The sequence below is a fragment of the Telmatherina bonti genome (genome assembly GCF_933228915.1).
Source record: "Telmatherina bonti genome assembly, chromosome: 4".
In the NCBI taxonomy this organism is placed as follows: Eukaryota; Metazoa; Chordata; class Actinopteri; order Atheriniformes; family Telmatherinidae; genus Telmatherina; species Telmatherina bonti.
This window is the reverse complement of record NC_136622.1, coordinates 18,791,264-18,863,352: the sequence shown is the minus strand read 5'-3', so window position 1 is coordinate 18,863,352 and position 72,089 is coordinate 18,791,264. Positions and strand designations below refer to the sequence as shown.

General features: G+C 39.5%; 5 protein-coding genes across 10 annotated transcripts in view; 3 read left to right on the top strand and 2 right to left on the bottom strand.

The window, feature by feature from the left end:
• kazna (kazrin, periplakin interacting protein a) overlaps positions 1 to 15,382 on the top strand; it is a 121,949-nt gene extending 106,567 nt beyond the window's left edge. For 3 of the 6 annotated variants that reach the window (XM_079239536.1, XM_079239535.1, XM_079239539.1), the window contains exons 5-16: positions 1 to 7; positions 3,031 to 3,114; positions 4,116 to 4,305; positions 5,388 to 5,524; positions 5,898 to 6,021; positions 11,633 to 11,841; positions 11,969 to 12,087; positions 12,772 to 13,003; positions 13,095 to 13,196; positions 13,758 to 13,924; positions 14,144 to 14,285; positions 14,519 to 15,382. The exon at positions 1 to 7 is cut by the window's left edge. In XM_079239536.1, the coding sequence (XP_079095662.1) occupies positions 1 to 7; positions 3,031 to 3,114; positions 4,116 to 4,305; positions 5,388 to 5,524; positions 5,898 to 6,021; positions 11,633 to 11,841; positions 11,969 to 12,087; positions 12,772 to 13,003; positions 13,095 to 13,196; positions 13,758 to 13,924; positions 14,144 to 14,285; positions 14,519 to 14,677 (1,672 nt within the window). In that variant the 3' untranslated portion in view covers positions 14,678 to 15,382. Of the gene's footprint in view, positions 8 to 3,030; positions 3,115 to 4,115; positions 4,306 to 5,387; positions 5,525 to 5,897; positions 11,527 to 11,632; positions 11,842 to 11,968; positions 12,088 to 12,771; positions 13,004 to 13,094; positions 13,197 to 13,757; positions 13,925 to 14,143; positions 14,286 to 14,518 lie in introns of those variants that run through there. The other 3 variants (XM_079239537.1, XM_079239538.1, XM_079239540.1) reach the window with 3 other exon arrangements.
• Positions 15,383 to 23,508: 8,126 nt separating this feature from the next.
• On the top strand, positions 23,509 to 25,174 carry tmem51a (transmembrane protein 51a; the record flags this gene model as incomplete). Its single annotated transcript, XM_079238939.1, has 2 exons — positions 23,509 to 23,918; positions 24,484 to 25,174. The coding sequence occupies 2 exons, from the start codon at positions 23,509 to 23,511 to the stop codon at positions 24,887 to 24,889; spliced, it is 816 nt and encodes a 271-aa protein (XP_079095065.1). The 3' UTR covers positions 24,890 to 25,174.
• A 2,558-nt stretch (positions 25,175 to 27,732) lies between these two features.
• LOC306754456 (chymotrypsin-like elastase family member 2A) lies at positions 27,733 to 31,383 on the bottom strand (the record flags this gene model as incomplete). The annotated part of the gene is made up of 8 exons (XM_079238475.1): positions 27,733 to 27,750; positions 27,838 to 27,990; positions 28,187 to 28,332; positions 29,870 to 30,006; positions 30,210 to 30,332; positions 30,744 to 30,841; positions 30,980 to 31,068; positions 31,344 to 31,383. 8 exons carry the CDS (start codon positions 31,381 to 31,383, stop codon positions 27,733 to 27,735), a joined length of 804 nt encoding a protein of 267 aa, XP_079094601.1.
• Positions 31,384 to 32,272: 889 nt separating this feature from the next.
• On the bottom strand, positions 32,273 to 34,568 carry LOC306754861 (chymotrypsin-C-like; the record flags this gene model as incomplete). The annotated part of the gene is made up of 8 exons (XM_079238966.1): positions 32,273 to 32,290; positions 32,381 to 32,533; positions 33,054 to 33,199; positions 33,450 to 33,586; positions 33,661 to 33,783; positions 33,872 to 33,969; positions 34,293 to 34,381; positions 34,532 to 34,568. 8 exons carry the CDS (start codon positions 34,566 to 34,568, stop codon positions 32,273 to 32,275), a joined length of 801 nt encoding a protein of 266 aa, XP_079095092.1.
• Positions 34,569 to 35,537: 969 nt separating this feature from the next.
• Positions 35,538 to 38,246, top strand: LOC306754695 (chymotrypsin-like elastase family member 2A; the record flags this gene model as incomplete). The annotated part of the gene is made up of 8 exons (XM_079238750.1): positions 35,538 to 35,574; positions 35,670 to 35,758; positions 35,845 to 35,942; positions 36,399 to 36,521; positions 36,609 to 36,745; positions 37,187 to 37,332; positions 37,435 to 37,587; positions 38,229 to 38,246. 8 exons carry the CDS (start codon positions 35,538 to 35,540, stop codon positions 38,244 to 38,246), a joined length of 801 nt encoding a protein of 266 aa, XP_079094876.1.
• Positions 38,247 to 72,089: the final 33,843 nt, after the last annotated feature.

Below are 72,089 nucleotides of genomic sequence, written 5' to 3'. Positions count from 1 at the left end.
GGCCATGGTGAGACAGATGAGCACACAGGGGCTAACCTAGCTCAATTTAAAGTAGAATGACTTTTTTTTATTTATTGTATCCTAATTTAAAACAGTTGCTGATTACTAATACTATTTCCAAAACTTTAAAATTTTGTGAAATGGTTTCTTAGATGTTTTAGGAGATATTTATATATTCTTATGAAATATTTCTTGTTCATTGAAATCACAGAAAGCATTCATTTGTGCTTTATTCTTAAGCCTGTTACATACTCCACGAAACGCAAGAACTGAGTTCTTGTTCTCGAGGCTGCAAGAACAAGAAAAAACGTCTTTTTTGGCAGGTCCATACATACTCCAGGAGAAGCATGTCTGCAGCTGGGAGGGGTCACTGCGGTGGGGGGGATGTCTGCTTTTATGTGCGAACCTGGTTGTTACCTCCGCCGAAGAGGTTGTTTTCCCCGGCGTCTTTTTGCTCAAGATAACTTAAAAGGTTACGGATGGATTTTTATAATTATTTCAATTCAATTCAATTCAATTCAACTTTATTTATATAGCGTCAAATCACGGCAATGCCATCTCAAGACGCTTTACAGACAGAGGGGAAAACATAATGAAGGCCAATTCATAATAGCCTATATAAGGAAACCAACAGATTGAGTTGAGTCCAACTCAATCTCCCATCCTGAGCAAGCACACTGGCAACAGTGGGAAGGAAAAAACTCCCTTTTAACAGGAAGGAAACCTCCGGCAGAACCAGGCTCAGGACAGGCAGCCATCTGCCTCTGCTGTGTGGGGGGAAGAGGACAGAAAGACAACAGACAACAGGAACTGCTCCTCCCGGCCAGGGAGACCTGCTGAGACAGGAGACATACATGTTAATGATGCAACACTGTTATGGGGGGGGGGGGGGGGGGGGGGGGGGGGATAAAAGAGAGAGATAAAGAGAAAAAGAAAGAAGCTCAGTGTATCAGGAAATGTCCCTCAGCAGTCTAAACCTATATCAGCATAACTAAGGGATGCTAACCATCCCTAGCTATAGGACTTCAAAAAGATAAGTCTTCAGCCTAGTCTTAAAGGTGGGGAGGGTGTCTGCTTCCCTAACACTAACTGGGACCTTATTCCATAAGAGAGGGGCCTGATAACCAAAGGCTCTGCCTCCTGCTCGGCTCTTTGAGACTCTAGGAACCACAAGTAAGCCTGCAGTCTGCGAACGAAGTACTCTGCTTGGTATATGAGGAACAATGAGGTCTTTGATATATAGTGGTGCCTGGTTGTGGAGGGCTTTATATGTAAGGAGAAGGATTTTAAATTCTATTCTAGATTCAACAGGCAGCCAATGAAGAGAGGCTAAAACTGGAGAAATATGATCTCTCATGCTGGTTCTGGTCAGGACTCTGGCTGCAGAATTCTGGATCAGCTGAAGGCTTTTCAGGGCATATTTAGGACAGCCCGATTTCAAGAGTTGTTGCAAATGTAAAAATGAAAAACTGATTAAATTTTGGTGGTGATCCGGATCACCGTTTGGATCCAGGAATTTTTTAAAAGGGTTCTTTAACATTGTGCTTGGCGGAGGTTTCCGCTCTCCGCTCTGTTTTTCTAGTTTCATATTTAATGAGCAACTTTGTCCGCGGCAGGGCGGGTCGTGCACGCGGCTGGGTCCGAGTGTTTTGTAAAATCAGCTGTTTTATCAAAACAATCTTTTTTGCCGGCAACAGAAAACACATGGAAGCAGCAACTCCGCTTCATGTTTTCTCCGTGTTAACGACGCCCACCTCCAATGTCCGACCAATCACACGATACTTCTCGCAGCCCCGCAAGAAAAAAGTTCTGCCAGCCCGGTGTGTCAAGAAGTGTCCTCATACACATCCACGAGAACAACATGATGTCATTTTCTTCTTGGAGCCTCGAGAACAAGAAAGAAGTTCTAGCTTCTCGTGGAGTATGTAACAGGTTTTAGACTGTCAGTAATATTTAGGTCAAGAACTGAGCTCATTGACAAAACCCTCACCCTGCTCCTTAAACTGTTTGGGAAGGTGGTTCCTATTTAACTGCCTCCATCCTGCTTTCCCTTTCCGTTGAATATATTAACACATATGTGCTTCAAAAGTAAAGAATTAAACAATAAAAAGTGTGTTTGCAGTGAGTGCAGCAAATTGAAAAATTCCGACTCACAACCTCAGACAAATTGTCTGGGAGACATAAGCTGCTGAATTTAAAGTATTTTCTTCATTAAAAAGTCAACAGTTTAACAACATGTTCTTGCCTCTGAAATCAGTGAACTGAAGTGGTGCTTTTATCTCCACCCTTAAATTGCTAACCTTTCAGAGGATTTCTTTGGACTCGCCATTTCTGCTGCTTCATCAAATCTGTTTGCTATTTGTGTGTGTGGCACATGTGCCCAGGCTTGTGTGTTAAAACACTGGCTCCGGTTGGCTACCATGTAACATGACTCTGCCTAAGCCTACCATAATCACTAATTTCATTAACATACCCAGTCTCCACACCAGCAGTTTGTGTTTGGAGCCAGGAGGCCGTTTGGATTACGCAGTTCATTAAATGAATTCATAGCATATTCACACCTTGCATTAACGTACAGTAACCACTGTGTTGCAACAATGGGAAAAGTAATACATTAAATTACTAAGGTACTGAGATACAAAGATGAATGTTGTCATTAGGATGTGCTTCACTTTGGAAATATGCCAAAGTTCAGTAGTGTGTCTTTAACATGTCCATGTTTTAAACATTTTTTTGTCCAAGTTGGAGTGGATAACATTGTAAATAAGGTCATTTATAAAGTGTCTAAATGAAGGCACGTGAGAGGACACATTTTGAAGTCATGAGTTGAATTTATTACTCAAATACACTTTATTAATTCAAACTACTCCCTAATTTGTCCAAATATAAGATTTTATGTTGATACCAAAAAAGGAAAGTACATTAAGCACCTTTTGATGATTGTATTGTTTGGGATATATCACATATAATCAAAACACAGAAAACATTTACATGTGCAGTATGGCCATTCCTCATGTCTCCAACCCCCAGATGAGTAACTGTGTCAATCAGAGAATGGAGTTCCGGGTGTTTGAGCGGCTTGTGGACAGGGACTACTCTCCTAGGGTGATGGCGGTAAGATGGGCACCCAGTTTGAAAATGTGACCTTTCTTGCCCTTTTCGCTCCCTGGATATCTCTCCCACTTGTGACCTAATTGTCATTTTGAAAAGCCCTTCCTCAGATGCACGTTTTTTTTTTGGGATTTTTGTGTTTATAACTAATCCTCAGCCCAGCCTGACTGATCCCAGTGATCCTAACATCAGCAGCCTCACAGATTTCTCTTGTAATTGATCTTAAGGTGATTTGACCCTGAAACGCTTGGAGAAAAGTACGTCAATATAGTGACAACTAATCACCCCAAAGATTTGTGATGGTGTTCCTTTTGCATGTCAAAAGACTGTGACTGATGATGGTTTGACTGCTGGTAGGTTGAACTGAGTGCAGTGATGGTTGTGTTAGTGATTTGCAGCCTGACCACACTTCGCATGATAATCATATTCACAATTAGCAAAAATTTAAGCACTTGAGAAAAAAACCAAATTGCCATGGCTAATCGTAAAACACAGTAGCAAGGAATAAGAACATTTTATTAATGAAAAATAAACACATCTCCTAAGGCTCCAGCAGCTGGCTGTTCCTCCTTAAAGGAACTTCAAAGCTAATGTATTCATTAGGGTTAAAGAAAGGCTTAATTGTTTCCACTTTCTCAATTTTTACACCCTCTGACTTCCTCCCCTGTGACAACAAACAGCAAACACCTCCTCCAGATACTCTGTCCCTTTTCTTTTTCACTTTATTAACACTCTCACGAGTGGGGGCTAGAGAACTCACAAGAAAAGAAAAGGGACAGCGCAGAAACACAGCTGCATGTTTCAAGAGTCACATGAGAAGCCAGGAGGCAAAGCCCCATATCTGCGTGCATTCATACATTCCGAGAGCTGTAAACACAGCATGTCAATGTGCACACACACACACAAACAAATAGAAAGCTGTGAATATTGCACAGAAACACCAGCTCATTCAGAAACAAGTGAGGAGGAATGACTGCTTGCATGTGTCTGTGTACTTCCTTAAGGCCAAACAGTCACTAGCCACCCTGACAAAGGACGTACCCAAGCGTCACTCTCTGGCAATGCCGACAGAGGCGGTCGTCAACGGCAACAATCAGGAGTGGGTGATGCAGGCTGATCTTCCTCTGACTGCTGCCATCAGACAGAGTCAGCAGACCCTCTATGTCCACACAGGGCATCCCACTGACAGACAAGGTAGGTCGGCATAAGCACAAATCACATTCTCATCTTCTACATTAACTGAGAAACGTGAAGCGGCTGTACCATCTTTTACCCTCTGCATGCTCATGTGAAGCTGCTTTAAACACATGAAATATCTCCATCTGCTCAGTCTGAAGATGTTCCAGTTGTGTCATGTCATGCGCTTGATGTTTCCTCCATTTTTACAGTGGCGGCATCCGAGGACCGGTTGCATGTTTAGCAGTATTTGGTGGTTTTTCAGTCTGAGTGAATGGAAACCTTGACTACTTTGATAAAAAGGACACCTTATTACCTGTATTTACTTTTTTAATTTTTGGTGGCATTTCCAACTTTTTGTTAACTGTAAAAATGTTCCCAGTTTCTATTGCTTGATTTCAGGCCCCTGGAATTATTTACCACTGACCTGTTGCTGTACACTGTTTGATTGATAAACCCTGTTGGAGTAGAAGCAAGAAACAGCATCTTCTGTCACAACATTCATCCATCATGCAGATAAATTTGTCCACCTTAAACCGCATCCTTGTGGAGATCAGTCCCACCGAACTGTATCTCCTTGCAGATACAAAACGCATATAGCTGTTTTGTATTCAAGCAAATTAGCTAAAAACTACACTTTACAAAACATAAAACTGAAAGTTCTCCACAAATAAGCTTTTCTGCCACAAATCTAAGTCCTTGCAGATGCTACTTTAAAGGACAGCTATGGGTTCACACCAGTTAATGCCAAATTGGGAACATCTAAAGAAAGAAGCAGACAAAGACAAGAAAACAGGGAAACGTGTGAACAGTCACGAACTCCAAATTGCTATGCAATGGTTGTACTCTATGTATCAGCCTTACTGGTACAAGCACACGCTCTCAACCTCTGTGAAGCTGTTTTCCCTGTTGCTTAGCAACTGCAGCTGGTTGCAAATAGTTCTTTTTGGGTTATGGCATTCTTTCTAAAACGCACCTTCATGTAAGGGTGCCATGCCATCACTGAGACACAGCAAATCCAGCAAATGGCTACTCTTTGTTGCCTAAGGCACCCAGGACAGAAACAAGCCTTTCCATCTCTTCCCTCTCCTCCTGTCTAGTGGCTGCTGTGCGGGTGAGCCCGTGCCACTCACGTCAGCCCTCCATCATCTCCGATGCCTCTGCGGTGGAGGGAGATCGGTCGTCCACACCCAGTGACATCAACTCACCACGTCATCGGACTCACTCCCTCTGCAATGTAAGAGCTGCCCGCCACCACACCCGCCAAATAATCAGCTCCTTTGTAGTAACTGCTGACTGTTGGGCTGCCTGGTGGCTGTCGTTTCCTTCCACCATCCCTCTGGCTGAGTTCACGTTCGCCCCACGCTGTTTGCTGTGTAGTGACTCTGCAGTCGTGACTTGAATTTCTGTGAAAATCAGTGGTGGTTGTTGAATAAGCGCATGCCTGGCAGCATGTCAAGTGTCACTTCCCCTTTGTGTTGTCTTCTCTTCTGGTCTTTATTTGCCTTTACTGCACTCCTCCACTGACTCATCTCTTCTTGTATCTTTCTGTTCTTTTGCACATCTCTTCATCTCCCTCTTCCCTGTGGCCCTACTCTTCCTTCCTTCAGTCCCTAGAAGATTTGGAGGAGGCGAAGCGTAAGAAGAAGAAAGAGAAGATCGGGTTGGGCTCACTGTCACGTGTCTTCGCCCGGGGAAAGCAACGCAAGTCTCTGGACCCCGGTTTGTTTGATGGTACTTCAACACCTGATTATTACATAGAGGAGGATGCAGACTGGTAAAGCACACGTGTCTGAGTGAACCACGTGAAGAGCCTTCATGGCAATTATCAGAGAACTGCATTGTGTTGAATGTGGGAGAGTATGTGCACAGATATGGTAAAGTGTGTGCCCATGTAGTTGTAGCTGTGCGTATGTGTGTCGCCCATGGTCAAAAGCCATGTCAGGAACCAGAGGCGTGTCTTGCTTCCCTGAAGTGTAAAACCTTAAAGAGCAAACTGCACCTGTATGTATGTAAAGTCGTGTAAATAGCGTGGAGAGTGAAACACAGCAACAACGTGGACGTGCTCTGTAACTGCCCTCTGAAACAGCTGTGTTATTGGATCTTCTAATTGTTCTTTACATTTTGACTTTTGTTTTCCCTCAACTGGAAACTTGAAGGACTGCTGTACTTGTAAATAACAACATTGTTTGTGCATTTAGTGCGTGTAAATGTCTCCATGTCCTGAATGCATTTTGTTATTTTTTTGACATGTATTCCCCTTCCCCCACTACTTAAATTCTTCCCTGTTTATTGTCCTGCTTGGTCCGATCCTCCCCTTCCACACTGCCATGATGAGAACAGTTTCCTGTAGGCAACATGCAGACTCCTCAAATCCACCTCCTCCTCAGTTGTTGGATATTGCATCCCTCAACTGCCAAACAAAAAAAAAAGAGAGAAAGAAAAAGCTATGCAGAGGTACTCGGTGATGTTTACTCAAAAAGACTTCAAAGAAGCTTCTGAGCAAGAAATCAACTTTCAATGTAATGTATTTCTATATATTATCATGAAGCCAAACAGGAAATGCAAGAGATGTGTTTTCTATCTGCTCAGATAGAAGATGCATACTAAACATGTGACGTGCATGCACATAGTCCCAGTCCCCGATTGCATGCTGAACAAAACCCTCCTTGAGGCGAACGTCTTGAATGTCCCCAGGTATGTTGTCAGTGAGGGGCTTTCAAAAGAGAGGTCAGTGACTGATTTAATGTTTATTTATAATTTCCTCCATTTTGAATGTAGTTATAACATTTGCTAACTTGACCCTCAGTTCTTTCCGCTTTGATTAATGTGATGCTTAACATCCCAGACTAAACACAGTTGAGTTTTAATCTTTACCTGCAAGGCAAAATATTTATGCAGAATTCTATTTGAAACATTGGAGGTCAACAAAGTTGGCAAGAAAAAACAGCACTACACTTTGAAATTTTAAATAATTATTCTGCTTATTCATGAGGAGCTGTGCCTTTTTTCTTTCATCAGGATTTTATAGTTTCTTTTAGCTATCATTATATTAATACATTAAAAAGCTGTTGGAATTACAGTGGAAAAAATAGTACAGATTAAACTGATGGTCCAGACTTTTCCAGTCCCCTGAAATAAAGGTAATTTTAACTGATAATCAGAATCTCAATTAAATGGAGCAGACATAGTGAGTTCCACCTCTGAAGGTTAAGAATCAGGATTTAGGCACACTAATCAAGCAAATGCATACCTTCTCTCATGACCTCACCTGCAATTCTTATGCAGAGTTCAAGTCACAGCGAAAGGAAAAAGAAAAAGAAAAAAAAAAGCAATTAACTTTGTGCTAAAGGTTAATAGCATTCCTTCAGGTGAAATAATGTCTACAGACACTGGATTCTTTTCATCCTTTTACTGGATTGAATCGGAGTCTGCACTGCCCTCCCAGGAAATCTTTTCCCTTCCTGACATTAAACTAACACTGCATTTTCATTGGCCTCACCTTAAAACTTCGTCGAGCGCCAGATTACAGTGGAGCTGTTTAGAACAACAGCGTTTGTCAGGAGTATTCGTGTGAGCAGTGAGGAGATTATCTTTTCACACTCTACTTTGCCTACATTCAGGCACACATATATTGGATTTTTGCTTTAAATCACTGAGACACAAATGTAAATCATCATGTATCCAACTGTAAGCATAGGAACAACAGCTCATACGGCTCTTTTTTTAAAGTGAAATTTGATGGTATGTATGAAAATATAGGCATTTTCTTTTCATTTAGTCAAATTTTATCTGCTGATGGGGAAACAACATATCAAAAACAAGGCATTGTACCACTTCACATTTCACATTTCGAGCCAGTCTTTGTTTTATTTTAATTTTTCACAAATATTTTAGCTTTTGTAAATGAGATCCCATTACAGAAATGAAATGAACATTATTATATTATTATTATTATGAAAGAGTTTTATTTAAAGTCAAAGATGTAGGCCTCAGTGGAGGGCTTCTGCTCATGAAGTCCTGAGATGTTTAGAAGTAAGTGGATAGTAGCAACAGTTCAAGGCATGGCAACAAAATAATGCTCAAAAGAACTAAATGAGAAAAATAAGATTATTTTAAAATAAAGAAATCATAAGAAAAAGTCCATGTGGCTGTCCTCTCTTTCCCTATGTTAATGTTTGTGTTGTGTAATGTTCATTTGTGGTGTTATGACTCTAATCCTGATTTGTTCCTTTGTGCTGACGGGGGGGGGCGGGGGGCTGCCTTTTTAACATATGCATTGCTTCCTTCAGCCCAACAAGTCCATCTGTGAGAGGATTGCAGTTTCCAAATGGCCTTCTTTTCTCTTGTTCCTAATTAGATTTTTTCCCCCCATCAAAAGGCTTTCCTTTCTCTTGAAAGCTTTCATATTTGGCTTTAAAATATAAATAAATAAATAATTAAAAGTCGTTTTAGAGAGAAGATAAGGCCATGCCCATGCCAGATAGCTGGGAAAGAGGTCATGGTCTGTAGTGATGTAACCACTAACCTCTAACACTGAACCATGTTGTCACGCATCCATCAGCCTCTAAACACAGGGGAGCAGCCCAAGAAGCAACTAGCAAGTCCAGGATGCACATTTCTGGTTGCTTCAGGACAAAGTTGTGTTGGGTTTCAAACTGTGTTGGCAGACCACCCCTTCTAACTCTCACAAACTGACCTGGAGTTAAGCACTTCTTCAAGTGGACTTTACAATCGGGAAACAACTGAGTGAAGCTTTGGAAAGCAATGTGAAATTGTTATTTTCCTCGTATTCTCTTTCTATTTTCTTCTATAAGCCTTCTACATTGTAGTTAAGCAGTGACAAACAGCATAGAATTGATCAAATTTTTATGGTTAATCAAATATCTCACATCCTCAAATGCATGTTTTTTTTTTTCTTCAGGTAAAGAAATAATTTGACATTTAAGAATCTTATTTGCTCCTTATTACTCCAGTAATTCCCCTGGCCTTGGCTCAGGCAGGGAGAAGACAAGCTATTTCACAGGTAGCATGTAAACTTGTGAGCATTATCAGTCTCATTTACCAACACAGCTGGTGCTCAATTAACATGGCGCCAAAATGGAAAAAGACTTGGTGAGTTTACATCTTCTAATTGAACAAAAGACAAAAATCTTATGGGTTTTTAAAAAAAGAGCTATTCTCTAAACAAGCCTCACTTATTACCTAGTCTGAGTCTGAAAGCAGTGACCAGCCTCTTTATTCAGCTTGTTCAGTTATCAAGCAAAAACTAAAATTTTAGATATGAGGTCATCTGCAGCAACTGGTGAATGTGATTATCAAGAATTGAAGGTTTCAACATTGAAGGTTTGTCAGTTGAACGTATGCTATCCATCTTTAGTTTGCTGTCGCTGATGAATTTCTTATGACTAAAACCACAGCATGAACAAAAATGTGCACGCTGGGCAGGTGCACTGATATTTCATGTTGCTAGAAATACGTAGTGTGATAGTCTACGAACAGGTGATGACATTACATTAGGTTAGGGTATGTAAGAATCTAGGGGGTGCAAGTTAAAAGGCTAATGGGAATATATATTGACCTAAAGACACTGGAGTACGTGGCCAGGAGGAGAAAACTACTGCTCTTAAAAGACAGTTATTGCTGCTTATTAGCAGTTTACCAATGATTACAAGGACACGCTTGTGTATAGCTAGATAAAAAAAACATTTTTCAGACATGGATTCATTTATAACCTTATCTCAAATGTAAACATAATTTGGGCTTGTTTTGCTGCATCTTGGCCAAGACAGTTTGCATTTGTTTATGAAGCAATAAATTCGGAATAATACCAGTAATTTTACATAAAATATGTCAGAGCATCTGTTTTTGATCTGAATATCACAAGCAAATGATTCATTACCTCAAGCTGATTTTAAGAACAGGTCAACAGCTCTTGAGACATTTATTTGAAGAAACTGCTGCACAACAAGGTCACAGCTGAGACAGACAGCAACAGTTACCTTACTCTTGCTTCTAACAGATGTATGATTATGGATCATTGAAATTTATAAAGAAATTATTATGTACATTCATTTTACTTTGTTTATTTCTTTAAATTCTGGACTGATATGGAAATCTAACAATATATCCTATAATATTTAGAAAGAAATATAAATAATTCTAAAGGATTTACAAACTTTCAAGCACCACGTACCTCAAACTTGCTCTGTTTTCTGTGACTTCTCTCCCTCAAGCCTGTCTCTATAGTTGAAAAAACACTTTTGTACAAACAAGCGTGCGTGACTGGTCAAAGAGTTGGTTTATTCAGCTTGCAATGAATTGCTCTCAGAGGGAACTTTGAAGTGTATCGTGAGTTTATGTATCACTCTTAGGAAAGCACAGAAACGCATCCAGTTCAACATGAAGGCCGGTTTAAAACATGTGTTTATTGAACTCAACAATTACCTTTTTTTTTTTTTCCAAACAACACAGCACAGCATTAAAACCTGATAAATCCACTGGCTATCTAGAGAGGACATGAAAAACAAATCTTCTGTTCATTTGTTTTTCATCTTTTTTGCTACATGTTCCAAGTTAAATTTGAAAGTGTTTCAGATATAAGGCATCATCCAGTCTGGAGACTTTTTATAGATATTTTTCAAATAACAAAATGGATGCTGAGAGAGTAGAAACCAACAAGGACCAAGATTCTGAACTGCCCATTATGTCTTATCTCTCAGATGGATGCTTTTATCCAAGGCTCATTAGCTTGCAGCAACCCTATACTTTTAGCTTTGACAGATATAGCTCATGCTCAGTTATAGGCCAAACCAAGGTTTACCGCAGTAGTCTAAGGCCTGTTACTGTGTCGAGTTTATACAGCATTAAAGAGGGTCTGGTAAGGAGAGGTATTAATGTTATTGAGTTTGATGTGGTCAATTTGCCTGAAAGCCATTCTGTATTGTTATATACAGAATGGCTATGTTAAAGTCTGTTACACAGTTGCTATCTGCTGGTAGGGACAAGGAATTACTCAAGTAAAAATAATACTTATAATTTCTAAAGTTGTTACAGATACACTTTGAAGATAAAATTTACAGGAGTTCATAATAATGTGAGTTAACTGATAATAGTGGATCAAACTACCACATTTCCTGTAATTGTAGCTGTTGCCACAGACTAATCTAGATGAATGAGTCATCCCAAAGCTTTCTTGCCCCCGTTGGGCTCGTGTAATATTAACCAGCTTTTTGTTTCAGTACATTAATGTTTGTTTTTATTATTGCTTGCTCTACACACTGCTACCACTGCCTCACAACCTCAATTACATCATCATATCTGCCCCATTCCCTCACTGACCTAGACTCAGAAAACCTCTCCAGTCCTACGCGCCTCAGCTTTAGTCTGGCAGATGGGTCAGAGGACCAGCTGGACCGCCTGCAGCAGGTAGAGCTGGCCAGGACGACTCCCATGTCTCAATGGAGGGCAGGCACTGTGCAGGCCTGGCTTGAAGTTGTCATGGCGATGCCCATGTACATCCGTACCTGCTCAGAAAATGTAAAGAGTGGAAAGGTAGGGTGAACATGCCTACATGATTCAGGCATGATGCTGAAAAACCACTTGCAAGTGTTTCTTTTGTTCTTACATGAGGTGGATTTAGTTGTAGAAACTGTAACACATCCACTACAATAACTTGCAGGTATTATTGGGACTAACAGATGAAGACCTGGAGCTGGGTTTAGGTGTCAGCAGTCTAATGCATCGCCGAAAACTCCGCCTGGCCATTGAAGATTACAGAGATGCTGAGAATGGCAAAGGGTGAGGAAGACATTCAGAAGATTCTCCTCGACTTGTGCATTAAATTCCATGGTGGTGTTAGAGGGCCATCTGTTGGTGATTCAAAGTAAAAACGTTCAAAGGAATAATATCAGGCCATGATATTGACTGTAAATGTACTTCTTTCTTTTAAACAGGTTGTTTTAATAACTCATTAAACCATGTTAAAGGTTTACTCCTGTGGAAAAAGGAGTAAAAAAGGAGTATCTGCAAGTGTAGTAATGTGATGATCTGCCCAGTTTTTCCTGTTCAGCTAAAAGGGTCAGTTCAGCTAAATAAGAAGAAAAACAACACTCAACTTTTTTTGGTTTAACCATTTTAGGTGTTTATGTAGCAGTCCAAAAAAACATTGATATTAGAGAAATGATCAGCCAGTAAGTGTTTTAAAATTAAATATCAACATCTGCAAAAACAAAATAAGGTCAAATCTAGTCTGTGACTGATTTCAGGATTGCATTTGGTAGTATATTGTACAGTTTTGTTAAAAACTTGATTAAGTCTAATAGAAGTAAGCATGACCAATATCATGAGATGGATGGCATACTGAAGCAGATATGGCATGATTTGTCTTATGCTGAAAACTACATAGAAACTTAACTCAGACACAGACATAGGATAAAGTCTAAGATGGATGGACAGGTGAATCAGGTGGTGTTCCTTCTGCAGGCTGTCCAAGGCTGCTGACATGGACCACCACTGGGTGGCCAAGGCCTGGTTGAGTGATATAGGTTTGCCTCAGTACTCCCAGGCCTTTCACACTCACCTGGTGGATGGGCGCATGCTTAACTCCCTGACACGTCGTGACCTGGATCGTCACCTTAATGTCACCAAGAAGTTCCATCAGGTCAGCCTCCTGCTGGGTATCGAACTACTGCACTTACTAAATTTTGACAAGGAGGTAAGTGAAGAAATCTCAAACTGTTAATTTACCTCTGCTGCAGGTGAATGTGCTATCAGTGACAAACAATGGATTTAAAATGTTTTTTCAGGCACTGCAGGCTCGACGGATACAGTGCGAGCACCAGAATGTGGATCCATTAATATGGACCTCTCATCGGGTCATGAAATGGATCAGAGATATTGACCTCAAGGTGCGACGAAGATATGGTGCAACTTTAACTCTACAAACAGGAAAAGAAAAAATACTTGGATGGCTTAAGCATGCACTCTGAGTATAACATTCAGTTAAAACAATCTGGAAGCAAATGATAGCATTTATATCCACAAAGTAAAGAGTTCTGTGTCCTTTAATTATTGTTAGACAGCTTATAAATGGCAATCAGACTAAATGAATAGAGCAGTAGAGCAAAGGTCAGACATCCAGGAAGGAAAGCAGACGTGAGAACGTTGATCTTCTTCATTGAATTTGCGCAAAGGCTTCATTAACACATGTACAACTGCAGGTACTAATGTTTGCTTATTGCCCGCTATCTCCACAGAGAGAGATAGGGAGCCCTCTATCTCTGCTGTGATAAAAGGACTTTGTTACTTTACAGTAAACTGCTTCTGGTTGATTATAATACCAGTCAGATTAAATCTTTTGTCTTGATGCCACTATTGCAGTATTCCTCGTCACAACCACCATATTCATTTACTATGATCTCTAAACTGTATTAAACTCCATTTATTTCAATTTTAATCCATATTTGCAGGAATTTTCTGACAATCTACTAAATAGTGGAGTTCATGGAGCTGTCCTGGTGCTTGACCCCACTTTTAACACTGATACCATGGCAACACTACTTGGAATCCCCAGTGGCAAGCACATGGTTCGCCGACACCTTGTTGAGGAGATGAAAACACTAACTGGCCCTGCCAGGTGAGAGATGCTGAAGTGCTATTGTTACAGGAAGTAAATGAAAGGGTGACAACTCATTCAGCTATGAACATGTTTAACTGAGCAACGCGTTTGATTAGCAGGTAGATTAGCAAATAAAATATCTTTTCAGTTTTTTGGCATTATATAAAGTTGTATATTAACATCTGTAATATATTGCAACAATCTCCAAACATGCTGTTATTCCTGTATTTGATACAGAGCTGATGCAAAACAGGACTATGAACATTTAGGCCTTGGAACTCCACCAACCCTGCTTCGCCAGAACTCCCTGGGCAGACCACCAAGCACAAACAGTAGACACACCGATGAAGAGGGCTCCCTGAGAAGAAGGGCTATCAAGGTGTTAAGATAATTTAACTCAGGAAACAGAATTTTTTCCTCAGTTTCAACATGTTTAATGTAATAATCATGACTAAGAAAAATACTTCTGATTAATTATGGAAAGCATATGATATAATTGAATATTTAGTATCTTTAAAATAGAAGGAAAAGAAAACATTGTATCAAAGCAGCACATAAATAAAAAGAAGGCCTTATTTATGTATATTTGCAATGACTAAAGTGTTTTTGCAGCCTCCAACAGGGTTCAGCCCCAAAAATCGAAGTGGATGGGACTTGAGTTGCCACAGCAACTACGGTTCTCTGCCTCGAGAAGTGCGAGACCAGACTCCGCCCAGAACTGAGGGAAGCCCTATTCGGGGTTGCACCAGCATTGAGGTCACAAATGTGTGATGTAAACACAGCTGCAAGTACAGCGAAGACGTGTGTCATCCATGTGCAACTGAACATGGATGGCGTTTCACTCAGCTTTTACCTGACAGATTGCACTTTGTAAAAGAGACCGGATTCTGTTGTTAGGTTTCCTGGTTTGAGTCAGTTGTGCACATGTTGTATTTTGATGTTTTTCTTTCATAGTAATTTCCCTTTCCCAGTGCCAGAATGAAGGACTCAAGCTTAATGACTGTTTTTGCATTCTTTGTGAGTAAACCATGATGTGACTTGCTCATTTGTTTCTGTTTACTAGTTGCTATTGACAAGCAGACTGTCTCTCTGGAGAAAATGAGAGTTATGAAGAACGATTTGTATCATACAGGGTACTTAATGGCATAAATAAATTTTTAAAAAAAAGAAATTCCTATATGTGTAAAATGCTGTTATGTTGATCTCTGCTGTTTGTGAGGCCTTGTTAATGTGACTGAGGACAAAAAAAAAAGACTTGAACATCTGCTGAAATATTTTAGTTAATGTTTGAGTAATTTTTCATCTTAAAATTTACACTGTTGTGTCTGAAAAAAACGTAGCACCTCTTCTGGAGTTTTATACAGTAGAGTTCAGATGCCTATAAGGTATTTGAACAATGCCAGCAAAAGATGGCTGCTGAAAAGAAACAGGATCGTGTAAATGAAAGAATGTTTCTTACAAATCAAATAAAGACAATATTCCATAAAATGTCATTGTAGCCTTTAATTAAAGTTTATTTTGTAAAGAAAGAATATTTGCATTAATCTTGTATGATTCTGGTTGTGGTGAACTGAGGTAGATGCTGCAGTGGAATGGTATGAACTGTTGGGAGTGGTGATGGCATTGCTGGGACAAAGCAAGCTTCTGAAAACTGGAACCAGGATCACATGATTGCTCAAGGATGAATGCAGACAAAGCAAGGCAAGTTCATTTCTATATAGCACATTTCAGGTATGAAACAGTTAAAAGTGCTTTAAAGAAAACATGAAGAAAAGGGTGCAGGAAGCATTAATATTACATTAGAAAATCAAATAAATGAGCTCTGACAAATAAAACATTCATTCATTCATTCATTATCCTAACTGCTCAGTCTGACGAAGGGTTGCGGGGAAGCTGGAGCCAATCACAGCAGTCTTCAGGTGAAAGGCTGGTTACACCCTGGACAGCTCGCCAGTCCATCGCAGGGCGACAAAAAAAAAAAACAGTAAAGCTAGAATAAAGTACCGTACATAAAAGTAGACAAACTAAAACTTACAGTAAGAAATTAACTGACAGTTAGAAGAGTTTTTAATCTTGATTTAAAAATGCAGAGATTTTCAGCAGACCTGCCGTTTCCTGGTATTTTGTTCCATGTGAGGAGCATAAAAAACTGAACGTTCTCCATGTTTAGTTATTACTTACTGGGAAAAGAAAGTTGTTTTAACCTGGATGACCTGATGGATCTGAGGCCTGCACTACAAAGCTGGATTTTTTCTTATTTATATAACGTCAGGGTTAAACCTGGCTCGTACAAGGTGAGTGAAAACACTGTTATTCAAAACGATTAGAAAAATAAGAAAAACGTTATTAGTCCTTCACCAGGGTTTTCAATCTGGGTTGATTGTAATAAGGTACAGTAAAGTCACGCATGCAGATGGCTTTCAAAGACAGTGATATAGGCTATGAGATAGTGATATATTATGGTAGAAGAGCGACATAAGTCAACATGTTGTGATGGTAATCATAAAGTGTGACTTGATTGTACCTTCATATAAAGTCACCATTTCTGATTTCCATCAGAAACTCAGATTTAAATTTACGCACTGAGAGAGTACTAAAGGCCTTATTGTACTTTAAGGTTATTTTCAATGCAAGTGCTTTAAAGACCTCGCCCATCTTGTAAGACATACATGCAGAAAAATACACTTGCACATTTGATGTAACGCCAGAGGCCTGTACTACAAAGCTGGCTTTTCTCTTGTTGAAGCAACTTTAGGGTTAACCCTGGGTTTTCCATACCACAACACTGGTTCACCTCTCATTGGACAATTTAACCCTGCTAACTCACGCTGAACAGGTTAACTTGATTATGTTCTGAATAAAGCCTGGGATATAATGGCAACACGTCCTTGTACATCGAGTGTTCATGCGAGGTAATGTGTTGCATGAGTTTAGTCTGATTTACTCAAGATAAAAGTATGGAGAAGTTTGTTTTTTTTTAATCCTGTAGACATCAGTCCTTTAAGCCTCAATATATTCTTTAAGTTGTTACGACCCCCAATAGAGTTTGTCCAGGGGTAAACAGGGGTAGCAAGATTAACAAAAGAAAACCAGGAATATGCGCAAATGAAGGGTTTATTTTGGACCCACTAGTCCTTAAAAGCATCAAAGGTCAGAAATCAACAACCAAACAAACCCAACAACAAAAGTATAAACCAAAGCTGGCACCAACCCAGCTGAAATCACAAAAGCGTTCAATCGCAAACACCAAACAGTCAATCTCATTCACAGTCAGTGAATGAGTGGCAAGCTGCGGCACCAAGGCTCAACCAAAACACAGCTGCCAGGGACTAAGGTCGGTGACAGTCCATGACTAAACCAAAATTTCTGGCTTTTTGGTTGGCTTAGAACCTTGTCATTAGAAGCTGAATAATGACTCTTAATCTTTTTATGTTTGTCTTCATGTAACTAACAGAAATTCTGGCATATTTAATCTTTAATTTGCATGTGATCAGAGTTCTGATCAGACTGGTGAGATTATTAAGTAGATTTGTTTGTCATCAGCATAACAACAGGACCATATTTTGGTATTTTTATTATTAATTTTTTTTTAGCATTTGAGTGATTGGGAGCATGTAGATATTGAACAGCAGTGAACTCAAAAAGGAGCCTTTATGGAACTCCACTCCATAAAGTAGATTATATATTTATTGATAACATGAAAAACTATTCTTATTATTTCAGCTTTGTTGAGTATTATAAACCAATTTTCAAGGAGTTTATCTTAGGGGGAAAGCAAAACCGAACCAGCAGTGTAGGTATTAAATTCTCTTGGAAGCCAAACTCTGTCCCCAAACCGTAAACAAAAATCACAAGTTTGGTTGTACCACTTACAACTTAGAAATAAAACACAAAATATAATGAATTATAATCTGTCCAGTGATTATGTAAAATTACAGTAATAATGTGTGCTCATTAGCAAGCAAAAAGGTGTGTTGCTCATTGACCCATTATGATACAAATGGTAAATCTGAAAATGAGACAGACTTCATGACAGCATTTTGGTGAGTCATGGCTTACACCATTTTGTGCTTACTCACATTGCCTCAGACTTTATGATGGTCTGAGGATGACACAACTTCTGGCTATGACTGCTTGACCTCTGTGAAAACCTGCTTGGCAAACCACTTGTGGCAGTATTAGATGGGTAGTTGCGTTGCTGGCCAATCAGCTGATGGGGGTGACATATTTAAACAGCGGAGCCAGGTACTGACAGCAAGCGCTCACCTGTGTGACTGATTGACTGCGCAACTTCCGGCCATCACTAAGGTCCCTCGCTGCTTCAAAGCGGAGTTGGCCGTATATTTGCATCGCTGTGGTAGGTCTCTTAGTTGGGCTTCTTATATTTTAAGTAGTATACATGTTTAAGTGGCTGTTTTCATAGGTAGCGCACCACGCTGCGTCTTCTCCTGCTCGCGACTCCTCTGCGAGACTAACGCTGCATCCTGGTATGTAAATCTGATACAGGGGGGCTGATTTTCTACTTGCATGGGACACTTACTTTACTGTTTTTTTTTTTCTATTCTAGGGGAAAATCTGAGAGCTGTAAAGCACAGCGGTTCTGCAGTCAGCTGATTGCTGTAATGCACTGGATGTGCCTTGGTTGACTACTGCTCTGCTGATCTCCCTAACATTGCTGCTGCTTTGCTTACTGTTAAAGAACTGCTTGGTTTTATGAAATTCGCCGGTGCTGAAGTGGCGGAGATGTTACTCGCTCCACCAAGCTGGAGTTTGCGCTGCTTCGCCTTCACGGCTGCTGCGTTGGAGTCTACAAAGATTGTGCATTAGAGGCGATGTGTCACTACTCGTTGCCCTGCAGCTGTTCCTTTTTTTTTTTTTTTTTTTTTTTTTATTGTGTTAAGTGTGTTTTAACATTTTTGTTTCTTTTTATTCCTAGTGGTCTGAGAGCTTGTGGTGCTGCCTTGGTGTCGGATCCCGTTTGGTGTGATTACCCACTCCCTGTTTTGCATGTTCATCACGTGTGCCTGTGTGGTGTGTCTTGGGAGAACGGGAAAAAGTCCTTCACGTGTGCCTGGGGTGGCCCTTACTGTTTTGTCGGATTCCTCCACCTTGGCTTAGCCCACTCATCCCCCCCCCCCGGTAAGCTCAATGCAGACTCTTTTTAGGTCATTGTTTATCTTAATGTTTGTTTAAATAAAATGATTTCTTTTATAATCGGACACTTGTCTCAAGCTTCTTTTAGTATAACGAACCTGAAGGCCTTGAGGTCGGGGTTGCTTACATTAATCTCGGGGTGAAAGTCCCAGAGTGGCGTTGTCAAAACTTAATGCACACACTTCCCCCGTCTCGCCACAAAACCACTGATGGGTTGGGTCGTTCACCTTTACACTGAGAGATTAAAAGTATGATTATGGAAGCCAGGTGGGGAGTGTCCCACCTGGAAATGAAGTGAAGTGCTTCTTGGAAAACACTCATGGCAAGAATGTAATTGTGCAATCAACCATAAAACCAAGATCAACAATTACAAAGCAATGGATGTGTTATGAACTCACAAGCTGAAACAAAGAGGAAAAAAAATCAGGATTTTATTGACAACAATTACCCAACTAATTTTAAAGTGAAGTAGCCATGGGTAAAGCTGGTGGTAGGTCATGTAAAGCAAACTTGTAGCTTACTGTCATGCTTTTCCTTTGTGGCTGCCAGCAGATTTGATTATAGACCTGCTATGATGTGGAATCAATGCAGACCACCAGATGTAATCAGGACTTGCACACTCAGCTTTTTCTGCCTTTCATTACCCCTCCTTCTTTTGTGTGTGTGTGTGTGTGTGGTTAAACAGGGGGCTGAGACAAAAGCTAAAGAGGAAGAAAGCTTCCCCAGAGCCCAGAACAACCAGGTTGCCTCACTTAAAAGGAACAATGCAGTGGGTGGCCAATTTTGGAACTGTTTTTGTCATTACTAAACATTAGCAGTCTTCATTCTAGCAGGCTAATGGTGAGAAATTCTGGGAGATGGAATTAGGGCAAAGTGGAGCTCAGAGTGTAAAAGGCATCCATTCTGCATAAGCAGAAAGACTATGAACTTGTCAGAAACTCACCCATGTCACATGACTTTGGCCCTGTCCAAAGGGGTTGTAAGGCATGACTGTGAGTTGGTAAGTTTTACAAAGAGGAAGTGGAAAAATGGCATAAGAAGATAAACTGCGTTTACTGGGTGGACTGGTACTTTTCAAACAGCATTCAGTCCGATTGTTGCTAGTGGCTGTGTAAAAGGAAGACACTCATAAACTTTACTGGGCATTTCAGCATAGATTTATGGTTGGGTTGCCCTTGGAAAAGATTTATGCAAAACTGTCAAACTGTGGTGAGGATGCAGAGAGCGAAAGTTACTGTTGTCGTTTTGAGCTGTTCCAATGTTTTCTTGACCTCCCAACCTCTTGAAAAAAGATGTAGGATCAGCACTTAAAACATTCAACAAACAATAAATACATTTTCTGATTGCTTTCCATTTTTTTTCTGTGCACCACTGCAATGTGACCACTTCTGAATTGGGCTACTAAGTCATGTGTCAGCCTGGAAAATTCAATCATTTTGTAGCAACGATGCCAGATGATTCAGTCACATTGTGGAAAACCACCAAACACTCTGCAATACTTCAACAATAGCAAATCGTGACGCAAGAAAAATATCCAAATGACTAAAACCTTCTGAGTCTTTAGGGCCTGGTATTGTGCATGCAGGCTCACTGTCACCTACACGAATATGTCTCATATAACATCTCTTTAACAAAAGACCATCTCAAGGAAATACGTCTGCAGTAAAAAGGAAATCTTATGACGTCTGGAATCAGCTGAGTTAGGAGCAGCTGATAGATTTGAAAAAAAAAGAAAAGAAAAGAAAACAAACTCAAGGATTTGCCATAAAAAAGTGTTTTCTCTTGTTAATGTTTGTCATTCAGTAACTTACATTTTGTCTAGCAGGCACTGAATTGAAATAAACCTAATCAGAAACAAGCACCAGTTTTCTGTTGATTCTAATTTAACATGGAGGTCAGAGATTTCCATTTTTGTTGCTATTTTAGGCATTTACAAACAAGTGTTTGTTTTTCGTCTGTATTAATCATTATTAGTCGATATAAAGCTTGACTAATGAATTTTGCAATCAGAACAGAAGCTCACGACCTAAAGCAATGCTTCTCAGATCGGGTCCTCAGGACCCCCTGCCCTGCATGTCTTCTAGCTAACGCTTCCTTAACACACCTGAATAAAATAGAGGGCAAAGTACTTGATGAGAAAGTTTAATAATCCGACTCAGGTGACTTGGTGGAGGAACATGTCTAAAACATGCAGAGCAGGGTGGCCTGAGGAGGACTGGAATTGAGAAACACTGGCCATAAAGGGACGTTAAATAGATAAAGTCTCTGTATTCAGGTCATTGTCTGTTTTCAGATGTGCATCAGCGCTGGGCTTTCAGGCTGATGGATAAAGAATCTTGTTTTGCCGCAGAAAAAAACTGAGGTGCAATATGTGGCAAAGCTGACTTGGTCTCTGACCGCTGCAGGACATCTGTCAACAGGCCGACAATGAAAGAGTTAATGAAACTGGAAGTGAAGTGAGGACGGAGCCCCCCTCCTTCCTGCTTTTTCTGCTCGGGCCCATCCTTCTCAAAGGAAAGTTCTGAATCCTTAAACCATCTTCAAACCAAATATTCCCCCACAAAGTCCTGGCGGCGTCGGTAGATTCTTCCTAAACAACTTAGTGTTGTGAGAAAGAAGAAGTAGAAGAGGTGGCAAATGATGCGAAGGTGAGTTTGAACACGATCTGCTCGCTGAAGAGTCTGTTTGTGTCGCTGACATGGTTCTTAAAAAATGTAGACGGAGCTTCTTTTTTTCTGTTATGGATCAGTTAAGATTTTAATTCCTGTGGTCTTGTTGGGTTTAAAAGCAACCAGCCCGGAGATGTTTTTAGTAAAACAACAAGGTAATGTCGGTCAAACAGCGGTAACACAATGAACAACCTTTTTCTCACAAACCAGCGTCTGCAGTTCGCTCAGTAACTTGTAGGAAGTTTTGTTTGTTCAAGTAGTTTCATAGAAATCACAGTGGTGGCATTCATTTGTAAACATTAAAGTTGTTTTTTTTTTTTTGTTTTTTTTTAGCTAGTCTGTCAATGTCTAACTATACTGTGTGGTGAAGTGTAACCAGCCCCCCTCCCGCCTACATAATCTGTGACATCCTCTGATAAATTCCTTTGCACCACTGGGCTTCACCGCACGGCTCTGGGGAGGTTTGTCTTCCTTCTTCTTATATTCACCCAGCTGTTTACGAAGCGCGAAACTCAGTGTAATGCTTTGCATTCGTGAGTAAGCAGGGGGGCATTCCTGGTTCGGTAGTGGGGTGAGACTGACCCCTCCCCACCTCCTCCAGCAGACCAGGGCGTGTTTGAGGACTCGACACAGATTTGTTACTCTTAAGTATGAAACCCTGGCATGACTTCACCAAGATGGCCTTCCTGACATGGTGTAGAGGATCTTTGATGGCGAGGTCATGAAGGGCAGGGCCGTATAAAAAGTGCACAGGCCCCTGGGCACAGAGTATTCCAGGGGCCCCCTTCCCCACCGCAACATTGTAAAAATTGTGAATGATACACTGTGAAATGGTATTTCTAACATTTCTCAGCCACAATGGTACCAATAGCAATACACTAGACACTGTGGGTTTACTATCTGGCTTTTATGTTAATTTAGTTTCAGCTCCAAACTGCTAGTATATGCCCTACGTGGGCCCCACATGGGTCCCAAGTGGATGTGGGCCCCTGGGCCTGTGCCCATAATGCCCATTGGATAATTCGGCCTTGATGAAGGGCCCTTCTCCTCAACCTTGCTTCCATAGGGCTGCTCATGTATTCATTTCCTGTACTTTTTGTAGTTTCACGCAGGCCACCTTTCTCACGTTGCAAAGTTTTTTTTCTCTGAACTGGCAGCCTTGTGATCATTGACATGACATGCTCATGCATTTCAGAGAACCATTTTACTCCGAATAACAATTATGTTTCCAGTGATATTTTGTCATAAAGTAACACTTAAACACTAAATGATCCATGTGTTAGATTTAACTGGAGATAGCAGCACAGTCAACCTGTAAACCACAGGATTATGCAATATTTTTTAGGCCATTGCTTTACAGAGGCCAATAACAGTCCTTATCGACTTTTTTTTAATGTGTTGACATAAGTGACTGCTTCTGTGACACAAGTGACTTTGAAAGGCAAGGCTGCTGTAAATTTTTTACCATGCAGCACACCTACTCGTCGAAGCCTCGGGTTTATTTTGCTCCAGTGGATTTTGCTTGGACTCTCACTTAGTTCAGTACACCCCTTTGAACAACAGTGCAAAGCTCAGGAACAGAAGAGAGTTCTGGCTGGGGAGACTTGAGGTACTATTGAGTTAAGAAAAATCGTAAACTATTATGTTGGACTTGTAGGAAATTCCTGTTTGATGCGTGTGTTGGAATTTGTTTCTCGTTTCCCTCTTTAAATGTCTTTCTCTCTTTCCAGTTTTTGACCTCCCTGAAGTTGGTGTAATTGAAGATTTTGGACTAACAAAATGCGTTCGAGTGTGGATGGACCACCATGCCCCCTCGGGAGCAGAGCCACTAATAGCAGCAACAACAACAGCAATAGCAATAGCAACAGCAGTGGGAACTCAGGTTCCCAGTATGCATTGTGTGCTCTGGGTGTTGGACTTATCGCCCTTGGTGTTGTGATGATTGTGTGGAGTGTGGTGCCTGCAGATGCAGCTGTTAATGGCAGCAGCACCGGTTCAGAAGGACATGCCAGTAATGATCGGAGGAATAAAACGTCCTCCGTGGCATTCGTGTTGACGGGCTCTGGGGTGGCTATGTTGATGCTGTCAGTGTGTCTGGGAATGAGGAACAAACAGCGGGAACAGTTGAGGCTCCAGGAGTCTCGGAATCGGAGAGAAGAGGCAATGAGGGTGCAAGAGGAGAGAGAAACGTGAGTTCAGTCATGACTTGACTTCCTTCTTATTTCGTTGGTTTCATGCCAACAATATATGCTGGAAAATGAATTGCGAAGTTTCCCATTAATCATGTGAGAAATATTCACTATAAGATTCTGTTGTTTGTATCACAATTTTCTTAAGACAACAACAACAAAACAAAATATTATTCAGACTTATCAAAATGTATGATGACTAAAGATTACAGGTAAATCATGAAATAGCTGCAGTGCTGTTGGTCAGGATGACCTACCAACAAGCAGGGAACATTGTTGGAAGTACAGATCTATTTTAAAAGTTTACACTTATTTAAATGTCTTATTTCTAAGATCTTTCAGCTCCAAGACGCTAACAAGTTCTAACATCATCTATATCCATTTATATTACTCTATTTATTTAATGACATCACTGCTAGTCTGAGCTCTCAAGTCTGGGATATTTTTCATGTTTGACCAAAGCCGCAGAGACCGTTTTTAGGAAAAGGTCTAAAACATGTCTGTATGTTATGTATGTGATTTTATATATTAATCTATATCTGTACAAATATGTAAATGTCTGCAGTGCTGAGGAGCAAGCCCAACGCTATGCTGTACCAACCTATGAAGAGGCAGTAAGCAGCGGCCAGTACCCAGTTCGTCAGAGCAACTTTCGACCAAGTGTCTGCCAGCTGCCGTCCTATGATGACCTGGTCCAAGTCGATGTTATACAGTATGAGAACGAGAGGTCAGAGGTAATGACTACCGTATCACAGAATGTGCCAGCCTCCAGTGGCCCTGCTGCTGCTGTTTCCACGTCAAGTCATAGACCAGGGAAAAATAGCCGCAACTTCCTACCTATCAAGATCCGCAGGATAAAGTCAGAGAAACTGCCCATGAAAAATACTAGTAACACTCAACCAGCGGCAGGATTCAGTATCGAACCTCTCACTCCACCACCGCAGTATGAGGATAAAGTGCCACCGCTTTAAGATTGAGCCGATCGTGTTTAAAACGATGGAGTGAAATTCCTGGCATTCCCCATCATCAACCTTTTGTGGAAATGGGGTTGGATGTGTGCTTTTTTAAGCCATGACTTAAATATGGCTTTTTGCAGAATGCTTTCTTGCCCTTTTGTTATGGGGAAGATTATCTGTTAGCATTTATGACCATTGCTTGTAACTCTGCAGAAGAATGCTTTCAAGCCTCTTATGGATCCTTGAAACAGAGATGGACAATAGTCAGATCCTTTCTTAATGACACATATGTGGTCATCCTCTGGCAAAGTTTCAATGCAAAGTTTTCTTGTATGGTGTTTTCGGTTTCTGTTAGCACAATAATCTGAAGATGGCAGAAGAGATCATGGAACAAAAGTTGGGGGTAGCATTCAGGATACTGTACCTTTAAACGGATACGTGCACTAATTATGTAAAATAGTTGCCATAAGGCACTGTTTTGCAACAGACGGCTTGGAATTAGTCTTGCCTATGCTTTATCAAATGTAGGTTCCACAGAGTGGCTAACTATTATTTGTACTGTGGTATCATGCTACATCCAAAAAAATGACCCGATTGCCAGTCGTAAAATATTTTCCGGTTTTTGTTTTTTTTCTTAAAATGACAAACTGATAACAGGTATGATTGATCATGCTGGTTAAAAAATAGCGTGACGATAATGAGTCCGAAGTGGTCTAAAAACCAATTCAGTTCTATATTGATGTTTAGGTGTATAATAAAACTTGTTTCAAAATTGTATCTGTACTGTTCCAACAGTTTTGTACAGCATAGTCAGCAAAAAACAGCAACAACAACAAAAACAATACTGGTTTATCAGTTTTTCAAATTAGCTTCTTAGCAAGCAGCTGCGAAGCTACCGATAGCATCTACAGAGCAAAAATTAAAATGTCATTTCAGTTATTTGTGTGGCTATTAAGTATTTAGTTTTTGTTAATCTTTCTTTTAGAGTCCACCAACCTAAAAATAGCCTGTTCTTGAGCTTGCTAAATGCTTAACTCCCTTGTTTACATTCTGCTATTTATAGCTGCATTCAAGTAGCATGTTGCCTGCATGCCTCTGTGGGCGTGTCTGTCTACATGTTTTTTAACAACTAATAACAGTCTACAAATGTCAGGGCTGGTCATTGAGGTACAATTTAAATAACTCCATGCCAGAAGTAGTTTGATATAATTTATGGGATGGGATGTTGTATTTGTGTTTTATGAGTGAAACCTATACCAGCTACAACAGCAGCAATGTCACCATTAGCAGTCGTTGAGGTCATATTGGTTACCATTTAATATAAGCGCTAATACTAAGTAATATATACCCTCTAGTTGTGCGCACCAAAGCATTGTTGAAAACCTTTTCCAAATGAAAATGTTCTCTGACACTAATGTTTCACCTTCACTGCGTTGCTGCTTTTCTTGCTAGCAGTAGTCATAAGAGGGTTTGAGCGTGTGGGAAAGAACTTGGTGGATAGCTGAAACACTTTACCCTGTAGCCATGGTGAGTTGTGAAGGCAGTTGTGTCCCTATACTACTTTTTTTTTTTTTTTTAAATCCTGGATAACTAACAAAAAGACTCATTGACTGTGCAGCTGCACCATAACAGCAGCTTTTGCTCACTTCCCTGCTGATCACCATTCCATCAGTGGGGATCAGGCCGTGCAAGTAAAGACAAGGTCGCTGGTCTTTTAGCCTTGTCTTCACTTTAAAAGTATGTAGGGAGTGGGCAGAGGAGAGAGAGGATTCTCCAGACTTAATTCAGAGAAATAGGTTGAACTGCATAATTACCTACTATCTAATCAGCATAGTAGGTCAGGACACTTTCTTTATTATGCTTAAATATGAATAGCTAAAGCCATAAAGACCTATTCACTGTTACTTATCTTTTTGAAGTTGCACAGCTAAAGCTTTTCCTCTTTTGTAAGAGAAATGTCACTTTACGCAAGTGCTGTCATCATCCAGTTCATCTGTCTGTTTTGTGTCCAACCTTCCCCGTTGTTGGAAAGTAAACGGGCGCATCACTCTGTCCAAATTGAGGGTTGTCATTAGAATTCAACAATATCTGCGTTTGTCATACGTATTCAAAACCTGAGAATTGTCACAAAGTGTATTATTGTTTGTTTTCAGACTGCAGACATCAGCTATGTACCTCATTAGCAAATGACCTATTAACCACATGACTGATTCTGTAACTGTTGTCAAAATGTTTTACATTGTTGAATAATAGTTTGTATTTAGGAGTGAATTCTCTTTTTAGTGTAAATGTGTTTGTCTCATTTGATGTTCTTTTTTTCTATATCTGAAAACTGTCTCTTTTACATACACTGTGAAAATCCAATTTTCTATGATAAATCTTGTTTGTGTTACAAAAATGTAGTTTTTTTTGCATATGTTTGAAAACATTTATTATGAATATTTTATGAGAAATAAAAGGATGTATTTGCTAATTAAGTCTGATTTTTAATGTGTATTTTATGATTTTTTTTTTTTCCCCCCGTTCTTGATCAAAATTATGAAAAATAGTAAATGGTAATTTTATAAAACTTTGTCTAGAGGTGGAATACACTACCTGTTAACTTTCCCATTAAGAATGACACTTTCCCAATGAATTTAGTGGGAAAGTGTGTTCAAACTTTTGACTGGTACTGTTTGTGTAAAGCAAGGGCCCATTCAGTCTTCCTGTGCATGCCCTCAAGTTTCCAGGACATTGGCTGTAACCCAGCAAAAACACGCCATGGCTCTTCATTCCTCTTATTAGCATTTTACTCAAGAAATGAGTCAGAATATTACAACATAGTTTGTGTGATCAACTATATCAATTAAACATCTTGTTTAGTCGTTGGCCATAACCTGTAGATGGGACAAGAGAAGACATAAAAGCTTCCTTTCTGCTTTTCACAGTAAAAGCTTTTGTCACAAAAAGAAAGTGTTTCTTACTGAGTTAATCCAGCTGATGTAAGAGCTGACTTGGGTAAAGACTGTGGGCTTTTGCAGAATATTGCAGCCCTCACCAGAACCAAAGCTGACCACACCATGGACATCCCAGGAGCCATCATGGTTTTGGCAATTTAGGGGGCCACCGGAATCTCCCTGAAGGTGAACAAAAAGTTAGCCAGCAGTTTATTTACAAACACTAAATTGTAATTTTAGTCACAATCAAGGTGAATATAGTTAAACAGAATGTTTTTCTTTTCTGTTATCTCCTTATGCTGTACCCTGTTAAAAACAAATTTAATTGATATTAATATGGATGTTTATAACTAACTGTTTCCGAGTATAAACTTGCATTACAGCCTGCAGAAATACCATCTCCTCCAGCACAGACCATCTTTTCTGTTGCAAGGACACTCCACCAATCAGACTGTGAGCAGATATCATGACCAACTACAGGGAGAAGAGCCTGTTGCAAGATGTCAGATGGGGGACCATTGGCTGTGGAGTAAGCACATGGTCTCATTAAGGCAGAAAAACAAACATGACATTTGTTTTTATTATGGTTGGTAAGCTGAGCACAACTAAGTTAAATCTGATTGTATATGTCATCATAAGTCACATACAAAGTTCAATCTTTATGCTCCCCAGCAAATTGAATCCTTTTTTTCCAGTTAGTTTTATTGATTTGTAGTTTTCTTATGGCTACACAGTGACTCAGTCCCAGTCATTTGAGTTCCCCTCACATTGTTCAGTAGAAAATTGCCTTACTTTCAACATAAAACATAGCCATGAGTTTTACTGTTGTTTTTCTTTGATATAACTTCACCAAATGTTTAAGTGATCACTGATCACCATCAGGATGTTTCCAGCTAACTGTCTTCTGGGAAATAATTCCCCACAATCCTTCCAGTTTTTGATAACGGGTTGGCTAGTTCTTTTTGTAATTTATGAATTTTCAGATATTTTTATTTTCTTGCTGCATAACAATAATTTTTTACAGTTCTCTGACTAACATCTTTTCCATAAACATAGGATGTCTTTTTTTTTTTCCAAACCAGTCCTGTCCAGTATCATGACACTAAAATGACAAAATGATGGTCTAACCACTTGTGTCTATGTGTGCTGTGTGCCCATGTGGAGTGGTGTGCATGTATGTCTGTCGTGCAGCAGTGTGCGTGTTTGAATATTTCTGTGTGCAGGGATGTGAGTGTGTGTGTGTGTACTACAATTTAGGATTGAGATTAGTTCAATAGTCATACAAATGCAACTGTGTCCCTTCCAAGGATCAGGAGGAGCTGAAGAGGGTCCCAAGCCACAAGCAACCAGCAGTCAGCACAGAAAACAGAACCAAGACCACCTACTGCAGGGACAACCACATGCCCACCCAAAAGGAGACAAAGAAAGACTTCTGTCAGAGCACCCTCCACTACCACTGAGCCCAGGCCCAGAGGGACCTGGGGCACTGGTCCCAAAACATGAGCTGGGATAGAACCCAGGACCCATCAAGCCCAGAAGCCAGGTTTTGATAATTTCTTGGATAGTTTTTAATCCCTGTATTGGACTGGGGACCTGTCCAGGATGTACCCTGCCTCTCCCCTGCTAATTGCTGAGATAGGCTTCAGCCCCCAGTGACACTGAATTGGATTAAACAGCATTAAAAATGAATGACTGAATAGTTCTTGATTAAATTTTATTATTTTCTGAAATCTGCTTAGAGTTTTTCTCTGCTTGATACCAGGGATTTTTGAAAGTGATGCATGGTGCCTACTGTACAAACCTGTAGGGGCAGTATTGTTTAGGTTCAGAAATGGTATGTGTCAAAAGAATGCCTCCAGTTTGATCAGGGCATTGTCATTACTGGATATGCATATCAACTGTGTCAACCACTGAATTTGTGCACTCTGAATAGGCACTCTTGAATGTTTGTGTGAACTTGACATATACTGGCTCGTGTGCACAGATGCTAACACAACAAAACCTAAATAATATTCAAGTAAAATTCAAAGCACTTGGAAAGAAATTGTGACTGACTCACTGGAGAGTCGACCCCAGCCAGTAACATAGCATGGGGCCCCATGAGGCAGGATGACACCCTGCTCTGGAAGGCAGGCGGGCATGATTGTGTCAGAGAAGGTGATTGGGGAAGAAAGTTTTAGCAGGGCAATATCATTCCTGCAAAAAGCAAAGCAGTATCCTCATGTTGAAGTGAACAGAAACAGAATGTATCACACATTGTACAAAAAATGTAACTGTTATTTGGGATTAAAAAAAAAAAAAAAAGCAAACAAAAAGACTAGAAATTATCACTTACACTCCTCTTACATACAGAAGTACTGCTGTGAGGATAGTACATCTAAATGAACTGTTTGGTTTACCGACTGAGTAGGACATGGTAGTCCTCATGAGTGATGACTTTTTTTGCCCTGAGAGCAGCTGAGCCCTCCTCAGTCACCTTCAGACCGTGTTTTCCCAGTTCCACTCTGTAATCGTAGCGGTCACTACAGGAGGACAGTTGGCATGACTTCATTTAAACAGCAGAGATGATTGGTTTACTTCTGTGGACAAAACTTTGACTCAGCTGACTGGACTGCAGTTGTGCAGGAATGGTTAGCTGTGGTCTGGCTGACCAAATGATTTTTCTTTCTATTGAAATAGTTGGCAGTTGATGGTTTTCCATGACTGTTAGGTTTAAACTTCTCCACTGTGTTTCTCTTCTACTGGCTGACATTGCTGGAAGTCACCATAGTCTGTTAGGTGAGGAGTATTGGTTCTGGCACAGACCTTTTATCTTATGTGATCCATTTTAATTAAGCAATAATCAGTTTGAGTAGTGTTGCCGTGTCATTATTGTATATACTGTTCTGTATAAGCATGGTTTCAGTTTCGCAGTGGTATTGAGGTGAACCTACTTGATGCAGTGTGCAGCAGAGAGGACCCATTCAGAGGAGATGAGAATGCCTCCACAGACATGACTCCAGCGTCCTCTGCTGTTTGACTGGAGTGATACCTGAGCAGGAGAGAGAAATGCACACCAACATGGATTCAAATCCTCCCATATCTGCTTTTTCCAAGCAAAGCAGAGAAAAAGGAGTAAATCTTTCAGTTTGGGATGCTAAGATTAAAATATATTCAGAACAGACTTTACCTGCCAGGGCCAGCTGTGGGGCCTGACATCTTGTCCTGCTACCACCCTGTTTAACACAGGAGGGAAGGTGGGCAGGCCACACCCGTGGACTGGGACACAGTTAATGTCATAATTAACTAACATTTGATACTTTCATTGTTTATGTTTTTGAATATTAACACCCAGTAAGCATATGCATGGCACTCCAATGACAGATGGTATTGTACAGCTGAAGTAAATGACAACAGAACATTAACTGGAAACCAACAACAGCTTTACAATTTACAATAAATTAAATATAATTTAAGGTTTTCCTTGGAAGATTAATAATGAGACATCCACTAGGTCTTAAAGAACATTTGTAAAATGATTTTAAGTCACTTACCAGCAGTTATAATAGCAGTCAGAAGCAGCAGCCTCTTCATGATGGATCGTGTGTATAAGTATGTGCTTCCTTGTGTGTTAGAAGCAGTCTTTTGTTTACTCTGATTGCTAAGCCACTCTGTGCACCGAATAAACTGTTTTGGGAAACACATGTAGAAAGTCAAACAAATGGAGATTGGGGACATAACAGGTGGATGGTGATAGAAAGTTCCCATCAGTGTTCCAGCTGGAGAAAACAGGCCATTTCTGCTATAATATTACTAAATGACCTGAATAATGGATGTATTAATTAGAATAAAATCTATTCTAGCCTACATTAATCCTTTTATGCACAAATTATAAAAAAAACAATGCAACATGTTTTTATGTTACTTATACAGACATATACAATTATACTTTTTGTGTATTAGTGATATCTATAATTTAGAATGTAAAATTTAGACATAATATTTATTTTAATAAATTCTATAAAATATTGATAAAATAATATACAATCATAATTATATTATGTAAATATTCTATAAAATATAGCTGTAACATATTTTTTTCCTATTTATCACAAAGGGAAACTTGCGTAATAACATTATATTCAATTATAGCATTTTTATTTATTTATTTTTTTCCAGTGAGTGGAAATGTATTGGATGACTCACTAATACCCACTTGAAGAGGTTTATTCACAAAAATACCATCTTCATTCATGAATATGCAAGAAAAAAAGCTTGAAAATAGGTATCCACAACATGGCCACTCTACATGACAGGGCTAACGCCTACTAACTCCTCAGACTAAAGACAAACATGTTTAACTGCTTTTAAAACTTTTTGAAAATTTCAAAATCATAAAAAAGGGACAGCACAAAACATAGTTATCAAAAGTCTTTATTTCTTCAATTTCTTATGTTTCTTTCGATCATAAAGGGCTGCTCTCTCAGTAGGCCACCATTTTCTGTAAGAGATCATTCAGAAATGTTAGTTTGTCAAATGAGGCGGTTGTTTGAACTTATTCAGTGATTTGATAAGAGTTTCACAAACTTACAGAGCTTATCCAGTCCATGTAGGAGCTGACTTGTGTGAAGACAGTTGGTTTCTTGGGGAAGTTGCAGCTGAGCCCAGAGCCAAAGCTGACGATACCATGGACCTCCCAGGAGCCGTCAGTGGCCTGACAGTTCAGAGGACCACCAGAGTCTCCCTGAATCATGAAGTGGGAGAAAAGACCCAGTCATTTAGCAAATTTCATATTTAAGAGTAGAAACTGTCAACCTGTCAAGGATGCACCCTGCAAATTGCCTATGGTAGCCGCTGGTACAGGCTCCAGCCCCCCCACCCGTCCCCTGTGACTTTGTACTGGAATAAGTGAGTATAGACCAGACGGTAGTGAATTTTGGTCCTAGAGAGTTACAGTTCTTTAAGTTGCCAATGTTTCCCTATTTCACACATCTTCAAATGAAATTGAACTAACAACTTATCAAATTCTGCTCAGTGACTCGTTCAGTTGACCCAGGTGTGTCGAAACAGGTCTACATGTACAATCTGCTGAAAAAGCTGAAATAAATAAAGTATTTTTGCTCAAAATATGATTGAGTTTGTTTGCGTCATGAATGCTGCAAACAAAAACATACTAGAGAATCATTTATCCTAAAATTAACAGTGTAGTGGACTGTCTCACTGCATACAATGTTGTGATTGAATCTTTCAAGATTTTTACTCACATTGCAACCAGACACAACTCCATCTCCACCTGCACAGACCATGGTTTCTTTCACCTGAGAGCCCCACCAGTCAGGCTTGCTGCAGGTCTCATGGTCCACCACGGGGAGGAGAGCTTGCTGCAAGATGTCAGCAATGGGACCTCCAGCTGTGTGAGATCCATACAAGCCCAGGTTAAAAAGAAAGGGGGCCATTAAGGCTGTTTATGCAGCTGTAGTGAGTCTAACTATGGGTGTTACATGTGGAAAAACCAAACCTTTAAAAAGTATGCAGCAGTTAAAGAGCAATGCTATCTGTCACAGTTACACAGTTTGCGAGAATACAAATTAGACTGTAGCACATAACAATCCTATTAAATGACAGTGGAAGTTTAGAGTGGAAGGACACCATTCACTCACTGTAGATGCGACCCCACCCAGTGACGTAGCAGGGTTCATTATGGGGAAGAATGAAGCCAGCAGCAGGAAGACAAGCAGCCATGATGGTGTCAGAGAAGTCAACAGGGGCTTCCAGTTTGATCAGGGCAATGTCATTACTGGAAAACACGCATACCACCTCTGTCAGTATTCAGTATATGTACTGTATCTATGGTTCAGTTCTTAGGGGTACCGGATGAACAGGGGGTTCCACTTCTCATGCACAATGATGTTGCTGGTACCCAGGAACACCTCGCCCTTCTCAGTCTCTTTCAGGTTGTGCTTTCCCATTGCGACTCTGTACTCTCTGCCTGTGCTGCAGTTTGACAGAACAGAAGCTCGTCAGCTTCATTTGAATGATTAGTTTAGATGAGTGTCAACCTTTGTATTAATTAGTTTTCTACCTGATGCAGTGAGCAGCAGTGAGAACCCACTGCTGAGAGATTAGAGTACCTCCACAGGTGTGTCTCCACTCTCCCTCTCTGTTGTATTGCAGGGAAATCTGAAATGGGAATGATAATGTCATTTATAATCTCCATGTCTAATAATCTATTTTATTTGCTGTCTTGGAGTAGTATGGCTTTTTTGTGCTTTTTGACTTGTGCGTCATCTATTGGCAGTTCACTCCTCAAACTTTAGTCTTCATTTGTTTACTTGATGTAAAACTTTATCAACGATTTGTCAAATGTTTTACAAAATTTCAAGCAGCACTATTGTCATCCAAATCTGTTCATTTTTGCCTCTAACTTTATTATTTCTTTATATCCTTTACTGTTTCAATTCATCGATGCTTATTTATTAATTAATTTATTTATTTTGTATTACCTGCCAGGGCCAGCTGTGAGGCCTGACATCCTCTCCTCCAACCACTCGGTTCACCACAGGGGGATAGAGTGGTGTGCCGCAACCATAGGCTGAGGGGACACGAGAAAAAGGCATTTCACACAGCTGTAAAGCTACATGCAGATTTTAGTGAAGGTTAGAGCACTGAGTGAACAGAGTCGGGTGGCTAGAAAAGGGAGGATGATGTGTATGTTGTTTTCAGCAACAAAAAATATCCTTACCACCAGCAACAAACAGAGCAAGCGCCACAAACTTCATCGTGTCGTTAGTTCCACAGTTTGCAAGAAGAATCTGCTATATTTATAGTTGGAACAATATTATGCAACCCAGAAACCCCTGTCTAATTCCTGGGAAAATTGATGCAGGGGTGGGGCCAACACGGCAACTGAACGAATGGAAACAAACAGGAATATGAGGTCAAGGCCAAATGTCTTTTTGAGTTCTGGAATTAATTTTTTTTATATGGTTTATATAAAATCCTTCTATCATGATCTGGATTTTAATTCAAGGAACCTAAATTTCTACAAAACACCTCTATTAAAACTCTAGCTTTTTTCATATGACAGAAATACTGACCCCTCCAGCAGCTGTCGTGCCTTTCACTTGTGTTAATTTAGTGCACAAAAAAGATATTAAATTGACTAAATTGACATTTCACTTGTTATAGATACATGTAAAATACATGCAAAACTCAAAGGCAAAAAAAAAAAGATAAAAAGTTTGATGGCTGTATTTATTTGCATGTAGTTAACTAATGATGTAATTACAGACTATTAAACATATTCCAGTCAGAAATTAAATATTTTCCAAGCTAACTGCTTACAGAAAACTCTAAGTAGAAATCAACTAAAGCATCTTTACATTGACAATGACATGGGAAGTGTAGAAAGAGCTGTGTGTCATGAAAATGTAGTTTTATTGTTTATCAGATAAAAAGATGAAGATCGACTATTTTTTCACTGGAAACATGACATCTTAGGATAAAGTTTCAGGAACAACTTGACCACGGTGGTAAACATCTGTGTGGTTCGCACACGGGAACAGCAGGTGGGGAGATAAGGTGTATTTAGGGATATATAGAGCTTCTTATCTCCAAGGTTGAATTATTTTTTTCCATCATATTTTTTTCCTGACTGTGTTCAACTGAATGTGAAGTGACACATCTGAGGTCTGCACACTTATGGACTATATAAGAAGGAGAACATCAGACCAACAGCCACAGTCACAATGAAGTTCGTGATCTTGGCTTTGTTCATTGCTGGTGGTAAGCTAACACTTCTGTTCCTAGAACTGCATGTTAGACATTCCAAACTATTAAAATATTTAGTATATCAATGGTTTTTTGTTGTTCTCTCACAGCCTACGGGTGTGGTCTGCCCACCTACCCCCCCACTATCACCAGAGTGGTTGGTGGAGAAGATGTTCGTGAGCACAGCTGGCCTTGGCAGGTATACGCATTTCAGACTGTCTCCCAATATTCAGCGTCTTCCTGAAATCATTAAACATTTCAGTCATTCTCATCATTTGTCTTCAGGTGTCTCTGCAATACAAGAGTGGTAGCAGCTTCTATCACACTTGTGGTGGTACTCTGATCTCCAGCGAGTGGGTCCTCACTGCTGCTCACTGCATCGGGTAAAAATGGGAAAATAAAAATATCTAAATGAATGTCGACAGAATATCTAAGTGAATATTCAAAGACAGAAACTTCAGATATACACAAATACTTCTGGAGACCACAGAGTAGTATTTTTCAAGCATAGTTAGGTAAGTAGTACAGTTGGAGAACTATTTGCAAGTTTAGTCGAGCTTATTCTTAGACTGTAAATTCTATAATCCTTACAATTTATGGGGACTTTGATTAGCGGTAGTCAATGCCATTTTAGTATTTTTATCTGTACTTAATGCAATAAAAGTAAACTCTGGAGTTATTAATACTCTAGCATCTTTCTAGTAATGTAAATAATAAGTAATATCAGTGGTACGCATACCAAGTGGCTTTTACATTGTAATGGAGTGAATAAATTTTATAATTCTTCATCAGATCTCAGCAGTGCTGATGCATATCATTCTATTTTTGTGGCCAAGTAGAAGTCGCACCTACAGAGTCTACCTGGGAAAACACAACCTGAAGAACAACAACGAGGCGGCCTCCGTTGCCATCAGCCCTGCTAAGATTATCGTCCATGAGGCCTGGGACTCCTACAGAATCCGGTAGGACTTCGTTTTGTTGCACTCATTATATTTCAGACTGTACATCACGCTGCTGCAACTAAATATTAATCTGTATCCTTTCTTCAGTAATGACATCGCCCTGATCAAGCTGTCCACCCCTGTTAAATTCTCTGACTCCATCATGGCTGCCTGTCTTCCCACATCTGGTGAAATCCTGCCTCACGGTGCTCCCTGTTATGTGACCGGCTGGGGACGCCTCTGGAGTAAGTTCTTCCAGCATACTAAAAGTACTTTGGTTTCTTATGATTGATTGCAAGCTTTAAACTCAGAATGTACAACCAGTCAGGGAAACTGGTGTAAACACTGCAGCACTTTTCTCATTTCTTCTTCTGAGTCATATAAAGATGACTTCCTAACCAAAATGTCACTGACTATAGATTGTAAGAGAATGAAAACAGTCTTAGTCCAACCTAACATGTATGAAATCATGATGGACATGATTAAACAGGACAAAACATGACAAAAACCTAAGCAAAATGAAAAGTAGTGCAACAGGAAACTGAACATGACCTGGAGGTAATCCTCATTGACCGAGTTTTGGACTCAACATGTGTTGATTTGTATGATGGTACTTATGGTATTTAACAGTTTAACGGTAGTACTGACATAAATCCTGAATTTGAAAACCTTGTTCTTTTCTCAAGCTGGAGGTCCCATTGCTGATATCCTGCAGCAGGCTCTCCTTCCAGTGGTTGGCCACTCAACCTGCACCAGGTCTGACTGGTGGGGCAGTCTGGTGACAAGCAGCATGGTCTGTGCCGGAGGAGATGGCGAGCTGGCTAGCTGTAACGTGAGTCAGATGTATTCAGTTCATTTACACCATGTTTAAAGTTTTTGTTTAAAGCAACAGCATTGTGCAGTTTTGACATGTATGAATATTGTTATCCTTCAGGGTGACTCTGGTGGTCCCCTGAACTGTCAGAACTCTGATGGATCCTGGGACGTCCATGGAGTGGTGAGCTTTGGCTCAAGCATGGGCTGCAACTACCCCAAGAAGCCCTCTGTCTTCACCAGGGTCAGCGCCTACATCAGCTGGATCAACAATGTGAGTCGAAGAGCATTTAACTCTAATACATTTAGTTTGTCTGTGGGGGGGCTTAGCTGTTAGCTCCTTCTCTTCTGACACTTTAACTGGTGGGTTCAAGGGGCATCCCAGTAATGAGAAGTTCTGTTAGTTACTGAGATGCATCCGTACAGTAAAGCCAACAACAGATCAGATGGAGGAACATCCTTCACTGATCAATACATATGATTTTACTTCTATCAAGTCTGACAGAATTACAGCTATACACCATGACTGTAGTCTGTTCCCAGCTGTCATGGGCTCTATTTTGATAAACTAAATCAGGTGTAAAGTGGTAACCAGTTACTTTTGAGCCCCTTAAGCATCTTTTATTATCAATAAAACAGACTTTGTTTACTCGAGATAACAGGATAAATGATCCATTCCCTATAAAAATGTGGAAATGAGAAAATTAACCTGTGTGTGTGTGTGTGTGTGTGTGTGTATTATAAATTCTATATTTTGAACTGAGTTATTTGAAGCATGAAATGTTATAGTAATAGTAAATTTAGTAGAGTAGCATAGGGATTTACTGTGGGAAACATAACTGAAAAGAGTTAAATGCTCTGTCAAGGGAAAAATATTCAAAATATTACTTCTCATCTCCTTTTGCTTTTCTACAGGTGATGACCAGCTACTAAGACGGACTGAGTTTTGTTGTACATCATCTTCAAATAAAGAATATATACTGATGAAACATCAACATTTTTTTGCTATCATATTTCTCTTTAAAGTGTTTGTTTTTCTGATAAGAAATTACTTTATTTTCAGTTAAGATTTTGTAACTACATCCATCAATATATAAATGCATTCAACAAAACTGACAGAACTCCAGGAAATGAAAGATGCAGGGTTTCTCCTGCTGAATAGACAGAGATGTGAGAGGCTATTAATAAAATACAAAAAGTTGATGGTAAAATTTGACGTTAATTTGACATGAAAACACTGTTTAAACCCAAAAAAAGACAGGTAACTACACCATACGAATCAGAACAGACGGAAACACCAGTAGAGAGCAGCATACAGGAAAGAAATGATTAGATGTGCTGTCACCTCTCACCTTGTGATCACACAAAACACTTCACTGACAAATCTCAAAGCATGGAGTCCTCATGTACCCAGTGCACTAAACTAAACTTAAACATGGGGGTCCCCAACCACCAGTCCCCAGCACATCCACCTAATGGTTCCCAACTGCCTGGATGAAAAATCAAATTTAAACCAAAAAGAAAAGCTCAAAATCAATTTGCAATTTAACTAATAAAAAAAAAGAAAGAAATAGAACAACAAACTATTTCCTGCCATCCTACTCATCACCCTGAGAACCAAGGCAAGCCAGGAGTCCAGAGGACAGCCACCACAAACAGTGATCATGCTACATAATGTGCATGCACACACACTAATAATGTTGCTTCTGTCAACAATTATTGAAAGCATTGTTTGTGGTGATTAGTCTACATATATTATTTAACTTTTAAAAAGACTGATTGCCCACATGAGGCTCAATAACACTTCTACGCCTTGAACTCTGCCCATGGCATAGCTCTCTTTGTTTTAACAAAGGCTTCATAGTTGCATCAAATGCACCATCTGATTCAATGTTGAATGCTGTGCTAACTTTTGAATATTTTGTTTTCAGTAACACATGTCACTGTCTCTCACAGGGCCCCTACTACCCCACATGGTTGGCTTCCAATATTTACTCATATGTGTAAAATTAGTATAATGATAATAGATAAGACACACATAATAGCCACAAGATTTGAGAAAAGCAACAGAAATGTGCTGTTTCATAAGCTAGTTAGCCATTAAATTTCCAAAACAAAAATCATATCCTCTTGTCGTTTTGTCATTTTGTCCATAAAAAAGTTAGTTTAACCACACAAAATTCCATTCTTGGAGAGATTTATAGAAACATTTACAACATTTTAGAAAATAAACCTTTAAGTAAAGCTAATGTGTATTGTGGCAAGGGGAACGTTCCTGAGAGTCCAAATTTGTTATAAACGTGAAAAATCTGGCTGTAGGTGAGTGAAATGTAAAAAGTGCAGTTATTTGGTGTCATAGAAGCCTGGTGGCATGTGGGAGGAAGCTGTTAAGCATCTTGGTGCTCCTGCATTTTAGACAGTGATGATATTTTATATGATTGCAACAGACGAAAAAATTCTGTTAAAGTGAGAGGGGTTCTGACTGATGCCCAGGACCTTAATCCTGCAAAAGAGTTTCCCGAACGAGGGAAAATTACTTTTTCTGCCACCTTTACAACCTCCTGCAGGGTGTTTTTTGTCTTTAGTGTTTTCTACCACAATAAAGGTCTTTTGTTTGACATTTCCTCTCTTTTATACATTCTCTGGTCACTCTATTCGGGAAACTTCATCAATTGCTTGTTAGCATGAATAAATAACCCACCCAATCACGTCGCAACAACTCAGAGGATTTAGACATGTAGACATGTTCAAGAGGACTTGCTGAAGTGGAAATCATGGGGGAGAAAACAAAAAGAATGGAGAAAAGAGGGAATCTATGTGACTGAAGTGTCATGGTAGACAGACTGGTGGTTTGAGTATTTGAGAAACTGGTGATCTTTTGTGATTTTCATGCACAACCGTCAGGGCTTTACAGAGAAAGGTAGGAAAAAGAGAAAATATCCAGTGAGCAGCATTCATCTTGTGAGGTCAGAAGAGAATGGGTAGACTGTTTTGAAAGGCAGATGGACTATAGAATCCTACACTTGGTGCCAGCTAAGAACAGCAAACTGAGGCTACTATTCACATTGGCTAACTAATATTGGACAACAGAAAAAATGGAACAATGTCTGGTCTGATGGCTCTCGATTTCAGCTGTGACATTCCGATGTAGGGTTAGAATTTAGCATAAACAACATGAAATTATGGATCCATCATTTTTATCCTTTCAGGTTCGGGCTGCTGATGGTGGTGTACTGGTACGGGAACACACTTTGGGATGGATTGCATTCACCTGGGAACTATTTAGCAGCTTATTACTTTGCACGTTAGCTGCTAATGCTCAGACTATACGCTAACTTCAGCATGTTCAACAAACACAGAATGGTTTGAAAATAACAGGAAGTGACGTCAACATTCCTGTATGTACTCGATATAGATTTGATAATGGACTGGTAAATGTATCAAATTAAATGGAACTTTATTTGTAAAGTGTTTTTTCTGCAATAAAATGTAACACAAAGTGCTTTACACAATATAAAAACACAACAAAGAAAATTCATCAGCCCCTCCCTTCTCACACATTCATACACACACCCAACCAGCATCAATTCCCAACACTAGTCTTAAACATCACACATACACCTACCTAGTTATATTTTGCTGAGTACAGATGAGCCTGGTAAGGAAGCACCATCGCAAGAGCCATCTGCACCAGGAGTCCACCAGACCACAGTATCAGGGGCACCATCACTGTCACTAGTCTAAAGACCAAAGACATGAAAGGCCACAGCCATGGCCAATTTGACACCCAGTGCAGAGGGCTCCCTCTGAGGAACACCGGAAAATATGCAAAAAAATTATGAAATACATGAAAAATAACAGAACAATAAATAATTGATACAAAGAAAATGATAAAAGCAGTATTATCAATACTAAAATAAAAATAAAGAATAAAATGTTACTGAAAAGAATTGGGTAAAAGTAAATAACTGTAACCCACACTAACATAATCAATATTAAGTATGAGCCAAATTAAACAGATGAGTTTTGAGCCTGCTCTTAAAAACATGAATGTTCTCTGCAGACAGCGATCTTTTGAATCTGTTTATTGGAAATGCATGTAGACCTGTCAGATCATTTTATTACAATCTTTTGATTACTCACAGATAACTGATTTAAAACGATCATGTAAACAGCTCAGTGTTTTATAAAAATAGTTATCTGAGAATGATTTTAACATTTAAGAAAAGTTGGTGTTGTTATATGAATATCTGTAAATGAATCAGTTTCAAATGGAATCAGATCCAATCTAAATTAAATTGCATTAGTCTGTTGTGAATCAATTCGGATTAGAAAATTAGTGGACCAATTCATTATTTCCTTTCTTTAGAACAGACACATAATTACCAGAGACCATTATTATTCCCTCTGTACAAGCCCTTATTCTTCGTTACAGGTTATTTTGTCAAAACCCCAATTACTGTCTGGTCTGCTACTGACCGAGATCTAATTTATAACCGTGATGCATTCATTATTAACAAAAAAACCACTTCCCCCCTATTTTGCTCCAAGGGTTCATTTGCATGTTAATTATCTTCATTGTTACATGTTAATTATTTTTAGTGACACAGACAAACAAAATAAAAGCTCTTTCACTTGCCCTCAACTCACATTGTCCAACCAATTCCACTTTATCACTTCAGATATTGTTCACTTTGAATGAAAGTTTTATTTCTGTTTGGAAAGAGTTTTGTTTATTTTATTGACATTATGCTTTTGAACATGACTGACAAAATATGTAACACTGTTCAGCGCAATGCGGTACTGGGAAGGCCTGCATATTAACATGACTTACCAGTCCCACACCCTCATATAATCATGTAAATCTGGTAACAGTAGACTGTAAGGTATTCTAACAGCAGATCTCCAGCCAAACTCCCCCTGTCAGTTACTTTTGTGGAAAAAAGAAAGTGACGAGTGATGAGAATGTTATTGCTGATCTGTGGAGCACAAGTATATCTGTAATGTCTTTTTTTAAATTAGTATTATTAATATTACCATTGTTTAATTTTTCCTTATTATGTATTCCTTGCAAAAAATACATAGTTTGATTTCTTGCGATCACAAGTCAGATTTTGCAAAGCAGGTCCAGTTGTGTGTGTGTGCGTGTCTTTTTAATAAAGGATAACTTGTACACATGAAATTCTCAATAAATCGTAGCAGTTTTTTTTTCAATACAAATTTCTGATTAAGAAATAAAAACATAAATGAACGCCTGAGCTTTTGTCAGATTTAGTATGGTGTTGTCTTTCGCCACACGATGGCGACAGAGTACTGTCTCACAGTCCACTTGAAGAGAAAGGCTGTTATTTCCACTGTATTGTCACAATTTAAATCACTTCATAAATTTAAACAAGAGCTAAAGCAGAGGGCAGAGACTGGACCACAAAGCTGCACATGACTGATGATAAAACTACTGTACAGCTGTTCTGATTGTAAGTCATCTGTGATGTGATACACAATCAATTTCCTCACGCTTGAATTAAAATGATAATACCAGCAACACTTTCTGATTTTTGATGCCGCTCAGACATATACTTATATTTACTTTATTGGATGTGTGGCCAGAATCTACCAAGCTTTCACCATATTGGTTTATGGTTTACCCCAGTTAGATGCAGAACAGGCGGGCTGATGCTGTCAGTGTGTGCGTGAAAATGGATTTGTCAGAGAACTAAAATTTACTTCATGGAACGGATTCTGTTTGACGTGAGACAGCATGTGTTACAGCAACGGCTGTCTGATCATTGCACACTAGCATGTGGGAGGTTTCCAGTCTATGCGCTAAACCCAACGAGCAGTGAAGTCAAACAAATGTAACCTTTCATCCTCTTTTGTGCTGTGATGAGATGTTGTTGGCACGAAGCAGAATTTCTAGATGGCTGTTTGAGACACAGCTTCTGCTCTCAGCCATCTGCTACCATCTCAGGGCACAGAAGAGAGCTGGATGTTGATGAACCAAAGCTATATACAGTTGAAGTATACAAGGAACAGTGGAGTAGGTGTAAGTGCTGTGAATCTTTGGTAATAATTTCATTCTCCAAATGTTGCAGAGTTGAAAATAGTTCAGATAATATAATTATTCCTTTAGTAGCTGTTATAGTTTTTAAATAACATCGTAGCTGACTTCTCAGTTCAGCAGATAAACATGCTATGATTAAAAAAATAAATAAATAAATAAAATTCCTTGTCTAGTGTTGCTATACACCAGTCTTGTGCTCGTCGGGGCTTGCTGGCTGTGGCAAATCTGCTGCTGGGAAATGGAGTCTAAAAACAACACAGAGCTGCAACTAAATGGCTCCTCAGCATCAGTGCTGACAATGCAAGCAAGCACTGTTTAGCACCACTTTGATCCTGAAGAGCATAGTTTCAAATGTGCCAAGTGACAACCGCAGTGACTTCATGCCAGACATCCTCCAACTCACCCATAGCATTTCACTTTGCACTCCTGGGTGTGCTTACCACCTCCCCCAAACAGGACCATGAGATCACAATCACATTTTCTTGTTGTAAAAGAGCAACGCGAATAAAAGGAGCTGCAGGTGTGATGTTATGTCTGTGACATTTAACGTGTCACTTGTCACCTAGTTGATTTTTTTTTGCTCTTTATCCAGGATTATAGGCTGATGAGATCTCATTGTTACAGTTTGGTCATTTACAGTTCATCATTGAAGTTGTATTTATGTTCATGCACATGTGTAGTTCCACTGGTTTCATTGTTATTTTTTATTAAATGTACCACTCAATATGCCTGATCTTTATTGGCTTCAGCTCTGCACATGTGGCATGGTGACATGTCTGGTTTTGCATTTATCCTGTGATCCTGTGATTTTAGTTAGTAGCATGTAATGTTGCTGTACTGGTCTAGCAGACATGCCAGTGGGCAGACAATCAAACTCGAGAAGCAACTTAAAGCAAATAAACAGCAGTGAAAATATTAATTTTCACTTTCTGTTTTGTTATTGAAGAAGTTGCCACAGTATGCTGTTACATGTTTAATGTGCCACAATCTAAAGAGAAAATATCACCTTTATTATTTATTAGCTCAGTGACTAGTTGATGTCATCATCACCAATGTGTGCAAGTGTGTGTGTGTGTGTGTGTGCAATGAGGCAGCTTCTCCCCGTGTGGGCATCAGGGGACAAAGTAGTCTTTATGCAGTGTGCCGAGCTCCGAGGCAGAAACATTGTTGAGCAGTAAAACATTCTGTAACTAAAACCACATGTTCCAGAGTGTACAGCAGACAAACTCATGCAGCCTCTGCAGCTCCACATCAGGAGTTAGTGTCCTATCATCAACGGCTTCATTTTGACTCCACTGCAGCACTTGTACAACGTCATGCAATTTATACAAATGAGCAAACTAAGCTCAGGAAAAAATAAATGAAACAAAACAGACATGTGTTTGATTTGACCTTTCTTAAAAATACCCAGATGCTCATTAGCTTTTGATTAGCCTTTTAGGATAAAGATGTGTTATTTATTTCAACATCCTTTTGGGGAGATCTGCACCTAATTTGGTGTAATAGAAATCTGTGTGACATTGCTGAATGTTGAAATGTATCTCCACGCTAACAGGCTCTACTGATCACAGTGTTGAAAAACAAAACTGCAGATCAGTCACTGAATAACTGCATTGAGTTGACCATCTGCAGGCCGAATTATTTGAACTGTCTATGACTGTAAAAAACAGTTTAGGTGACTGCAACTTACTTTGCATCAGACAACTTAAGTATCATTTTAGGAGCCCATATATTGACTTTTCCCCCATATACCTTGTACTGATGCTTCTTTGTTTTATTAAAGTTCTTATTTGACTTTTTAATCTTTGTATTGATTTTACAAATTGCTTTACATGATGCCAGAATTCACAACAGATTTTAAGTCACCTTTATGAGGCTTGAGTTTTATTCTTCAAGATTACAAGCTGATTTTGGTTTAGAAGACTACACTTACATTACTATTTTATTATCAGTTATATTATCAATAAGTGGCTTGAATTGCTTGTGAAACAATAATCATTTAGTTGGTTGCCATTATTTGCAAGACAATACATACTCCAAAGAAAAAGTCTTGTTAATTAAATTGTAAAATTCCTATCTGAGAATGTATGGACAAAAAGATGTGATAACATCTGGAGGAAAACCAAGTGAACGGAGACTAGGCTTTATAGAATTATGCTATTTATGAACTTTCTCCCACAGCTAATTTAGGTCATTTTGGTTTTAAGCAAAGGAAAGAAAAAAAATTGCTGTGACCCTTAAATTGTTCCAAAAACTTCCAGAATATTCCCCCCCCCCCCCCCCCCCCCCCCCCCCCCCCCTTACATATTGTAACCCTGGTGGCTGTTACTGGAGCTACTGTGTTTATGTAGGGGTGGCTCTGTGAATTATTGGAAAATCTGTCATTTATAGAATTTTCCTTCATAAAACTGCAGCCAGGAGCAGCTGTTCATTGCTGTTTTTCAGCCTTATATTTCCATCCTTCTAACAGTTCTACAAAGTTTAGTGATTCTCTCACAAATCTGCACTGTAGTAATCATTGAGTCGGTTGGAGTTTCCACCCAATCCTCCCTCCTTTTAACTTCTGGGATCGTGAGGGTGCTGCGTCTTGAAATGCTTTAAACCACTGCAGTCTGGCGAAGGAGGTCAGTTCTAATTAAGGGGGCAGTGTGCCACATTAGCCATGCATAGAGTCAGGCTGGTAACAGCGTCAAGTTCAGTCAACCCCCAAAGTTAAGGCTGAACCCTTGACCCAGACCTTGTGCCCCAATTTCCTTCTTTCTTCTAATGCTTGCTCAAACTTTCCTTTGCGTAGCTGAATTTCTGCTCTTCTTTTGCATTAACAAAGAAAACGTTACAACTCCTGTTTAACCGTTCATTTCTCAGCTTACTTCCGGAAACTACTTGACTTTTTATTAAAGAGGCTGACTATAGACTTTTTTGTGTATTGGTTTGGTTAGACAGAAGATGTGGAGGTCATTCCTGAAAGACTACATTTATCTGTATGCCTGTGAATGACATTCATTTACAAATAAAATTATGATATGTTTCCAAATTCTCAAATAGATGATGTTATTTCTTTAGTCAAAATGACCATGAAGTGTTTCAGGTAGCTGGTCAGTTCAGCTAATTTGTAATTGCTAACATGCGTCTTTTAGCTGCGTTAGCTTTGTCCCTTAATGGTCTTTTGAAGTGCTGAAATTGCGTGTCTGGGGCCATGTTTGTGTTATTGCAGATCCTCTGAGAGTCCATTGTTGGAAGACCTCACAGGTTCCCCCCTAATCTAATTGGGCACGGATGTCCCGGCTCAGGACCTTTCTCCATGCTCTGGGGATTGACAGAGCTGTTCAGAACTTGAAAAATCACTTGTGCAAATACAGCCTTGTTTAATTACAGGAGGGGGGGGGGGGCACATGCATATCATCGCACACAATCCCTCAAGCCCAGTAAATGCCCAGTCTAACTCATTTCAGACTAGATATTGTACTCCACCTCCACAAGAATCTCTATCCAAATAGGAACTGGATTTTGGTCTCCTCTCCTGCTTATCCTAAAGCCCTTAAGCACCCTTCACTTCTCCTCAATTCACCTTTACTTTTCAAGTGATATACCTCCCAGAACTTCTCCACCAAGTGTAAACACTTGAAGATTTTCATGCACTATCATTTATAGTGTCCCTTGCTGATGGCCCCTACCTCCACCCCCATGCTCTCTCACCTCCAGCCAATCCTTGACCACCACAGCCTCCACCTCTATATTCCAAATTGCCAATCCCAATCTAATTTATGGAATATTTTGGAGGTAACTGTATACGGCGGCAGGGGAGATAACATCTCCAGGCCTCTGTGAAGGACAGGAACTCAGCAGTGTGTGTTTAATAACATAAACTGCTGAAAAAGGGCCCAGGCCGGTGCATTGGCAGAGGAGCAGGCCACTGAGACAGGGAGAGAGAGATTGAGAGAGAGGGGACCCAGTGTTCTGGGGTGGGGTGGGGGTAATTGAGACCATGTGAGCCTCTCCAGTGGAGGGATTAGAGAAGAAACGGAACTCTCTTAGCCTTGAGATCGCTTTCAATTAGATGCACCCAAAGCAATGGTAGTGGGGAGACAAGAAGGGTCAGAGCGTGGCCCAAAACGTCTGGGTGAAGGAGGTGAGTTGAAGGGTGAAAGGGAAGTTCGGTTTGTGTTCTCACTTTTTCCTCTTGATGCAAGTTGGCACTGATGTCCAGGCTGTCTATGTCATGTTTTAGGGCAGAGGATCCATGTCTCCAGGGTAACATGATGAAAGCATCTCAACCAACATTTTTTTTTTCAAACTTTTCTTTTGCATCCAAACGAAATAAGTTCTGTAATGTTGTTTTCTGTTTTCAGTAACACCTTCAGAAGCTGGTGGCAGTCCAGCAAAACAACCCGTCACATCCTCTGCCGTTGCCACTAAACATGTGATTTGATGTGACACGTGAAAATCATTTTGGACACGCAAGCATGCTCATAAACACATATTGATAACTTTTAGGAAGAAAACAAAATTTTGATAACATTTTAGGATCTTTATTTTTCCCACATTTATATATATATATATATATATATATATATATATATATATATATATATATATATATATATATATATATATATATATATATATATTTATATATATATATATATATATATATATATATATATATATATATATATATATATATATATATGTATATATATATATATATATATATATACATATATATATATATATATATATATGTATATATATATATATATATGTATATATATGTATATATATATACATATATATATATATATATGTATATATATATATATATATATATATATATATATATATATATATATATATATATATATATATATATATGTATATATATATTTATATATATATATATATATATATACATATATATATATATATATATATGTATATATTTATATATATATATATATATATATATATATATATATATATATAGAGAGAGAGAGAGAGAGAGAGAGAGAGAGAGAGCGAGAGATACTTTGAATATATATATATATATATATATATATATATATATATATATATATATATATATATTCCAACAAAGTCTGTCAAGTTCTGTTCTGTTGTACCACACCATTGCGAATCACGAGGGACTAGCAAACCAGAGAATAACAGCCATAGGTGTTCTGTATGATCTCATAAGGAATTATGGCAGTAAAACACGTCTTCACAGTGAGGCTAGTGATAACCAGAGGTGGCACATTCCCACTTGACTGGGTTTTCCATGGCAATTCAATCAGGTGATATTGGGTCTGAACAGCTACAGTAGTGCAGAGCAGATGCAACTCATATAGGAAGCTTAAGCTTTTCAGTCATGGCACGTGTATGCAACAAGCACTGGGCTAGCTGCCTACTCTGTACACTGCAGGTTTGATCTCAGTGTGTTCTGCAGCCATCATGTTTCTGTCTAATGACCTAGAGCTGGCCCTTTTAACATCATAGTTGTCATGTATCATTAAGAATGGTTGTGAAAGTTCTAAATGTACATGTATCATCTGCCTTTGGTTTGCCCAGATTCCCTGAATTTTATTTAAAACACATGACAGTTTGAGTATTTAGGTTGTTCCACTTCATATGAAATCTTAAAAGGAATTAATCAAAAGTACACAAATGTTTTTTTTTTTTTTTTGGGTTTTTTTTTAAAGGTATGTAGGGAGTTAAGAATAAGAGGGAAATTATTCAATAAAGTGCATCTATGAGCATTTGTGTTGTATGGCCACCTCGAAATCTAAAAACGAAGTCAGTAAAAGTTAGTGATTGCAAAGTTACAGCAGGTGTTTTAATGTTCGGGGGTGAACTTCTTTTGGTTTTCTTTAACCATTCCTGAAGTCCTGAAAGAATACATAATAATATATACTGTAATAACAAAAACCTTTTAAATCTCATTTTGAGCCCCCTAAATTTAAATGACAAGTCTGAAACCTGTACAGATATCGTAAAAGGAAGCTTATGAGGTATCTTCCATTCCCTGCATGCCAATTCAGAGTTCTGGCCTCTTGTATGAAATGTCCCTTCATATGTTAAGTGTTATTTTTGCAAAACCGTGCAAGAGCAAGGATTGTTTACATGTGGTTTATTTTCACTGTGTAACAGTTATACAGAAACCCCAATCACCACAAAAGACTGACAGGCCAACATCTCTGTTGTACTTTCAGCATCATTTAACTCTCACTGCATGGCTCATATTCATTCAGGTTTATCCCTGCTGTCTGTCTCAGTTTGGTTAAAAAGGAGAGTCTGAGCACATATGCGTATAGTTTACTTAAACAGTACTACATGAGGTGCTGCCACATTCAGAAGTTCAGACAAATAGGTTAAATGCTTGAATGCGTTAGATATTAAGTAATAGGCTATTACTGTTTAATATTGTTAATATAGTGTTAAGATTGTTAAAATTCTGAAGGCATCCCGAGTAAGCTCAAAAAGGAACGTCTAACAGCAGCCGGCAACCTCCTTCCCCATTCAAGTCATACCAGATGCAGATTATAAGTTACTGTTTCTAAAGACAGCAATTCCAAAAAGGTCCCCGTCACTTTGTGTTGCATTCAAAGTATCTTTGAAGTGGGATATTGGAACTCAAAGTTATATCATCTTAGACGTCTAGATAGATAGATATATTTCACATGTAATGTGTTTACCCCCACCAAGGAGTTGTGTTTACTTGGCGTTTTATCTGTTTGTTTGTCTGTTTGGGTTCAAGATAACTCGAAAAGTTGTTTTCAGGAAATTTTCAGGAGTTGTTGGAAATGTGAAAAAAGAATAACTGATTTAATTTTGGTGTTGGTCTGGATCATCGTTTGAATCCAGGAACTTTTCAAAGGCCTTGGCGTAGGTTTGCGCTGTCTGAGTGCTTTTCTAGTTTATAAACTGTTCTTATCGCCAGTGTACAGAAAAAGCTTTGAGATGACATATTAAGAAGGCCTGCTGCACAGTGGTGCAGTGGTCAGCAATGTTGTCTCATAGATGGTTGCTTGTGTGTGTGTGTGTGTGTGTGTGTGTGTGTGTGTGTGTGTGTGTGTGTGTGTGTGTGTGTGTATGCCCCATGTTCAAATAATGTGTGGTTTCTCTCTGGGTTAATTCCTTTGTCTATCTGTGATGATGGAATGATGCATGTTTTAGAATAGGCTCTGCGCTGCTGCGGAATACAGACAGTTGATGGACTTTTAATTTGTTCTTAAAAAATGCCTTTTCCACATCATGAAAAAGACTTCTTTACACCTTTCACTTTTCATGCAAATCACAATGTTGAAATCAACCAAACCTCTTACAAACCAAATCACTTTTCAACTGACTTGTGATGTGTGGATTGTAACTTATGGGTATTAAAAACTTAATAAAAGGGACAAATTAGCAGCTAACTGCAACCTCTGTGGTATCAAAAATAGATTGAACTGTTGCCAGATCCAACAGATCCACCTAAACACACCTGGAGAGGTTAGTCACCTGTAATATGGAAGCTTAACATTAGCATCTATGTTAGCAGGGATAGTAACACCAGAGCAGAAAACGTTAGGGTCACAGGGGAACTGGAACTTATCCTAGCAATCATCAGGCAAGAGGCGGGGTACACCCTGAACATGTCACCGGTCCATCACAGGGCCAACATAAAGAGACAAACAGCCATTCATGATCACATTTAGTCCAAGAGAGAATTTAGAGTGACCAGTTAACCTAACATGTATGTCTTCTGGCGTTGGGAAGAAGGCAAAGTACCCTGAGAGAACCCACGCATACATAGGGAGAACATGCAAACTCCTCACAGAAAGGTAACTGTTCAAACCTCCCCCCCTGCCAAGGCTTGAACCAGCATCACTATGCCACCTTGTTGTGTACATATGTTATAAGCTGAATAAATTTTCTTGTTCATGATTTTCTGAATTCAGTAAAGCTAAGATATTGTTCAGAGGAGTGAGACAAAGCATTTGCCAATTTAAGCTAACGATCAGTGCTGTTATATTAGCTTATTAGCTTTCAAGTCCAAATCTTGTCACAAATCACTTTTAGTTGTATTGAATGACCTGTCGTGGTACACGCGACAAGATTTGGACTTGACCTTTGTATCTGCAAAAAAATCACCGAGATACTTCTAGTAGGCAACAAGAAATGACCGAGATTGCAAGTTTTTCCATAAATATTCTTCATAGTATGCCTTCTATACTATTTTACAGCATTAGTTGTCATGTTTTTTAGCAGGTTTTAAGTTGCTTTTGGGTTCTTATCAGGTTAAAGGAAGGCAGTTCAGTTGCAGCATGTCTTTAAATGCCACATAAAATAATTCACATTTCTCCTTTAAACAGCATAAAAACATCAACAACTGCAACATGGTAGGGATGTCAGATTTCTTTTTTAAATTGTGAGTAAATGTATTCAGATGGAGAATTTGTATGTAACAGAACCTCATTCTCCTGCTCTTCATAACTAGAGAATATAATTTTTCCATGGCTCTTGTTGCAGTAGTGACTTACTGCAGCTGGTTTTAACCAAAAACTGCACGCTCCATCCCCTCTGGCTAAGTAGTTCACATAAGCACAGCAGCTAATTATTAGTAATGCTAGCCTGAGTTCATGGATGTTGCTTTTGAAAAATGCTTCTAACTTGTTTAATTGTCTTGTTGTAATACCAGAGTGCTGAGGGCTTCCATGCTTTTGTCCCAAATTCTTGCACCAAGTTTACCAGCAATCTAGCAGTAGCCACATGTATTGGATTGGTGTTTTTTTTTTTTCTTTTTTCACTATCATTATCCTTATGATTTTGGGAGGACATCTACACAAGTGCTTCTGCAATAGCGACAATCAAAAACAAACTGTCTAATGAGTTGTGTTTTTTTTTTCTTTGTGCATGTTAATTTGTCAGTAGCAAAATGTAAAATCGCACACTGCAAACATCTAAATGACCAAACTGACAGTTTTTAGTATTTAACAATCATTTGCTGAGCATAAATTACATGAAGTTTACGTTTTCCTTCCTGTGCTCAGAGGGCAGACCGGGGAGCTCTAAGTGTACCAGGTTAAAGGCCAGAGTCATTGTCAGCCCCTATGAGGTAATTATGTGTTTGTGTTTATAGCACGTTGACTCCCCACTCTGTCTCTTCACTGCACTCCATCTTTCTGACTAGCTCCCCCCTCCCTCCTCTCCCTTTCTTTCCTCTCTGTTCTTTGCACAAGTCGTCTCCCTCTGGGAAGAGGTGCCTGAGATGTTGGTTCAGCCATACATCTCTGTCAAAATCTCTATGAATAAATTAACCTTTTAAAGATTAGTCCACCCTAATACCTCAGGGTTTTTTAAACAGAGGAGCGGCGCCCCTCCAGCCCCCACCCATTCTACGCCAAGCCTCACCAACTTGCTGTTAATAGTGAAACGAGAACTTTCAAAAGCACAAATCTATTTCTCCAACCCAGCAGTGGCAATGTTTCACAATAAGAAAATCATTTTAAAATTATTTTATTTTTCCATTCTGTTCACTTTAATTCTCACAATAGAATTTTAATTTAGTAGATGTTGTCCTTCCAGTCTAAGATAACTTGCAGTTTAAGTTTTCATTCATCCACCAATTACGTTTGGTATGTTTGAAATCTAATGTGTTTATTGTTTAGTTACTGGAGTTAAATTACGACTGACATTTGAATATGAGACTGTGTAGCTGGGAAGTTCCTCGGTAATGAGCCAGGGCTCAGATTGTGCACAATTCCCAACTTATCATTCTTAAGCACCTTGACAACAACAAAAGAAACACTTACACAAGGGAAGGCTAACAATCCTTAATAAAGAGTTGCAAATTTAGTCAGATGTCATGTTTTGTGCTCACCCTCAACCTACCCCTCCCGCCCCCACCCAGCCAGGATCAGTTGTCCACACGTTTTCTTAAAAATGAGACATATTTAATAAAAAAGTATGCAGATACATTACACACTCCCCTGCACAGTTATCCTATCTCAGAATCTCTTGTGCATGAAAAACATCTGTACAGGATTGTAAGACGGACCAAAATGGTGTTTTGCTTTTTATTTCAAGCTGCTTGTGTGTGTAATGTAATTCCATCTTATCACAGCTTTGTCAATGTTATTGTTGAACAACAAACATTTATTAATCTCACCATAAACTGTGAAGTTGTATCAATGGTGTTTGAGGTAAACTGGCCATGTTAATCAGTTACTATCAGTTACTAATATAAACACAATGGCTGCATGTGCTATTTAAAAGTTTAAAAAAAATAAAAATATCTAATTTAATACACAATTAAACCCTTCAGTTTAACATATGTCACTGTGTCCTACAATCTTTTTCAACACATCTTTTGGAAAATGCCTGTTAGATGTGATTTTACATGAAAAACTCTCCTAAAGAACTCAAGTGAAATTACACCAAAAGCAAAAAAAAGTTGTTAGCATGGCGAGCAGCACCTGGAGACCCTCCAAGCATTAATAAGCACCAACTGAGCATATGAGAGTCTGACTATTTTTTTACATCATGCATGTTGATGCCTCTCCATTTCTTCCTGTTTGAATAGAAGACATTTACAACTTCTATTGCAGAACAAGACATTTTGTCATTGTTTCTGAACAAAACAAAAAAAACAAAAACACACTGGGTCTGACTGAATAGGACATATTCTTCTTTTTTTCCCTAAACCAAACGTTACAGTGGGCTCTTGTTGGCAATTGGGCTAGTCCCATCCACCTTGGTTTTTTTTAAACAAATCAGGATAATTATGAAGAGCAGGTTTAAGGCTGAAATTCCTTGGAAAATAAACCATTTTTGACTGAGAGAATATGACATGTATTGGCTATGTCGCAGGTTTTGGGTTTCACTCTCAGGGCAAGCAGAGGCGTCTCCTGGACTTCCTGAGCTCTAACTTGTGCCAACTCATGTACTGAAGAACTTGACGTCCCCTTCTCTATTTTTGATGGGGAGGGGAGGGAGTCTACAACGAAGCGGTGAAGGACAAGAGTTTCTCCATTCCGCCGGTCCTCCTGGTCCTCAGTCTCCCCTGTTCGACCTCATCACTCAATCTTTGTTTAGCCCCCTGACATGTTTTAACCAAGCACTCCTGGCTTAATTTATGCCTCTAAAGACCAGCTTGGCAAAGGAGCGCTTCCAGTAAAAGTCCACTGCCTGAGCCATTGACCCACACTGTGGCAAGCCAGCTAATTTAATTTCTTTTAGATGGGAGAGGGAAGCAGTAACAAAAAAAGTGTGTCATCTTGGAAAATCTTGGCCTACATAGATGTGTATTTCTTTTTTCTCTCTCCTCTACAGACAACTTTTGATTACTGTAAAGAAGGTTTTGCTGACCTTTTTTGTTGCAAATTTTCAATGGCTGACAACATGTGACTGCCTAACACACAAAACATATCCTCTTATAGTGAAAAGGCCATCGCTGCAGAACAGAGCCCAATTATCTTAGCTGGTCGCCAGACAAGTCTAGAGTGGCCGTGAGATTTATGGCCTGAATTCCCACGTCTAATGGTAAAGTAGAAGTTATTAACTTTTAAAAGTGAGTCTGTCTCTCATACCCATGCACCCATGTCCCCCTCCATTTTTGTGTCTGCAGAAGCTTAGTTTAAGTGTGTGATTAACAATGGCTACAACTGCTTTGCTGGACAGGAGATTTGGGCAAATAGTGATTTTAAAACCGTATTTGCATATAGCTGATCATTTTGTTACTCCGATGGCATTGCCATGTACGGTACATAAATAATTGCAGAAACTAAAGCATATATACTCATGGACCAGAGATGGGTTATTGCATAAAATCTCACATACTATTTGTGTATGGGATGAGAGACACTTTCTGTTTTTTCTCAGTAGGAGGCTCCAAAGATCACAGAATGCCTGCCTGTGTCAGTAACTAAAGCAGGGAGCTTAGCCGATCTCTTGGTCTGCTTCCCTGCCCCCTACAAGGCTGGACCCGGCAACAGTCCACATATGGAAATGCTTGATTTGATATAGTGTCATTTTACGTTGCAGAAATGAGTATATGCATGTTCTCCCCCTTTTTGCAACCAACCGCCACAACTACTATAACCCACAGAGGATGAAATGTGACCCATGGTTACTACAAGCGCTATTTAAAAAGAACACAGTTCTCATTTGATCCTTCTGCCGACACAATGAAATTATGTATTGTAAATGCAAGACTCACATTCATACTATTTAAAGTAAATATCCATAATTCTTGAAATAAACAATTCATTGTATAAGTCTTTAACACTGATGAGAAAAAATCTGCAACTAAAGATATTTTTTTTCTAAATTTGTAATGAAAAATAACATTGTTGAAATTTAATTAACATTCATAATCTTGTAAAACACAGACCTTTATGTATAATTAGAGAAATCACCTAAATTATACATAATGATTTTTTTCTGTGCTTATAAAATGTTATTTATGTGTTTGTTTCTTAAAAGTGAAATTTTTAAGCTTAAGATATTAATTACTGGATGAAGCATATCACAACACGTGCAGGTCTGATTCTCAAATATAAAGTTGTGATGTTTCAGAATCCTGACTTGTCAGCGTTCTCTCTGGGAGGAATGATGTGCATTAGTGTTCTCAGCCTGCAAGCAGAAGGCTGCTAGTAAAATGTGTGTTTGGTTGGAATCCAAGATCCATGCAGTGCAGTATGTGGAGTCACCAGCCAAGTTTGCTGAAGACCAGAGGAAAAGCAAGGACTTCAATGTTATGATGTAAGTCATCAAACCTTTAAAATAAGAGTGCCAATTGTGATTTCCTGAGATTTCCCAGAATTTCTTCTTTCTAGACTGCTGGAAGTACAACGTCATTGCACCGTCAAGAAAAACTGTTTTCCCCCTTTTGGGCTGTTTTGGCGGTTGTGGAAAAAGGGTTCCTGCTCCAAGCGATCAAGTAACTTCTGCTTTACAGCTTCTGTGTACAGCCTGCCTGCTGAGATGTAAGCAGCGGGCCAGAAGTAACCAAACACAACAACCGTAAGCGGGCTGAACAGACTCGTTTGTCAATGCAGAAATATTCAAAGGTGCAACCTTCCTTTTCCACTGAATAATTTTCCTCTGTCACGTTTCCCCTTTGATTGGGGTCAAAATGCCATGACAATAAATGTTATACCATTGCAATACTGTATGATCAACCTTGTTTTCAGAGAAGGTTTTTTTCTATATAAAGAATGTGCCAGGATTAATTCTGTGTAACCACCACACAAAAGAATTTCACTTGTGAGGTGTCATGGGGAAAGAAAAGAGAACATCTATCTGTTAGCTTTTACAAAGACAACCAGAGTTCCTCCTAACCGAACAAATGGACTTGTCTTGTGTGAGAGGCGAGACAAAGGCATTTTCACTTTCAACGCCCACACCACTGCAGCACCAGCCTCAACTGCTGGCTAAAGACCAGTAAAACCATTCAAATGTTTCCTCCACCCCAGAGTCTGGGCTAGTTCCCCTTAATCTCACACTAGTTGAGACCTCAAGAGTCTGTCACCTTTCCTGTCACGCTCGGCTGCCTGCAGCCCATTGGCCGGCAGCAGATTTATTTCTCCCTGTCAGGGCCAATAGCGTGGCAATGTGGCTCAGCCCACTGTTTAGTTACAGTGACAAACATGCTGATTAGAGAGGCCCCGATGATGGATGGCTCCTCGCAGGAGAGCGCTCCAAGTTTTTAGCGGGTCATAATGGGTGTGACACTGCACAGCCCCTCTCCCTGTTTCTTCCTTTCTTTTCGTCCTCTCCTGGCGGATAGACCCCTCCCCCCAGGTCACACTCAAAAGGTCAGGAGTTAACGGGCCAGCCTTTGCGCATTGCCGGCACATCAAAATGACCCTGTTTGGAGTCATATTTGTAGACACTCCATCATCATCATGGCCACTGCGACACCTCTATTCCCTGCTTCCCAGTGGCCTTTTTCTCCTGTGACCACAAGCTCCCACACAGGTAAATGGGAGGGTAAGCAACACTCTGAGCTTATTTAAACTGCCCAGCTCTCTTACTCACTTTCTTGCAGGGGAGACACTCATATGCACAACACACAAAAAAGCCCACTGTTTCCTTTAATACAGGCTTTCGTAGAGTCGTATTGAATTTATTTCCACCAAATGGATTTAGTATGTAGCTTGCTGAGTGTGTCTGGGACTGTTTGATATTGAGTTATGGTTGAAAGACTGTTCTTTCTGGAAACATTGAGCTACCACTTAATCCACTCTGAAGTCTGCAGCACTCACTCACTGCAGGAAGCCTTTGCCACTGAAAGATCCAGGACGATTTTAAGATTTGAGAATATTTCAGCTGAACCTGAGTTTCAAGTCTAGTTTCATTCACATGTGCTCCTTCTGCTTATCCACTAAATGAAATATGGTCATGAAGTTTTAACAACTATTACAACAGTCAGTATCCAGCAGGCCCTTTGTTCTTACGCCACTCACACTTGCTTTGAGTTTGGAGGGCCAGATGTTTAACCTGACTGGTGATTATAAATATGCAGCTAGTCAAAATCCAAAGAGATGTTCTGACTTAGTGCTGTGGAGTCCAGGTCCTAGGGGCCACTTTTCCCCTTCACACTGATATGTGCCCAGGGGCAGGTTGCACATGTTTGTGTGCGAGGAAAGCTGGGAAAGTGTGGAGCAGAACAGCATCTCATTTGTATTCTTTTCAAAACAGATCCTCTGCTGCATTAATGACTCCTAACTAAAACATTCATAAAGTGTTATTGGATTTTAAGCAGTGAGGTTAAGAAGCGTGACCTTGGAGGTTTGAAGGTTGCCAGGTCCTCGCTCTGGTTCCTTCCTTCCCTGCCTCCTCCCTTTCCCTCTTCCTTTCTATTTGGACGATCCAGTGACATCACAGCAGCTCCACTTCAAATTGGATGCAGAGAGTGAGAAGTTCAGCAGTAGCCCAGGGCAGTGAATATTTTTCCATTTATTTATGGGGAGTGGAGGAGAGGAGCAAAGGGGGAAGGAGGACATGAAGACAAAAAAAGAGTAGAATACATTAAAGGTTAAGTAATAAGTAATCAAAATAGTTCCTTCAGTGTGTATGCATACTCAACCCAATCTCATGATTAAGTGAGCCATAGCTTTTCTTGCATACAATCCCCCTTAGATACCTGGCCATCCAGAGGTAGAACTGATCAGTAAAGTGAGTCTGAGAGGGGAGACAAAGCAAAACACAGGCGTGGTTTACACCTTGCATGGGGGCTGACGTACAATAGTTCTCATTTTAAAATATAACTGTATGAACTCAGTTATTTTCTTTTTATTTATTATTTTTTGTTAACTCTCTGCTGTGGAAGACAAACCTTTACAAACTGCAATCATTTGTTATTGATAGTAGAATATGGCTAAATCTTTTAAGTGACATCTTAATATTTATTTTACAAACTGTGCAAAGGAACATTTCTTACAAAATAAAAAAAAAAAAAACATTATGTGCAAAAAACAAACAAAAAATAAAACTTTTTTTTTTTTTTAATTGTAACAATGCTTGACAAACCAGTTTGTTTTCCCTTTAAATGGGGCCAAATTTGTAAGGAAAATACATTTGTGGATGAGCAGCAGAGTTAAGTATGTGGATTATGTCAATAAAAAACGTTTTTCCTGCCCTAAACGGCTTTTTCTGCTGTTGGTTCTTGTTTTGAGCTTCTGATAACCCAGGTGGTGTTGACAGTTAGGTGTCTGATTAGCAGCATCTGTGAACATGGACTCTGCTGTAGCAGTCAGTTGGTGTCTGCTCAGATCATACCACGTTTAACTGATCTGTGACAAGGTTGGTGCCATGATGCAACTTTAAGTGGCCATTAACCAAAACCAAGTTGTAGCATTATTTACAGTGAGCCTAATTACTATCCACAAACTGAAGGCAAGGGGTCCATATGACAGGGGATGTCACTGAGAGGCCACTTTTGTGGCCATGACCAAAACAAAGCCACCACAAAAAGGTTGTCCTCACCCTGTCAGCACTTAGGAACTGTAGGATAACTTTGGACAGATTTACAGCCAGTGTTTGTGGGACGATAAGACAGACACTGTCTACGCAGACAGCCTAAAACAGAATGAACAGGGCTGCAAGGAGGCCTACCATGACTACACTTCTCTGTCAGACCTTTTTGGAGCTGACATCTGCAACATGTCCACTGGAAACTGGATATTGAGGAACATTATATTCAGAGATGTTTCCAGATTCGGCCTACAGCAGTCGGATCTTTAAGTCACATTGTGAGTACACAAAGAGTTATGTTGACTGCTGCGCCGATTGTTAAATGAATAAATTGTTCAATTGATTTCTTCTTTCCATCAAAATAACTTGAAGCCCATAAGTTGTTTTGCCTTGGTGGACAAGATTTGGCCTCATTAACAGAAAATAACTACAGCTAATTCTTCTTCTTTATTTTTATTTTTGTCTGAACAAAGACAAACGTAGACCTAAAATGTTCTCCTCAATATGCCCTTTAAAAACTCTGGTCCAAGTTTTATTTAATTTTCTCTTATGACAACACTCAGTTTTGTTGATAAAGTTTATTGATTACTGTGCATGATTTGCAATGTTTTAGAATAATCGTCCCTGCTCATGAACAGACACTGAACAATGTCTTGTAGGTACTTTTAAATCAGTAGTAGTAAATCAGTAGTTTAAATCAGCTCTAAGAAATGTGAGAGATATGCCGTACTGCTGTTTCATGATAAATATTTTACTAAGTTGATCAGAAAACCAAGACACACAATAATAATAATAATAATAATGCAATGAGAACACTGTTAAACTGTGGAAACGAAGACACATAACAGTGTCTTGGTTTCCACAGTTTAAGTGTTCTCATTGCATTATTCGTTGCTGTAAATAGTAATTGTTTAGTTGTTTTTAATTTAGTCTTTTTTTGCCTATGATACTTTCAGGGTAAGTATTTTTGTGGAACTATGTTTTTTTTTTTGGAACTATGCCACATTTTATATATCTGAACAAAATATTTTAAAATTAATGTCAGTATACAAATTGCTTCTCTTACGTTAAAATTGCTAATGATGCTAATGAGTCGCGTTCCTGTATTTTTGTGTTTATTTGTGGTCAGTGGGAAGATGAGCTGAGGCATCTACAGTTTATGGACCTGTTTCAGCAACTTCACTTTGCAGCTTGTCTTGCCACTGACTGAAGAGTGTGTATGGAATATGTGTGTGCATATTCCTCTGTGTGTAGTGGTGAAAGAAGCCTGTTGAGAAACCCAAGAAATCCTAGGCTCTAGTCCCATTTCTTGAACATGCATTTTCTGCCTGCCTTGGATGCACTACAGATTTTCAGTCTGGGCCCAGAGGAACGGCCATATTGAGAAAATTTCATAGTAAAACAGTCGTATGCACATTAACAATTGCACAGCCTTTAACCTGCAAGTTTACACTCGCCTTGCAGCTCTAATGAATAGATCATTTCTCACCAACACTTCACCTTCAGAAGTAATTGCAGTTGTATGAAGTGAAGAAGAATGTAGATTGACTTGCACTGTGGCATCTATGAGTTTTCTTATTTGCACATGTTTAAAAAAATGCTCAGACTAAGATCTGGTCAAATCGAGTGGTCATTGGATTGGTAAATCAGTCTGCAGGACTGCACCTCAGAAATGCGGCAAGTGCAATCTAGTCAAAGAGAAACTGTTAAGGCACCATGAAATAGAAGTGGGGGGTTTGATGCCAGGGCCAGTTTGTCTCGTCACCCTGCCAAACCATCTGTGCAGGCCAGAGGAAAACTCAGAACAGCGTTTTCTCTACAACCATCCATCTTTAACTGAAGCGACCAACCAGAGGGAGTGACTTACAGGTGGGACCCACAGCCTGAACTGAATGTTGAAATCCTTAACAATGAAAAAGCCACTTTCAATCAATACTCACTACACGTACGAATGGTGTGTGGTTTCCATGGAGACAAAATATTTTTGACATCCTGAAGTTGTGCTTTGTTTGCCTGGGGGACTCTTACTGGAATGGATCTCTATTTTGTTCCTGAGGAGCCTAGAGAATGCTCATTAAACCGGCCACCCATGCAATAAATGCATTAAATAAACCACAGATTAAAGAAGGCAGTCTTTTGTTATACTATTTGCTTGTGGAAGGAAAAAAAAAAAAGTGCTGCCCAGTTTGAGATGGATTTGATAGCTCCTAATAGTGTCTGCCTCTTTTTAATAATGCCCAGTCTACAATGCAAGGCTTTACTTTATTGGTCTGTTTGAGTCCGAGCACAGAGCCATTAGCGGTGGCCAAGATGGGCCATAAAAGTTGGGCCAACTCTAATTATGAGGGTTATAATGTGAAACATTTTCAAATGCGTCAACAATGGGTTTTTTTTTCTTTTGTAATTTTGTGATTATGTAGCCTGCATTCTTCATGGTGATTAACATAAAACAGTAACTGTCAGGCTCTGGTTAGTTTCCTCCTTCAAAGACCTACACTGATGACTGCCTTTTGCCTAATTTTTTATTTCCTCATGGTCCAACTTTCCACATAGGGAGGGCATTCTTCACTGGCCTTTCTTACTCAGGGTGGTGAACTTTATTTCACTTACATACTTGCATGTGGAATGATTAGCATAATTGTACCGTGTTCACATGTGGCTCGTATCGACAGTAAAGTAGAACTGCATATCAAAGAGGACTCTATAATCACCGTAATTACAATTGAGGATGCAATTACCAATATTATTAGCTTATTAGTGTTGATTTTGTTTCTCACACTTACGAAAGCTGAATAAAGGCGGGAGAAATGGAAAAGGTTGTTCTGCATGTGTGAATTATACTTATTTAACTGTTCACCCTGGTGGTGTTAATTCTTAACCTCCACTGACAGCACTTCCTTGGCCTCTTCTTCAAGGTTAATGTATTTAATAAAAGTTAATAATTTGGAAAAGCCAACTTTCCCCTCAGTCTGTCCCACCAGACGAAATTAGTCTTCTCACTGGACTCAGCCTCTTTCTGTATAAGTTTTTTGTGTGACATGAGGGCCAGTAAATTGCTTTCTTATGTTGAATGTTCCTGCAGTGGACACCAGACTGGCCTGTGTTTTTGGTCCGCTCTGCTTTATTCTTATCTTTGTGCTACAACCATGTGTAGTGTTAAAACACCAACATTAGTTACCTTTCTTTATGTCAATTTTTAAGTATCCAGAATTTTCTTAAAACTGTCAAATTAATTCGTGGACTGTTTTGAATGTGTCCTTTTCCATTACAGCTCATATATTTTCAGCTCTTTGAACAAGCCTAACCCTGTCATGCATAGTGGTCACTTTTTTTTTGGCAGATTCATTAATGAGAATGGCATATTTATAAATGAACCACTATAGTGAGTCATCCAACACATTACCACTCACTGAAGAATAAAAAAATATGATATGACGGAACATAAATGTATACAAATTACTCAAGTTTGCCTTTGTGATACATCACAAAGGATATGAAAAAGAATAAATAGAGAATACAGAAATAGTTTATAAAATACTTCCATAATGTAATTATGATTATAAACTATTTTATCAATATTTAATAGAATGCATTGAAATAAAGCAAATGTAAAATAACACTAATAAACAAAGAATCATTGCATTCCTCCATAGAGGTGAAAAGGGGCCATAAAATCCTCAAATGGAAGACTCAGTCATTTACATGTTGAAGACGGTAAGTAGTTTGAAGAAAAAGATGTAAGGACTTTTTTTCCCCACTTCTGAGTTACATTCAGTTAATTACACCTCACAAAAACATTGTGACTTTCCGATTTGTCCCTTGGCTTTAAACAAATGCATCAATTATTTTGGGCTCATGATCACTACAAGGATAGGAAATTACCATGATTGGGACAGTTCTTGGTGAAGTATGTGATCAAAAGTATAGTAATAAGAAGTTTCTCTTTCTGCTGTGTTGTTTTTTGTGTAACTTGGAGTATTTTTTATAATGTTACATGCATTTTCTGTGCCTCAGTTGCACAGTATAGTCAGCAAATATCTAAATTTAAATGCAAATATTGGAACAAATAAACCAACTGTGTAGCCTAAAGTCTTGTTTGTTTGAAAATGGGGGAAATTTAAAGCATGTATTGCATTTTGAATTGAAATACTAAATAGGAAATTGTTCCACACTACTAAAATACACTTTATCAGCTTATTGTATTTCATGCTCTCTTGATTTCTTACTAAAGGAAGCTACTAATGTCACGTTTGATAAGAAAATTGAGGCATGACAGCAAGGGAGAGTAACTGTGGTCCTCAAGGGCTGCAGTCCTGCAGGTATAGATGAGTTTCCATTCCAATGCACCTGATTCTGATCAAATGGATGCAACAGCTTATCAAGTTCGGCACAGACTCAATTCAAATTGTTTCTGTTTAAGCAGGATAACAGCTAAACTTGCATAACTGTGCCCCATTGGACCACGGTTGCAAAATATTGCAAAAGGGAAGCTATCAGTGGTCTTGCAAGCCAGTTTGGCACCCAGTAGTAGCAGTAGGTGTTGATTTGAACAAGATATTTGGAAATAAAATCTCTATGAAATTTTCAAAAACATACACTGCTCAAAAAAAAATAAAGGGAACACCTGAACAACACAATGCAACTCCAAGTCAACCACACTTCTGTGAAATCAAAATGTCCACTTAGGAAGTAACACTGATTGACAATCAATTTCACATGCTGTTGTCCAAATGGAACAGACAACAGGTGGAAATTACATGCAATTAGCAAGACACACCCAATAAAGGAGTGGTTCTGCAGGTGGTGACCACAGACCACTTCTCAGTTCCGATGCTTTCTGGCTGAAGTTATGGTCACTCTAGTGGTAGCATGAGACGGAGTCTACAACCCACACAAGTGGTTCAGGTAGTTCAGCTCATCCAGGATGGCACATCAATGCGAGCTGTGGCAAGAACATTTGCTGTGTCTGGAGCATGGAGGCCGTGGGAGCGCAATAACCCAGCTGCAGGACCTCTACCTCCTTCTTTGTGCAAGTAGGAACAGGGGAAGCGCTGCCAGAGCCCTGCAAAATGAGCTCCTGCAGGCCACAAATGTGCCTGTGTCTGCTCAAACAGTCAGAAACAAACTCCATGAGGGTAATGGTAAACTTGTACTTTTCTAGTCATGCAGACCACTCAAAGCGCTTTACACTACTTGTCACATTCACATACACACTCATACCCCGATAGGGGGGCAACTTGGGGTTCAGTGCCCTAGGACACTTCGTTAGGGGAAGCCTGGAATTGATTCCCCAACTTTCCAGTTGAAGGACGACTGCTCTTCCTCCTGAGCTACAGCCACCCGAAATATTCTGGATTGAATGAGGGCCCGACGTCCACAGTTGCAGGTTGTGCTTACAGCCCAACACCGTGCAGGACGTTTGGCATTTGCCAGAGAACACCAAGATTGGCAAATTTGCCACTGGCACCCTGTGCTCTTCACTGATGAAAGTGGGTTCACACTGAGCACATGTGACAGAAGTGACAGACTCTGGAGATGCCGTGGAGACCGTTCTGCTGCCTGCAACATCCTCCAGCATGACTAATTTGGCAGTGGGTCAGTAATGGTGTGGGGTGGCATTTCTTTAGAGGGCCGCACAGCCCTCCATGTGCTCGCCAGAGGTAGCCTGACTGCCATTAGGTACCGAGATGAGATCTTCAGACCCCTTGTTGGAGCATATGCTGGTGCAGTTGGCACTGGGTTCCTCCTAATGCAAGACAATGCTAGACCTCATGTGGCTGGAGTGTGTCAGCAGTTCCTGCAACACAAAGGCATTGATGTTATGGACTGGCCCGCCCGTTCCCCAGACCTGAATCAAATTGAGCACATCTGGGACATCATGTCTTGCTCCATCCACCAACACCAAGTTGCATCACAGACTGTCCGGGAGTTGGCGGATGCTTTAGTCCAGGTCTGGGAGGAGATCCTTTAGGAGAACATCCACCACCTCATCAGGAGCATGTCCAGGTGTTGTAGGGAGGTCATACAGGCACACGGAAGCCACATATACTACTGACCTCATTGAGACTTGTTTAAAGGACATTACATAAAAACTGGATCAGCCTGTAGTGTGTTATTCCACTTTACTTTTGAGTAGAACTCTAAATCCAGACCTCCATGGGTTGATACATTTGATTTTAATTGGTTATTGTTGTGTGATTTTTGTTGTCAACCCAGTCAACTATGGAGAGAACAAAGTATTTGATAAAAAATATTTAATTCATTCAGATCTATAACGTGTTACTTTTTTGTTCCCTTTATTTTTTTGAGCAGTGTACATTGGTTACTGCAAAAAAAGCAATGAGAAAAAAGACTTTTTTTTTTCTTTTTTTTTGTAAACAAAACGTTTTCCTCCTCAGGAGCTGCACAGTACAAAACAAATGCCCCAACCATTGTCATTTTACAAATTTTAAGACTATACTGGATATTTTGACTAATGTTCCATTTTCAGTCAGGATGAGGAACAGCAGATCAAACAGTTGAAATGTTTGCTTTTGTCAGAACTTTCAGAATTTTTTCCATCTCCTTTTATCTTACACCTTTTAATAAGAATATATTTTTTATGTATCTTTAACTTTTCTAATTTGAGACAAGAAACTGTGCTGACCAAAATGCAGAGACACATTTTATGCATGGATGTGCATGAAAATAATGTTCTTTGAATTCTTCTCTAGTACTTGGACACTTCAAAGTGAGATGGTTGAGTGCCTTTTTTCACCTTTTTTCTTTTAATTTACTTGGATGCCCTGAGGAAGGTGATTCAGTACGGAGTGTTCATGCATCCCTATATACAAAATGTACACATAATGTGTAACTTGTTCTCTTTATAAATGATAAAATGACACATATTTGTATGTACTGCAGTACCTAGATTATTACATTTTCTGTGTTCATGAGTGCAGACAGATGTGCATAGAAGCGTGACAGTAGCATACCTTGCACGCAGTCACAGTTAAAGCCTCAGGCCATGTTTGCACTGGGTGACAATAACCCCTTTTATTCTGCTTCTGCCTTCACCAATGTTTTGATTTCTACTTAAAGTTTTATGTCAGTGCCCTCCCTCAAGGGTGCCATTGCCTTGTATGCTAATAGAACTATGCATATTCTATTACCGCTGTCAGGGCAAGATAAGGGACACATTCAGCAAAGGAGCACTTAGGGGCCAATGAACCCAGCGAGGGGTCCTGCTGCTCCTGCATTATCAGTCATCTTCACATCTGAATGGAGCTGGCTTATGGGCCTTCTCTTCCCTCTCCCTCTACGCAGTAATGACTAAGGACTCTCTTCCGTAATAATCAGTCACTGGGAAACTGCCCGATCCCTATCTCACACACACCCAGACACAGACAGCCACGCGCACGCTCAAATACGCACAGAATGAAACCACGCACAGCTGCAAGCTCAATCTAAACCAACCACAAAGAATTCAAGAGCAGGGCAATAACACTAACACTGTCACACAGAGACAAACATGTCTCATTTGGGGTCAGTTCAGATGGGGCTAAGTAGGTCTTTATTTTCAGACTGACTGAAGTCTTCTCTCCCGCATAATGGTAATGAAGCCATATGGTATGTGGAATTGGATTACTAACAAATGTTCCATACCACCGTCTTTCCCCTGGCTTTTTTTCCCCTTCACAACCCCTCCTCCTCTCTATCTCCCACTACTTCTTTCTCCTTCTCCCTGCTTTTGTCGCTGTCCCCCAGTAAAGCAGCCATTTCAAATTGGAACAGCATGTTGTCTAGGAGTGTGCACCTCATTTATAAGATTAAATTAAAAGCCCGCCATGCTCGGATGGCATTTTGTGATGATGAGGAAGAGGAGGGAGGGAAGTTTTTCAGCTGCACACAATCATCTTCCTGTCATGTGATTTTCTGGTTCCTGGTGGTGACACCTTCTTCCTGTCACCTGTTATGATGTGTCAAATACCACACCTAATGCCTAGCTAATGTGTCCGGCTAGGAGTGTTTGCATTTTATTTAGATTAACCAAACGTCGTGTTAAAGGAAGCCTTCAACACATTTTGTAAAAGACTTAATTGTTGACACAGGTTTGTGCCTGATCACTGACACAATGAAATGATATATTACATTATAGACTAAGAGGGCCTTGAAAATTATGCCCTTTAAAATGGAAGAAAATCTCATTTTCTTCTCTACCTAAAAACAGATGAACTTTTATTGAAAACATGGAAGCGATTAGTTTAAGGGGCGTCTTTTAGTGTAATTCCCAAATGAAACGAGCAGACCCCGTATTTATGAAGCCTGTAGCACAAAGAAGGGAGCTCTTAATGAGGCAATTAAGCAGAGGGGTCGAGAGACTTTGATCTAGCGCGCAGTGATTTTTACAAAAACATCGCACAGTGATAGATACTCATAACTCAGGGGCCTTAATTGTGCTTAATTTGTTTGGAATAGGAATGTGCTTTCAATTAGAGTGTGGATTTGGGCTTGCATGTTTAAAGGGGGCTGTCAGGGAAAATTAAGAAGCAGTTTGGTTCCCCTTTTGCGTTACTGTTTTTTTATCATGACTAGAGAGAGCGAGAGTCAGCAGATAGACAGATGAAGAGCCCTAACGGAAGGTAGAGGGAGGTAATTAGGCAGCAAAAACAGATCCCTCAGACAAAGCCATGGATGGATAACTGGCTGAACGGGGGCTCTTGAATTTCTCCCATCTATTTGTGAGTGTCAAACATAGCAGTAAACTCTTAAGACTTTGTCTGTTGGCTTTACAAGTTTATGTATATATATATATATATATATATATATATATATATATATATATATATATATATATATATATATATGCAGGGGTTAACATAGATAGAAAGGGATAGGGATGCTAGTCCTGAAGAGCCACAGTCCAACACATCTGACTGAAATTGAAAGGCTGTAACAGCTTGGGTCAACAATGGCTCAGTGCCCGGTGTGTTGTGTGTTGGAACAGGGAAACACCTCAATGCATTGTGACTCCTTTCCTTTCACCAGCTATACTGCTCAACACTGCCTCCATGGTTTCTAGTACTACTCCATTTGCATCGCAGGGTAAGGGTCCCAAAAATGATTTTAGAATAAAGTTTAGTAAAGACTTTAAAAGTCATGAAAAATTAGGTTAAATCATGTTTTAACAGACAGCTCTCACTCTAAATAAGTTTTAAATATGAGTCATTGCATCAAAACTGTTGCATGTATTATCTTGATATATTTTCCCGACTAAATCTCATCCATTCTTCAAGGTATCGATTGCATACTTGCCTATGGCAGAAATTATAGGTACACTACTCGCAAAGATTAAGGATATTCAACTTTTGGGAGAAAGTTCAATGTAAAAAAGTTGATGCTACACTGATAATATAACATCAATGCAGAACATTTATGATCAAGCAATGTTTTTTCCACCATTTATAAATATTTGATACAAAAGATATGACACTGGTGGGTATACTTAAAACATAAAATTTAAATGTGTCAATAACTTCTTCTGAATTAAGTGTAATCTTGGTGAGATGATGATAAATAATGAACAGTATGATGAACAGTGCTGTTATACAAGCTGTCATGGAATTAGAACATTTAGTGGTTGATTCATATTTTAGACACTTCGTCTTTTTTGTCATCTTGCTAGAGAAGAGCATGTTGTCTATAGTAGATACTTAAACACCGAAAAGTTTTACATGTGAAGTCAAAAGTTCAGACATTGTCAAATCAAGTACACCTTTAAAGATTTTAAATGTATTTTATGTTCTTTCCTTGTACAAAAAGGTGAATACCCCTAATTTTGTGTGCATAGTGAATCATGCAGCTCTTGTTCGATCGTTCAACATATACATAATACATAGCAGTCTGTGGCATTATTCACAGGAGGAGAGAAATTTTAACTACTATATGATGGTAACACTGACTTATACTGGACTAAATGTTGCACAGATGAGACCAGATGTACCAACATGCTGTGACAGATGATATATAATCAAACAGTCAACATTCATGACTGTCTACTGTCTTCTATGCGTCCAGTCTGCCTGCAGAAGAGTGACTACACAGCAGTTCACTAGTCCATAGAGGGAATCCCTCCCGCATAGCCCTGGAGCTAGCCTCCTGCTCTGGATCCAAAATCTTGCTGTTATACTCATGCTAGTTCCTGTGCCAGGAATATCCAGAGGCCCAGGACTGATTAGATGCACTATTGGAGCCCAGAATGACTGCTGCACTTCAGGTTCCCAGTCCTGCTCTCACACCGCTGAGCCAGTGGTAAGTTCCATCCCCAGCCACATCCTCCTTAGCAGTCTTCTCCTCTTCTGCTCCACTGTCTGCTCCCTGCTCCTATTGTCATACCTGCAGCTCCAGTTATATCCAGCAAAGACACTCGCACCTGTTCCTATTTATCAGTTAGTAAGGGGTTGATGGGCCTCCAAAAAGTGTAACACAGAAAACTATCCACACAATGGCATGCAAAACAGACACTTCACTAAACTCATGCATTTTGGCTCCTATCATAGATAAGCAGTAAGAAAGCATAGTTTGTCCTACAGTCATCTTTCTATTCTGGCCTTCATGCTCTCCAGCAGTTGAGCAACTGAAGCTGTTGCTGTTTTAACTGATCCAGTCACTGATCTCCTGTTTTATACATGTCTGACAGCAGGTTGGAATCAGACTCTGAAAGAAGATTCCAACCACTGGCCAGCTTTTCTTCCTTTAAATGGTGGACTGACATTGAAGACTGGTGGTAGAGCAAATAGGTGAAAGCTTTCTTTTGCAAATGTGGTATAGCAGTGATTAATATGTTAATGCTGACATGTTATTCACTCAATCAAATATTTATTTTGTAGTGAAGAAATTTTCATTTCTTAAACATACTTATGTGAATACATATTTTCTGGTTAAATATATTTGAGAGATGTTGCATTTTTGACCTGTATCGACTTCACTGAACAACCAGGGAGACGAAGCTACTGCTAAATTACGAGCAGCCCAATGTATTAACATTTGAAAGCATAGTGGCAAGATAGAAATATGATGGGAAGAAAATTTGGAATTAAAATGAAAAGTAAAACAGAAGTAAATTTTGTCATGAAATTGTAGAGAGAAGTGGAACCAGTGTATATAGGTAAAATGAGAACATTTCCAGGCGTGGCATGCAAAATGAAACATCTTTATAATGAATTGTTGGAAAGATAGCAGACAAGATTCCAAGGATTGATACTGATATATGAAAACAGTTTAAGATGGTAAAATATGGACAATGTTATTGGCTGATAGTAACCTTTAGTTGCTTCTTTGTCGTGAGATCTATATTCAAAGCATTGTAATACTTTCATCTTTGAGTTTTATTAGACCAGCAGGCATGTGACCACGGGGACTCTGCTTATTTCCTGCTTATTTCAACCAAAGACTCAACGCTCATACCTTTGTGTATATATATGCATAGAGGAACATGTGCAGCAGGATGACACTGGGAAAAACACAGATCCCTTTTTAAATCTATGTCACAGCGTTGCAAATGTGAAAAAGAAAATAACGCACTCTGCCCTCAGACCCTTGTGTTTAATGAGGACCCTCTCTCATGGGCAAAATAGAACAGGATGTGAACTACTTGAGTAATTGGCTGAAGCATAAAGGTATGAGGTAGTATGTTTCATCACGTGAATTTTCACTTCATACCATATGGTATGTGGAAGCTTAAAATTGTTATATCTCTGGTGTTACTAGCTTTATGCATTTGGACAGTATTTGTTCTAAAAGGACAATTCCCTTAAAATTTAACTAATATGTTGGAATAATGATTTCTAGTTTAATAATTTTCTCCAATTAACTCTGATCTAAATGTTCTAATGGCTCTCATATTAACCATTTATCACGCACCATGCTCTCTGCTACTAGGTGCAAGTTAGGATGAATGACGTTCAACAAGTATTATCTAGTTAAGGAGATGAATGCTGCTGCCTCCCTTAATTTATCTCTCTTGACCTGAACTGTGTGCATGTTTTTTTGTGTGTGTCCTTGAATGACAGACTGTCACAGGAAGACAGAAAAAAGATGAGAGACTGTGCTGACAGGCAGATGGTCTCTCTTGCTATCTCTAGAGGTCTTCCACTTTACACCCCATTACACCCGCTTCTTCCCATCAGTCTGTTGTCTGTCATTCACTGTGCTCCAACATCCACTCCCCTCTCACTTAGCCTTCCTCCTCCTCTTACTCTCACTCTCATCCCTCCATGCCTGTCTGCCTTGTTGGCTGCATGTCAAGTGTCAGGTGCAATCCCAACTGACTGATCCGTTGTGGCATGTGTGTGGGTGTAAAACCAGTAAAGTGATGTCCCTTGTTGCCTCCTTTTCTCCCATATCCCTCCTTCTGTCCCGGTGGCTGTCTGTATTGGTAAAGCTCCTGCTTGTCTGCTCAGAGGCCAGCAGGCCTTCAACAGTCTCCAAGGAGCTGTTAGGGTGAAATCCCTCCAGCAAAGATACTTGGCAGCTATTTACAGCCGCCAGGGACAAAACCTCTACTGATCCCACTGTTGTACCACTGCTGGTGAGTAGCAGGCTGTCTCACAGATACACATGGGTGTCAGGCTCCTTTTAGTGGCAAGCTGGGTCTGTTCCAGTGTTGGAGTGCATGACTTGTTAACTCAGGGCTCATGATTGATGGAGATTGACTGTTATGTCCTATAAGTTTATTTAGAGCCTGATATAGGCTATGTTAGAGCTTTTTTTCTTTATATGCA